The sequence below is a fragment of the Poeciliopsis prolifica genome, unplaced genomic scaffold (assembly GCF_027474105.1).
Source record: "Poeciliopsis prolifica strain line A6 unplaced genomic scaffold, Auburn_PproV2 SCAFFOLD020, whole genome shotgun sequence".
Taxonomy (NCBI): domain Eukaryota; kingdom Metazoa; phylum Chordata; class Actinopteri; order Cyprinodontiformes; family Poeciliidae; genus Poeciliopsis; species Poeciliopsis prolifica.
In genome coordinates this window covers 620,111-679,201 of record NW_026562395.1, presented here as the reverse complement: position 1 = coordinate 679,201, position 59,091 = coordinate 620,111, and the positions used below count along the sequence as shown (strand labels likewise).

The window sequence follows — 59,091 nt, the reverse complement described above, 5'->3', positions numbered from 1 at the left end:
GTCCTCCTCCACCGACAATTTCTAAATGAATATGACTTATACTAGTGCAACCTATATATTATTTTTCTCATCATTTTTGACTGATGCGACTCATAGTCCAGAGTAACTTACTGTCCAGAAAATACGATAAGTGGTGAAAACATTTTCTAAATGTGAGAAAGTGAAAGTTTCTTGAGGAAAACAAACCAAAAAAAAAACAAAAAAACCCACCTAAGTCTTGGCCAAAAAGCCCATCTCCAATTGGAGTACAGTAAAGATCGTCGGACGGTACAACCAGAATAGGCTTATGAACTTTTACCTTTTGGGGTTTTATGCCTTCCCACCAGTCATTTGTAAAATATGTGTTTGTTTAAAGCAGAAGGACTGGAAAATCACAAAGTCTATTGAGAGTATATGATGAGGCCTGAGCAAGAAACATATCTGATCTCGTTGGTGTTCCTGTCCAGATGTGTTTATGCTGAAAATGTATGAAGTTGTAAACATTTACAGCGGATTAATCTCTCCAGGAACTCGGAAGGCTTGATGAGCAATGAATCCATTACGTTTGAAGACCCAGTTTTTCGATTTCAAACGTAAGACCACGAGAGATTTAATCTCAGCGGATATGTGTCATGGAAGGTTAGACAAATTCATGCTTTCACCTACGTCCATCACTTATACGCAGTAATTGATATTGTTGCTTTATACATCATATGTCTAAGATGTCAAAACTCTGACAATGATTTATTTATTCTATTTTAAAACAGAGAGAGGGAGCAAAAATGTATTTTATTTTACAGAAACTGACCAGACAAGCAGATTAAAGCAACAGAGATGACAGCTTTACGCTGATTTCCACAGTATGGATGACAGTTTTTTCTGCCAAATGTTATCAGTCACAGAATAAATATGTCTGGATGATTTTCTTAAATGTTTATTCGTCATGTCAGGCAGCGGTTGTTAGTATAATACTTGATCAAATTTGTCAGAAAAGAAGAAGGGATCACACATGGAGCGTGGCGAAAAACAATACGTCTACCTACTAAAATATCAAACCTCTCCCCTCCAGACTTGGTCTGGAATAATAATTCTACATTTCTTCGCTGTTCCACTGTATTAATTTCCATTTTTTAGAGGAACTTGTAAAGCCAAGCTGATTGATGACAGACATCTCTTGTTAGCTTCAAAAACATAAGTTAAAGTTACTTGTCTTGTCCAATTTATGTCAGGTTTTACAAAAGTTCTACTTAAAGTAACATTGGAGAGCTTTTATTTTTATTTTTTTCTATTCTTTTCTCCCCATATGAAGAGAACAAGGAAAGACGAGCACCAAAACATGATTAATACTGACTTTCTGATCATGTTTGAGGTCTGTTTAGGGAAACTCTTTGTTTTGTCACATTTAGAAGTTTTGCAAACGGAAGGTTTGATGTATTTTAATCAATAAAAATGTCAGATATTAAACTGGGAATATTACCACAAATAATATCCACAGTTTGGCCCTGTGAGTAATGTCCACCCCTATTTTTTATTTTTATTTTTATTATTATTCTTTTGATATTTTTACTCTCTAACACTGGAACTTAGACTGTGAAGCTCACTGTAACTTCACTGGATGCATTTTTATGACATATTGTACACTATGATGTACAGCACACTATGAAATATGTGAAAACATGAGTGGAACACAGGATGTCATATTTATATGCCAGATAGCAAACAATTTGCGTTATGATACCGTACAAAATACTGGGTTTATAGTAGATGTTTATACAATAGATTGTGCTTTCTTCCTCTTTTAGTTTTATTACTTCCCCTTGATATCAAAAGCAAATCTTTTGACATGCAAACCAGAGGGAAAACTTATGTCAGGCATAAGCAGGTGAATCACAGAGAGACCAGGGCAGAATGAGAAAACGAGAGAAAGAGAAAGAGAAAGAGAGAGAGAGAGAGAGACTGTCCTATCTGTCTAACAGAGCTTTGATCTCTTCAATGGGCAGCCGGCCACGTGGGACGTGTCTCTACGGGCAACAGGACAAGAGGAGGCTGATAAGGCCGCCAGTTCAGACAAAACACAATCCACTCTGGCCTCTTTTCTGAACAGTACTTGCTGCACTTAAGGGAAGGAAAAATAAATAAAAAAAGAAAAGAAAAAGGCAAGAAAAGTTTAACTGCACAAGTAAAAAATGATTCCAGGTGGCTTATTTGGCGCCGCTGGATGCAATGTTTTCCAACAACATGCATTATTTGGTAAATGGTTGTGTAACTGACAATAAAATTGCCTTAATGGCTCAAAATGGCTCGGAGTACATTTTTGAGGAGGAAAAAAAAGAAACGACAGACGAGACATCCAAAGAGCATCGAGTAAATCAGTGGTCTCCCCCATGAGGAAGTCACACACTACAAAGGCCTTTTATTCTGTTAATTTTTCACTTGGATTCCCCGCCTGGACCCTCCTTTTCTTTTTCTCCGTCTTTGAACTCTCCGCCTATTTCCTGACCCCTTTGCTGCTATGTGTCATGTGTGTCATGATCAGTCCCTTCATGTCTTGGGCGTCTGGGTTTCCTTTGATATTCTGCAGGATTAGCTCAGAGCTGTCTCTTTGCGCTGTGTCTGTGTGTGTGTCTGATATAATGCCCTTTCCGTTTAATCTAATCACCAGCTATGCCTGAAAACACACATTATGATTAAACAAGCAAAGAGTTGGAGGACTCAGCTTAAATAGTTGGTCAACTCTATTTATTTAATGGTGGGTTTCGAGTTTCAGCCACTGTCTCAAGTAGACCTGGGGAGCTTAAATACAGAGCACTAACATCTAGTTGAGATCCTGATAAACTATTCACTTGGCTGACAGTCAAGTTAGATTTCTAATTTTCTTCCAATGAGCAACAGGTGCTCTATGATTTCTCTGAAAATGGTGTTGACGCATAGTTTTCCGAAGGTCTTACTGTTGCTCTCAAACAGATAAGCAGTATCTGGAAGTAATGGCAATAAAATGAATTGAAGAAAATGAAGGAATGCTTGGTATTTTTTATGAATGTAACTGATAACATGGGAACTAAGTGGAAATGTTTGTTCAGTTTCTGAAATTACAGGTATGAGGCCAGGTTGGTTCATTGGGAAGTTGTAAGTTATGTGTAGACAAAACAACATTAATCAGTTGTGTCTTGGAGGCGTTTTACTGAATTTCACTGAACAAACTACAAATTTTTCTACTTGAAATAATGAGCATTTGGACAGACAATTGTGTGAAATAGCTGTCAGTATTTGTGTATGTTGAATAATGTCTGATGTTTTCAGACTATTCCTGTTAATTCTGATTTTCTGCTCTCATCAAATGAAAATGCAACATTTGAGATCTGCATATTACCTCAGGTCAAGCAAAAGCTTCATATTTAATGCAGAAATGGGAGTTTAAAGGAACGTACACTTAAAACTTTCTTTTCAGTTGTCATTGCATGTTATAATAAGGCATTAATTACTGAAATTGACAATTATCCGAGTCTGTTTTGCGCTCTGTTTTATTGCTCATTCGATAATCTGACGAGACTCCAGCCTGCTCGTCATTACCATGGAGCTGACCGCCGTCCTCCTCGCCAATGCCGTTTGATCCTCGCCAGTTTTTGTGCCTTTGAAATGTTGCTCCGTGCTCTGGAAAATATTATTTTGTTTTCCATAAAAATAAAAAAAAAGTCCCCCCAGAAAAGGGAATAACAGTGTGGGACATTACAAAGAGCGGTTAATGGGCCACATGTTAAAGCTCATGGGAAACATATTGCCAGCGCGACAGGAGGCTTTCCTCACATTGATGGAGAGGGCCACGAGAGGAGGAGGGGTGGAAGGGTAGAGCATGGTTCACTGGTTCCCAAACTCCTGTGGAGCTTCAGTGGCCTTCACTGCCACCCTGAGCCTCTTCTCGCTCCTCCTGTCTTGCCTCTTTCTTCCCCTTCACTGCCCTCCACCGCCACTCTCAAGCTTTTCGCTTCTCTTTTGTCCGCTCTCTTGATAAACCCCCTTACCTACAGGCCTTCAGCACCTCATTCAAGTGTTTGTTTTATTGTCTTCTTCTATCCTCTGTCTTCTTCTTGCATCTTTTCCCATGTAATTAAATAACTGAGTGCAATCTTCCTATATTCCCTCACATGACCCCCATGGTTTTCTGCTTACATCTCTGAATTTTACTGTCCACAGTAAATTACATTAGATCTGAGAGCAAAGACTAAAGGTCAATATTGACTTTGCGCAAGTTTGGAGGCAGAGCCAGAGAGAGGGAGAGTTTGTCAGCGTGCTACCCGAGGCTTTCTGCTTGCTTTTTCGTTTGGGTGCCTTCGCTTTTTTACGTTATTGAGTCTGGCGTGTGCTCAAAGTCAACATGGTTAGAGATTGCCTCCCTTCAGAAGAAGCTTTTAGTTGCAATTTGTACAAAAAAAAAAGGGGGGGGGGAGGGAAGATTAAGGCTCAGGAACCACCAGTGAGTCAGGAGAATATTAAGATGATTAAATGCATGAATCTGCATGAGCATATATAAAAAATTATATCAGTGTTGTTCCATTGTCAAGTTTTTTTTTTTTTTTTTTTACTCTTTCATACTGAAAAACAAGCCAGTGATGAAAGCAGCATAATTTTAATTCCCAGTATGTTCCAGTAAGCTGAAGGAGGAGGTGAGCTACGGCCCCGGAGAGGAAACTAATCAAGAAATTGCTCTCCTGGGGGCCCTTGTGCAAATCCAAATCTCACACAAACACTGGCCGTACAGTCACCATGCCTGTTGTCTCCTGACGTTGCATGCATGTTTTAACATGCAGCCCTCCTCCAGGTGACAAAAAAGGGCAGACTTGTGTGTCAACAACTCTTCCAACCCAACCTGGCCCCAGCAAGCCCACTTTAGAGGTGCAGGCAAGCACAACCGCGCGACCACAGACCCTTTGCAAGACTGTTTTTCTTTAAGTTTTTCTTAATTCTTGTCCTTCCGTGTCTACTTGCACTCATTGTTCTGATGGACAAGTGAAGGATTTAGTTAAGAAAATAGTCATTTAGAAAAGTCTCCAGCATAGCAAATGTGGTTTGTAGAGCACTTTTGATTTATTACTTCACTTTATTTCTTTAGAGATAATTTTTTTTTTTTTTAATTATCGTAAGTCCCCTTTCATAACATTTCAGCTTCTAAACTTGAGAAAACAAAAAGCTAAATACATCAAACTGCCTTTAGGGAATTCCCGTTCCCAAAACTCAATTTAAAGAAAGTCTACCAGTCTGAGAGGCGGCTGGTGGATCACTCTGAGTCCCACGGTGTAGGTCTGATTCTCATGATTCATTTCAAAATAATAAACTTTTTTTTTAGGACATCATGCTTGTCCTAAAAGCGGCCTACGACATTGTGTGTCATGTAATGCAATGCCTTCCCTTCCTGCTGTAGAAGCTTACATGGTTGTCCCACGGGAGGAAACCAAAGTTGCAAGATGCAGCTCATTTATCTCAGTTCACAGAGGATAAACTGGTGAGTACTGGCAATGGGAAAGGATGCAGTCTCTTTGTATCGATGATAAGGACTAGCGCTTGAAAATCTGTTTTTTGTAAAAAAGGTTGCAATAAAGCAGTTTTTTTCTGGTAGTTGCTACAATTTCAAATATTCTTGAAACATCAAATGGAAACTGATCCATGATCGAAGAAGCTTAGATATTGTTAATGTATGACACTAATGTTAAAAAATGCGTTCAGTCAACTTTTAGTGTGTATCTTAATTTATAACGCTCCATCCATCCCTACTTGAATTGTGTGAATTGGCCTTGATTGTGAGTTGACTTACATAATTTCCTCAGCTTAACTGTTATCTTTAAATAGAACAATTTAATATGCATTCATAGATATGTGAAACCCTTCAATATTTCACCACAGCTATGGTAAAAAAAAAAAGCAAAACATTGACACTTAAGTTGAACAAATGTATTCATCTGGAAGGAGATTCATCATTTTTGAGTGTTTTTGTTTCTACAAAATCAGCAAGATTATACTTATTGACGTTCCAACAAAATCGGAGAAAATAAACATAATTGATTTGTTTTTAATCAATATTATTTGGGTATTACCATTCTTAGTTTGGCTAAAGTGTCTGAGAACTTTAAATGAACAATTTATGACTTCATGTTACTTCGGGGCGTTCATCTCATTTACATTAGTCACTCGTCAAAGCGGTAAAGACAAGACATGTGACAGGAGGTAGCATCAGGTGATCATGGATTAACTGGACAGATTGCAAATGGATAAAAAGTAAAAAATCTATCTATCTATCTATCTATCTATCTATCTATCTATCTATCTATCTATCTATCTATCTATCTATCTATCTATCTATCTATCTATCTATCTATCTATCTATCTATCTATCTATCTATCTATCTATCTATCTATCTATCTATCTATCTATCTATCTATCTATCTATCTATCTATCTATCTATTGTCCCTCTGTCTAGTAACTGTGGATATTTTTCTTTCAAATCTTTACTGGGAGTGCCAATAAACGTGGAAAGTACCATACATGGTTAAAAAGTCACCCATCCTGTTTACCTGCCTGCTAACCCAGCTCTGGCTGCAGGGGCATTGAGGCAATCACAGAGGGCAATGGGAAAGAGCCAGCAGGTCACAAGCTGGCAGCTTTGTTCAAGGCCAGTGGAAAGATTCACAACTGTGAATCTGTGTCTATTAAAATTAATATGGCTTAGCTCCCCAAACTTTATCAGTCGTTATACTCAGTGTCCGGTTTCAACATTGTATTGATAGTGTTGATCAGGTTGGGGTTTCCTGTTCCTTTGGTAAAATCAAATTGGATTGTGCTGGTTTACTGACTACGTTAAAGGAAACTGAGGCTTGAAAATGCAGCCTGGCATTTCACACACACTTGTGCGATTACCCTTACAGAGGTCAAGAGGAGAAACTTCTGTTGCCTACCCTTAATGTTTGCCATAGCGGCACAAAACCATGTGTTTTTTCTAAGTGCATGTGTGCAGTAGGCGGTAGAGTTAACATCCTAGTGTGCTAGACTAGCTCAAGAGAGGAAAAAGAGCATCCATCAAGCTGACCAGCCTGCCAGTGGCTTTGGGTTTTTGTGCGAGAACTACCCAAACTGGGATTTGCAGGAATATTTGAGGCCTGTGATCGGTGTTGGTTTTCCTTCCCACCTGCAGTGCTTACTCCAAAAAAAAAAAAAAAAAAACAAAGAAAAGAAAATTTCTAGAACAGGAAGAAATAAAAATATCAGAGCATAAATCACAAAAAGATAAAAAGGAAGACTTTTAACGAGTCATTGATAATATAGACAAAATACCGTTGGAAAGCAATAACATGTTGGTGGTCATTGTCTTCGGTGATCATGTTCACTGAAGAGGACCACTTCCTAGCATCAGTCGAGGTCATCCTCTGGTCACAGTGGTGCAGGGTCAGAAAGTAGTCTTTTCTCCTGCTGTGTCCTCAGCCATGTGTTGAATGTTGTAAAAAGAAGCTGAAGTCTACTCTTCAGTTTGAGGGCTGAGCAACTTAAAAGGGCGAATAAATTCCAACTTCACCAGGAAAGACGAGCTCCTTAATTTTATGGTAGTGAGGGAATAGAGAAACAACCCTGTTTGGGTTATATAACTAAATTAGTATGTTTTGTGTCATCCGTGACACAAATCTATTGTTGATTCTCATTATTTATTGACTGGGACTTTTTCCAAAACACATGATTCACAGATGTGGGCGCTTCATTGCAATGTTTTTGAAATGTATGAATGATCAGGAAAGAAAAAAAAAAAAAGAAGAATTTTATTGGAGAAAGACACATGAGGGCCATGTGTTTCAAAACATTACAGGTGCTTAGTCCCACAACTGTGGACTGGATGTCTTGTCACCTCAACAATGTGCTGCAAATACACATGTTTTGATCTAATACATGCCAAAGGCACATTTGGCAAGGAACCCAGTTAAATCTTGACCCCAAATATGTTGATGCAGGACAGCTATTTGATTGTGTAACAATGCAAATAGTCCACAGAAGAAAGTATTGTGAAACTACCTGATTAAAAAAAAAATAGATAAAAGTGACGCTTCCCGAAAAAAACATACTGACATAATTTTTATCTATTTCAAAAAGGATTTTTTTTTTATTTTATAAAGAAATGTTGGACTTTTAAAAAATTCTCTTACTTCAAAATTTTGTCCCAACTCAATTCCATTTCTTATCAGCAAAAAACAGACTAAGATGATTTTAAGGCATAAATTAAACACTTTGATACATTTTTTTTGTCAATTCTTAATGATCCTAAGACACTGCTTAACATGCAGGCAGACGACAAGCAGCAACAGGATGAAAGAAGAAAACACATACTTAGAAAGAGTGGAAAAAGGGGAGCAGGAATCACACAATAAGAACATGAGAAATCCATCGAATGTGTGATTAGTTACATGGAAGCCAGGTGAGTCTGATCAGAGGAGAGTGCAGAATACAAAAGGGTGAAAAATCTAGCAAAGGCCTTAATGACAATGAGGAAAAACAACAAAACAAGACCTGTTGACACGTCAGACTAAGACGATTTGTTTGTGTTGACTGGAGTTGGTGGACTCCATGAAAAGACTACTGAGTCAGATGACTCAGCTCTTTTACTCACACTGATTGTGTTCCCCATCTGTTACAACATAACCTTCAGTCATATTGTGGCACCCTTCACATGGCTGAAAAACACAAATGATGCTCGTGTTGTTTTCCTTTTTTTCTTCCTACTAGCCAGTCAGACTAGGAGGCAGAAATGACATTGCCATTCCTGACTAAATGAACCCATTGCCATATCGTTGTCCGCTTAAACGTTAGCTTCCCCAGAATACTCAGGATACATGCATACAGGTAAGTGAGTTCATTTACAGCCAGGTGCCCAGAAAGGTTTGCAGAGGACTTGGTGTGTTATTTCACAAGCTTGAGGGGAAGGCAGAGGTTTCAGCTGACAGAACGACATAGGAGGATTGGGCCGAGCAGAGGCTTTGTGACGTTCCAAGGTTAAAGATGAACTGAGACGGTTCAGCAAGAGATTGGATCCAGGGAAGTCACATGAAGGGGAGGGAACACTAACATACGTTGCAGCGACAAGTTCTGGCTCTGGTTCTGGCGCAGCATGACTTTTATTTTTAAACTTTTATTCAGCCAGATGCAAAAACCCATTGAAGTTTGAGGGATAACCTGACCAAGAAAGGCAGCAGCACTTAGTTATAGTGGACAACACAGACAACAAAAATAAACATTAAGACAGTAATGATCTTAAATTTAACAGCAGTGACAATTCAAGATTTGAAAGCTGATGATTTCCACAAGTGTTTTTTTTAAAATTGAGCAGAAAGCATTTAGTGAAATAAGTTCTGAAAGGTTTAGTTAAGATTGCAAGGCATTTCGATCAGAGGAGGCAGAAAAACAATTTGCGGATTCACTTACTTGTGGAAAAATTGTTATAATATATTAGGTAGGCAGTGATGAGCCTTTCGAGAGGAAGTTTCAGGTATTAATAGATTTAACTATTTGCTGTCGAGGCTGCAAACTCTAACCCTCTTAAATACGGAGTGTATAATATCGTTGTTGAAATCTCTTCATGTCTGGAACATGATTTTCCTAGAAATGTCCAGAGTGATTGAAGTCATTGATGTGCAAAGCCTTTACACAAACATTGTCTGATGGATATTTAACCAAAGTATTTGCATTATTTAGACATTATTTCATAGGGTTTCTTAGGATGTCAAGATGTGAACAACTCAATTCAGTCCAGAAAATTGGAAAAACAAGTGGCTCCAAATCAGTAACAACATCAAATTGTATGTGGTGAGCAGGGCAAGAGGGTGGAAGTTGCATTGCAGCAGATGGGAATCATTTCCAATTTTAGTCACATCCTTTCAGTGGCAACAAAATGGCAAAAAGTTTCCTAATTCATTCAGAAGTTGATGTCATTTGTAATAATAAGCTTTTCTAAAACCATAGCTTGAATTTGACATTTCCCACTTCATCAACATGAATCCGTATGAAGCCCCCACATCCCACTCTGCTGCAACCTATTCCTTCCTCAGTAGGAAGTGCTGGGAAAAGGTCTTAATGCCAGTTAATGGACTGAAAAACCACAAAATTCATTTCTCCTTACGCAATATTGGAGTGCGCAACCCTGGCACACAGGCCTGACATACGGGAAATTGCTTTTCCATTGACACAGTTCAGTTACAATTGTAGCATCACTTCACTGATTTTTCTGACTCGCGAGAGCATAAGTCAGTTACCATCGACTCCGGTGCCCAGCAAAAATAATCACAGGTCTCTCTGAGGTTTATTTAGCACAGTATTAAATCTTAAAGTCTGCAGACTGACCCCACAGAGCAGGAAAAGAGTGTCTGTATCCTCGTTAAAACTCTGCCTGCGCAAACCAGAGGCAACCAGTACACATAGCAGATAAGGCGGTTAGTAGCTTGCTGAGATTTATGGCTGCTGCCTCGGGGGGCAAGCTGATGAAGAGTGAGAGGGAACGTGAGTTCATATATCGTTTCATGTCTGGCAGCCAGATGAGACTGAGGATAAATAGTTGTTTTATAGGATATGAGGAGGAAAATGAGGGTTAGATGGGTTGTTTTACTGATAGCAGTGATTCTTTTTTTTTATGTGAGTGAGATTCAAAAGCCAGCTGTGACACAGGCGATGTTAAAGAAGATGTGAGATGAGAATGTAGTTGAAAGAAAATGTGAGAAAGGGGGTTTCAAAATAGAAAAGTCAAATATTAGGGTTCAATCTTGAGTAGCACTTTTTTTGGCAAGCTGGTGCTTTTGTCAATATTATAACTTTTCAAACTAAAAAAGCACAAACATATGTAGACATCCTAGTCTAAACTCTTGCCACTGTACAATTTGGGTTCGCAAATTATCCTTCTAGACATGCACAATGTTCCAAGTTCAACATGAACTTATCCATTTCATCTCAATAAATTTCAGCAGTTTTCCAAGAAAGTATTTGGCCACATAATTTTAAAGGGTTGTTTCAATAGATTTATAAAACCACAGCACTGGGATTCAGTGTTTGTTCACTCAAATTAGTCCATCACCAAGTGAGGAATTTATCAGTTGTGACACATCATGCAAAATGGACAAGAAAGTTCAGTTTTTTACAGTTCAGTACACCACCACAGTCAAATAGTTTGGCCTGAATTATCTAGGAATGGACAATATTGCCAATAGCTGCTGAAAGCTGAAGTTAATGCTGGGCTAGAATACTTTGAATAGGGTGTTGGATGTAATCAATAAAGATCCACTTATGACCAAGTCAAAATGAGGACAATGTCCACAAATTCTGTTCAAACTGGAGATCTTCAGGACTTCGCTTTGGAGACTCTTAGAAAAGCAGAAAGTAAATGTACAGCCAGAAGAACTGCAACTAAATACAAACAAACCCCCAAAACTATAGCATCTTATGAATTTGGAAAACGACTTTTGTTCCTTCTCATGAAGTTCTAACAAAGTCTTTGATCACCCCAAAATTAAAAAAAAAAGGAAAATTGGCTCTTAATTATTGCATGGAGGACTGGAACAAATCATGCACAGTGGCAGATGGAGTCATGATCCACTTAAAAATAAAGAGGTCTGAAGAGTGTGTTATAACTTTTATGGGACTTGTCAACCTTCCTTAGAAAGTTTATGTAAGGGAGTTGGAAAAGAGGTTTCATCCGACGGTTGAAGGAGGAACAATGGATGAGCTCTATAGACCTGTGGCCTCACTGAGAGTCATGAGAGTTTTATTGTCCACGCCACATACGCTTTGGGTCAACGTTCCTTGAGGCATGTGGGGGTTGCTGTTGGCGTGCATGGTGCCAGGTTTGCTTTCATTTGTAATCCGGCCCTAGTACAACCAGAGCAGGAGGAGCGTGTGTGTGGATAGTGTGGTTTCTATTGAAGTTCCCGCTTATCACTTACTCTGTTTATCACATTTGAGGACAGTATGTCGAGGAGTAGATGAGAACAGCAGGATGTCAAGTAGGAGACCCGCATGAATTTTTTTTTCTTTTCTCTTTGACATCTGATGTAATCCTTATGGTATCTTCCAGCCGGGACCTTTAGCACGCACAAGAGCAGTTTACAGCCAGGTGTAAACCAAATGTACAGCTCCTTTAAGTTCCCAGCTCGAGAAAGGTGAACTGCATCTTTTCATCCTTAGCGGTGTTCAAGTATTTTGGTGCTTTGCTCATTAGTGATGGTAAGATAGAGCAGGAGGAACACTCTCTCACAGTGAAGGATGATTTTCTAGTCTATAAATGTGTCAGCCCTGATCTATTATCATAAGATACAGATCATGATCGAAACAACATGATTGTGGTTACAAGAAATGAGACTATCATTCAGGGGAAGCTCAGAGCAGAGCTGCTTCTCCTGAGCACCAAAAGGAGTCAGCTCAGGTCATTTGGGCATCTAAAGCGACGTCTCACTGAAAAGAAGATACTCATCCAACACTTATGTGATGCCATGCCACAGCTTACCATTCAAACCAGAGCCTAACAGGAAAACTGTCATGTTTAATTGACCAATATCATCATCACCATCGAGTGATGTTTAACTACTTCAATAAGATGGAGAAAAGTACACCTCACATGTAGACAACTAATTTATGTTCATCAGAGAGGAATAAGACAGAGATATATATTATGGTAACAGAAACGCAAGGGCTTACATCTAAAACTTGGCTCCAGCTGTGACCCACAACCAGAAGTTGTTCAATATATGACATGACAAAATAAAATCCATCACAAAAGAGCACGGAAAATAGCATTCCCTGTTTCTTTGTCTTACTTTCACAAACATACGGAAACCAATTCAACGAAACCCTACAAAGAAGACAATGTCAAGGCTAGTAAGACACTTTGGACAAGTGAAATACATCTTTGGACTTTAGCTCCTCACAGGAAATGCAAGGTCCAAACATAATGTTTTATTCCTGTTGCAACAATGAAAATGTGGTTTCCACATCAACACTAAGTTCAGCACTTCATCAGCACAGCTCAGAAATTCTCCTGGGAAAACTCAGCACTTTGAAATATATATCTTAGTCATTAGTAAAGTCAAGTTTTAAGGAAAATGTCAAAGTTTCTTGTCAAATCAGCCTCTCATAACCTCAGCCTGATCCCTCACCTTGTTCACATAAATAACTCTCCCCAGTGAACAGAGGTCATCTTGTCTCGTCCACTCCACTCTCCCTCCTCGCCTCTTTCCTCCGCCTTTGATTTACATCCGCTGTATTAAAACCCAGGGCATCCTGCGCTGAGAAAACACAGCGTCTTCATTTCTTTGAGTAAATTTAAGTGCAGCGAGTTCGTCCTGGCGTGTTCAGTGTCAGGTTCTGCAGACTCCCCAGCGTGCCGGCCCACCTAGTGTGACACTGCACCTCGTAAAGAAATCAAGCCGGCGTTTTGGGAAAAGCCTTTTCTCCCCTCCCACCCCCCCGAGCGAGTGTTGGGTTTCACTACCAGTCTGTGGATTCAGTCAGAGTGAAACAAGCCCTCCTAACAAAGCCGGGGCAATTCAGCTTCGCGGAAGAGAATACAAACACACATTCTCACTCTGCGCAAGGTTCTCTGGTCTTGATCACACTCCGTGTGCAAACTGTACACAGTTATTCCCTTTCGCCATTATTTTCTGTGGATTAACATCTGCCACAACTTTGGAAGGGTTTGCCAGTGACAGAGATGAAACAAGATGTGCAGTGAGCCTGTGTCAATGTTAAACATCATTTTGAAGGGTTGCCAGAAAAACAAATCAGGCCTGCTGTTTTGAATATAGTCCCAAAGAGTAGATACTGGTGAAGAAACACAACACAAAATCTTTGAAAATACGACTTCCTTGGAATGTCTTATATGCATTTATGACATTTCTATTGTTTCTGGATACATTTATGAAAGTGTAACACATTTTATTGTGATCCTTTACTTTGTATTGCTTTTTTGCAAAAAAAAAAAAAAAACCTGGAACCTTTTCAGGCTGTATGTTTTCTTCTTCACGTTGGTCCATCCATCCTATACTTTCTTGACATCAGAAGAGGTGAGAGTACTGATCATGTTTCTACACTGAAAAAAATAAGTCATTGGATGAACATAAAAAAATTATGGAAAGGATTTCCACCTGATTACTTTGCTTTATTTCAGCACCATGTACTTGTGTTACTCCTATTTAAAGCAAATGTGTTAGGTCAACCTAATTTATTAAGATTATTCCAATGTAAAGCAAATGTGTTGGCTCAACTTGTCACAATGGTGATTCAATGGGTGATTCTAAATCAAACATGTTGGCTCAACGTATTATATTGTGGTTATTCTTATATAAATTAAATGAGTTGGCAAAACATAATTCATTAAGGTTGTTCTAATTTAAACCAAATATGTTGGCTTAACCAGAATTATGGTAATGCAATGGATGATTGTAAATCAAATGAGTTGGCTCTACTCCATTCATTAAGGTTATTCAAATTCAAATGAAATGTGTTGGCTCAACATATGTTTTAAAGGTTCCTTTAACTCAGTTACTATAGCGTGACCCAGTGTAATGCAATACAGCCAGTCCAACTAATCTGCAATGTTTAGGACCAAATCATTGATGTAACTTCATTAAGATGAATATAAATCTAGTTGAAACCACCTTATTTTACAGTGGTACCTTCACACTACCTGATTCAGTAGGTCCAACTCACTAAAAGTAAGTTAGCTCAACAAATATGCTTCATGCTAAAAGACAGCTAGTTATACGTGTGGAAATCCTTTCCATTATTTCATGACGTTAATTCAAAGACATATTTTCAAGCGTTAATCAAGCATTTTAAGATAGCACTAGGTGAAAGTGTAGGAAGAACACTCAACAATTAGAAAAGGTACAACACAATTGCATTTTCAGAATTGTTATACATCGTTTTTTTACACAGCACAAAACACAGCTGAGTTGGACATTGAAATAAAAAAACAACTACAAAAAGGTTACAGTTTCATTTCCCAGCCAATTCTTTACAACATAAAACATGTCAGTATAGTTGCTCAACTTAGAGAACTGTAACAATATAAATCTTTTCTACTGCAGACTTTAAACACTCATTTTCCATATGAAACTTTACTCAACTGAGCGGCGAGTTTCATATTGAGAACTTGTGCTTTCTTTGATAAGTTCTTTCCATCCAATTTCATTATTATTTTCTGTATTACTTCAAAGGTATGCTTGAGTTACTGAGCAAGTTGAGTGCTGAACGCACTAAACTTGAGGGTAGCTCAAGTTTAGTGCGTAGATTAGTCCCAGCAGCATCACTATTGCAGAAGATACACTGCCCAAGCTGTTCATAACTTCCACCTCCTCCAGGACAATCCCAACATCCAGATGTGCATCGGCAGCCTCTGCACCCTCTGCTCAAATGACGATTCCGAGGACAGTCTCGGCTTTGGCCATTTCATTCATCAACGTCCTAAGGGAGTTAGGGAAGGGTATTGGGGGGAGACAATTCACATGTAATTAAATAAATAAATTAGACTGACATTGATTGAATCACTCATGGACCTTAGTTGGTGAAAGTATTTTAACAACTCTTAGGAGTTCTATTGTCAACACAAAGAGAATTTAACATACCATGTACTCCCTCACCAGCTTCTTTGGATCTTCATTTAGGTACACACAGACCTTTGAGGATGCACTCTCGTCTGACCTCAGCAGTGTCTTCCTAAATATGCAGATCAAAAAACAATGAGAACAATCTCAAAACTCCAGCAGTATAGGTTCACACACTTGAAAACATAGCTACATTCAAAGGAAGTCACAACAAAAGTGATCAGTGGCTTGCAGTCTGTTTGAAAGATATTTAAAATTGTTGGTATCCCTTCATTATGCCATGACTAAAATGGAGTTTAACATTTTATTTAAACATCTAACTGAAGCTGTTAGATGTTTAAATAAAGACATGAATATATTACCAAAGAAATATGTGAAAAGTACAGAATGGTCAACACAGTCTATATCCTTCTACTTAAATGAATATGCAAAGCATTCCATGTCTTACAAGTACATGGACAGTCTATGTGTGGGCATGGATAACGTCGCATATGCCGGTGTTTAAGTGTAAAATGTTTTAACAGGTCATATCTACGAGACAGAGAGAGACTACACTACTTACATTTCCACATCCCCACGCAAATAAAACAGACTGGCCAAATAAATGTTTAGCTGAACTCTAGCTTTATAAGCTCTCTAACACTACATTCAGTCACTTTAGATCTGGCAAAACTTACTATTAGCCACTGAAATCTATAACTTGATAGCCGATGAGCCCCTTGACCAGTACTTAAGCAGGTGGATTACAGACAGGTGATCAGGTGATGTTCTGAAAGAGATCAGATATATTTTCAGCCATTAAAATATGCAATTCATACTGAACTGAGTTGTATCTTTTAGTACAAGTCCCTTGAATGCCTCATGAATAAAACCACAGGACACATGCAAGCACATATGTGCAGAACAATGGTGAATTGAACATGGTAGAAAGCAATAGTAACATAGGTCAAAATGAGCACAAACAATCAACACAAAAAACATCAACATTTCAAAATTAAACCAATGAACTTCAATATTGTTTCTGAGCTACAATTATTTGGGGACAACAAAGAAGAGTCCAAAAAAAACCCAACATCTTTACAGCAGAGGAATATGTATTTTAAAGAAAAAAAATAGAAAGCTCAAGTCTGTAATAATGGATAATCCATTGAGAGTTTTAGCCTGACAAAATATACTAGAAATCCATAACTAACAGGTATTTTAGGAACATTTAACAAAGCTCAGAAAGCAATGCTTTCTGCAGGTTTCACCGACTGAAATGTAGGACTTTTTATTACCATAATTAATTAAGAATCTCGATGATTATAGAAAGGTACCAAAGTGTGTGTATCTACATTTACCTCCATAGTAACATTACTGAAATAGAATTAAAATAGTTAGAAATAGACTGATGTTAGATCCGTGTGTTAAAAATCCACTAAACCTCCAGGGAGCTCAGGAGGAGCAAAACTGTGACATTTCTGGGGTCCATTTGTGTCTCTGGCAGCAGCTTTGTACACTACATATGGCTCTGCAGACTTTTTTCGCACAGAATGTACCTAACATGGTGCGGCGATAAATGTAAACTTACCAATGATATCACATATAGCTATCTGCCTTAACCTAACCGACTTAATCTACAGAACATGAAATAATGTGACACAAGTATGGAACAAGTAGAAAATGGTGCAAATGTAGAGACATTTTAAGTTACATATTTTTATATGGATTTAGATGAAAATAGTTTGACTCTTACCTTCTTCAAATTAAGTGGATGCACGCCAGGAATCTCCCCTCTGCCCTTGAAAAAACCCAATAAGGTGCAAGCCAGTTATCTCGCGTGATTTTCCGTAATCTCTTGATCTGGATCCTCTTCAGCGGGAGATGAGTCTGACACAATAGCGCTTTGGAACTGACGTCACTGTGTTTTTTTATTAGATTAACTTTGACAAATATTGATATTGAATAAAAAAAAACCAAACACACACACACACACATATATATATATATATATATATATATATATATATATATATATATATATATAGCTCCTAGGCCTCTGGTAGAGGACCCGAGCTCAGAGGATAAGAACCACCCGCGGTGGGTATATATATGTTAATTAGATGTTAATTAGATGTATTCAAGTTGAGATAACGTCATTCAATCACGTTAGTCCAGTTGAGAGAAAAAAACCGATTGTCTCGCGTGTTCTCGCGTGATATCCCGTGATCTCACTCGTTGTCGTCAGCACAATATCAGTCTGACTATAATGAATCATGTTAGCTCAACATGATTCAATTTTATAAATGTGAAGTCGTGGAATATCTTGTTTATCCAACATGATTTTATCACGTTTTTGCTTCAAACCCAACATTATTGTGTGAATGGTACATGATATTCTTTTGTTAATGTAATACGCCCCGACGTTCTTTTTTTTGGCGGAAGATCTAGCTGACGTAATTGAATCACGTTATCTCACCTTGAATACATTTTATTCCATTTGCGAGAGAAAACCGATTGTCTCGCGTATTCTCGCGTGATAGCCCGTGATTCCCCGTAATCTTGCGTGAACTTGCGTGATATCCCGTGATCTCACTCGTGGTCTTCAGCATAGGATCGGTCTGACTATAATGAATCATGTTCTCTCAACATGATTCAATTTTATAAACGTTGAAGTTGTGGAATATCTTGTTTATGCAACATGATTGTATCATGTTTTTGGCTCAAACATGCAATTATTTAGTTAACAGTACATGATATTCTTTTGTTAATGTGATAACCCCCGAGGTTCCTTTTTTACAGTGTATAGTTTCCTCTCTCAGCAGATATGCGCTTCATTGAAGTTGTCTCGAGCAACACTGTGCACCCAAAACTACCCCAGGCACTTTCTTTTACATGATCCTCACCTTGTGAAGGTCAGATTATGTTTTTTACTTCGCTTTCATGTAGATCAGCACATGCTTGACAATTCTTTTTTTAATAGAATCGAGCTGGGGCTACATTTTCGGTTCCTTTTGCATGTAAAATGACTAAAAATCCCATAAAAGAAACAAGTTTTTGACCTCAGAAGGCCTATAAGATGTGTGTGCAGTTATCACTGCTATGGATTAGAGATTTCAGTGACAAATGTGCAAAGAAACCATCTAATGGAGATGATCTCAGATTGTTCAAATCTGAGATCGTGAGAGATTACCTTTCCCAATGACTTGTGCAGCACATTGTGAACTAAATGTACAATAACATAAAAACCCAAAGAAAGTCCATAAAAATAGCAAAAAGAAAACAAACAGCACAAGTTTTGTGGTAGTGAGCAATAAATAGTAGCAGGAAGATTGTTCAAATTCAGATCCTTTGAGCCTTTGTGTTATGCCCATGATGGTGTTTTTCCAACAGAAGTGAATTTAATTTATTTTGATACTGCAGCGTACCATCAAAATACCAGAGATAAAGATCAGTCACTCGCAGTTATTTTTAACACTTGCTGAACAAGTTTGATCCGGGAATAGTCGAGCATAGAGCTGAATGAGATAAAAATGTAGCGTTTTTTTATGCACAATCCCAGCGCTAAAGCAAGTGAGTCATTCAATCCACGGGAGTCTGACTGTTGCAGTGCCTCTCACTAAACTGCCCTGCACCATTTTTATCCTCAGCTCAATGAAAATGCATGAATGCAAATGCTACTTTCAGCATGGAAATACAAGACATTAGCAACACTGCACCATTTAACTCTGTGATTTTAAACACGTGCGTTAACAATTGCTCAAAGGTTGTTGTTTCAGCAACGTTTCGCATCATGTTAGAAGATGAGAACATTGTCAAAGCACAACATCAATTGTGCACATTCCTACCTACATAATGGCATGGCAAAAGAAGGGACTCTATCATTTGATCATTGGTTTAGCTGAAAGGTCTGAACTGATAGCTGATATGCAGCAGCCAAGAATTACTGGTCTTCTGTTCCATATTGAGTTCACTCCATTTTGCATGCACCTCCTGTTTACCAGGTTGACAGGACAAACAGCATGGGCTAAACGTTAACACTGGTCTGAAAAAAAAAAAGGTTCCTGGATTCAATGCCGATTATTTCCATATCATCATCTAAAGCCAATCAGACAAAGAGCAAGAGCCACATTTTTTACCAAGTTACTGCAAAGAGCCACATCATATGCATGGGGACACATGAACATCAACTCATCCCTTCCTCATACTCACATACTTTTACTCAGCCAGATTTATTGTAAATTTCACACACTATTTTAACACTACAAAGACCACAGGCCAGACATTTTCAACAATGAACACTGTGCACTTCCTCATGCAAACAAACTCTGTTTAACCAAATAAACAAACAATAATAGAACAATTTACAATATATTTTTGGTTAGGGGTGAGCGGAGGTTTGCATGAGAGCAGATGGCGAACGACTGGAAAGAGTAAGGCTGCAAGAGAAACAAAGACTGTTTTTTGTTTGTGTTGTTTTGGTGTGGTTACGGCCAACAGTAATGGCGTGCTGCTGTTCTCAATAAATGACAGTTCATTTAACTACTTCAGGTCATTATTGCACGTCTGGCAGAATGCGACTATATGAACGTAAGAGCCGCATGGAACCGGTCAAGGAGCCGCATGCGGCTCGCGAGCCGCGGGTTGGCCATCTCTGATCTAAACCTTACCAACACTCACCCCAACTCTTATTAGCCACACCTGAGACAGACAAAACGTGACTTTCCTTCTTCTCAGACCAGAGCACTTTCTTTCACGTGGTGTGTTCCACATGCCTCGTGGCAAACTAAAAATTAATTGTCTCAGGATTTATAGTTCTGCCTTTGCCACTCCCCTGCAAAGGCCAGATTTGGGAAGTTTATTTTCTGTCGGCAGATTTCTGCTCCCTGAACTGTAGATGACTGCACCTCTTCCAGAGTTACCAAGGGCTTCTTCTCTGCTTTGCTGATTAACACGCCTCTTGGTCAGTCTGTCAGATTAGGTGAATATTGTTTTCAACATATTGACCTTTCTGCCATGTTCCTTGGTCTCGACGATTCTTACGTTCCAAAACAAACCTCTTTGCTCAACAAGATGTTGAGTTGGGATTTTTTTTTTCTGCATAAGCATGCACAAAACCTGTGATTTGTTTCATTAGAATTACTTTAATTTTTTTTTTATGTTACTGAGTTTTTGGACACAATTGGAGAACTAAATTATACAGACTTGACAGAGAGTATTTGTCAAGTCTCCTGATGATGCACACCTCTGCTTTCTGTGCTTTCTTGTGGTTTTAGTTTTGGATTTGATCACAAATTCACTTTACACTGACAAGCGTTCTAAACGCATACCTGCAGGGATCCTGCTCTCAGGACAAACATTATGTAGGTAGGAAGGAAGGTATAAGCTGAGTCAAAGCTACACCTGCAGGAAACAAAACAACACCGTGGTCCTGACTGCCCTGTCCAACTTGTGAATTTGTTTACAAATTTCTTTATTCTGTCATATTACAATAAATTATGCACAACAAAGATAATTCTCAGTCCATTCCTGTCAGATGTGCAGTCAGAAGGGAAAGGTGATGTCAACACCACCACTGCGCCTGTTGAATGAGTGCAAAATATCAGTTGAAATAGTAATTAAGACGTTACAGAAAATGCATTTCTCTGCTTGTCACCTGTGAGATGATTATCTTGTCTCCCCTAATTACAAAAGTTACTGCAAGTGACTCAACATACCGACCTGGCTCCACCTGAGCTCAGCTAAATATTTCTGGTTTTGTTGTGGCTTCACCTCTGCAGGCCCTTATGGTTTCAAACGACAACAAAAACATGTTCTTAATCGCTCCAGGTGTGTTTCAAAACAAAATCTTTGCAGTATTCTGGTTCAAGGTATGTGCATTGCTATCCTCTTAGCGAAAAGCGCTATCGTATATGCACAGGCGGGATTTAATTCCTCTTAGTATGCTGCCGCCATTTGTGACCTTCAGTATTTGTTCTGCTACTTTTGTGTCTTTTTGTGTCATATTTTTTTGTTAATTTGTTTCGAAATCCAGCGGACCAAACGTGTATCTAATGTCAAAATCTTATTTTTAGTCAAAAATACATGAACTTTAAAAAAAAAGACGCTTTGTAAGATAAGAAGTTGAAACACAAGATAATGTGTTCACCGGTGTAAACAGATTGTATCAGTGTTCTTCTGACACTATGAAGCAGTTCTATGGTTCTTTGGTCAGAAGAACCATAGAACCACACTGTTCTATGGTATCTTTATAAATTATTAAATTTCTTTAATAATAAATTTGAAGTGAATGTTGGATCTTTCATGATTGCAAACTGCGTCTTTACTCAGGAGCTTCGACATTATCTAAAATAGTTTCCAACTTTAAAATGTGGGGAAAAAAATGATAATAAAAAATCCTGAGCTAACCCCAACCTTTGCTTTTGATATTATCAACTTTCTGTTGCACAACCATAATTAACTCCTGCCCGTTATTAAAGATTAAGTCTGTATGATAAGACTTGTTTTGCTGGAAGGCAAGTTTCTCTTGACACGACTTAAAAGACCGACATGTCCTGTGAAAACATTGTTTATTTTTCACACCTGGGCGTGTTTACAGCTGTAAGTTTGATAAGTGCCTCCCCTTCTGTGACTGGCTGTGGTCCAATGGAAGCAAATGTGAACAAATGATTTTTCTTTGCAACTTTTATGTCTTGTACAATGTTGTGTTTTACGTGGTTTCCATCCGATACTCAACAAATTAACTTTATTAGTTTCCCAGCTCCGGGGAAATTAGGGAGATTTTAGTGAGTGGATTATGTTCTTAATGAAATCACGCAACATTTTATTGCTAACTTGTCTTGCGGGATCTGTCGTTTTGCACAAACGAGATGCATATGAATTGAAAGATGACACTGCACAAACCAAAAGCTTATTTTTGAATTATAAGAGTAAACAAACTTGAACCATCATGTTATTGCTGTAAAGTTATACTGAAGCAGACACATTTCCTGGCGCATGTTTTTCATCTTTTACCCCCGGTGGCTCAGCGTAAGGCCCAGGACTGTAACTTAGACATATCATCCATGTGTGGGTCCAACTTCTTGGGAATACGCATGGGTACTATGATACACTATGATTTAGAGAAAAGATAAATGTACCAATAAAATTATATCTACAACCTCTTAGTGAAGTCACAACTTTTGAACTGAGGTCAAATGCTAAGTGGAGGACAAAGCACATTTCCTGAGTAATCGTTCATTTTCATAATCGTTTTCATGTAATGACTGGACAAAGCATCAGCTGGGAATTATTTGGTAATGTTTTGGCTGTTTTCTGCTGCTCTCCCACTGGTGGATAGCTCAGCAACCGCTGCGTTAACTCCACCTGCCATGGGCGACGTCCTTGCCCCTGAATGAAAAGGGAAAGTAGCGAGGAAAACAGTTCTGAGGATTTAAGAGCGCTGCTCAAAACCTCTCAAAGGCCGCTCAGTGGGGAAGGTGCTCTTTAAAAACAGATTATTTCTTTAGAAAAGCGCGCGTGCTTATTAAAGTTGCGACAGCAGTCAGTAAATGCTTGTACTTTCCCCCGTCAATTACGCTGAATGTAGCGACACAACAACAACAACGAGCTCACGCCAGATGATTCCCAACATGCCACTGAGGAGGGGGGAAATAATTCAGTTATGATGACATGTTCAGTGGTAATTGTATAGTGCTCCCTTCAAACACACGATCTGAACAGCAGGATGTGTTCAAGCTGTGATAATGACTGAGCTCTGGACCTCTCGCTGCGAGGGGAAAGAGGGGAAATGATTGCAGACTAATACACCATAAGGAAAGTGGTGCTCATAAATGTATTATTACAAGTGTTGTTGAGAAGTGATCTTTGCCCTTTAGACCTTTTTGAGCAGCCATTCATTGGTCCACATTCTCATGATTGCATGTGAATATTTGTGTGTGAAGTCTTTGTGTATTTTGAGCTTACTTTTGTGCTCTGGAACGTAGTGGAAAACCTTCCTTGGAGGGAAGGGGGGGGCTGAGTTTTAGACCTGCCTCCAGCTTTCTGCTGGTTAATTTCCACTGGAATTCCACCTAACCTCACCTATTGAATGCAGTGTAAACATGTTTCAGCAACATCCAGAGCCGCAGATTTGTCTCTTCACTGACTCACTGGCGACAAAGCGTTTCGAAGTGCGTTTAGGTGGGGTATCACCACACAACGTGAGGTTTACACAGACACTTTATGAATCAAGAGGCCATGTGATGCAACAATGCAGCATGTTGCGTTTAATATGTACGGGCTCTTTGAAGTTGAATACTTGCAGCGTGAGTTCACTGAGAGCGTGGCTTACAGTGCTCCTCATGTGGTTCGAGCGCCACGTCGATTATGCTTTAAAATTTTTGAGAAAGCAAAGCAAATTGCGAGTGAAATGTCAAAACTGTCTGTAGTTTGCACTAGATGTGGCTTTTTAACCATCTCCAGACTGAAAGATGTTTGATGGCAAGTCGAGTTTGACACTTCTGTTTGAGTTGCACATAATTAACACAATTCATTCACACTTGACGTAAGAATTGTGCCCTGAAGACTTAAACTTGACTCGACTGTATTTTACGTAAGGAAGAATGAAATGAAGCTGGTATGTGAGCTTCAGACTGCAGCTGCTGTGCATGCGTTCCTCTGAAAGGAAGATCTTGATTATTTGCCAGTGATGTTTGGATTAGTTGCTGTTAATGGTTGCTATCAATCTGTTTATGTGAGCGATAGCATCACAATCAAGACCACATGGATGAACTCTTTACAGCATTAAACAACTTTGTTTACGTCTCAGAATAAAATGAACACAACCAAGCGCCAACATTCTGCTAAGCTAGATGTGACATTATGAGGGCACGTTCTATATTAATTGATTCTACAAGTCTTGTACTAATCAAGCCTGGGTATGTTTGTGAAACTGAATCAAAAAAATTTGGTTGAACGCAACTAGTTCACTCTTTATAAGTGGCACAATTTTATTGCTTTATATAATACCAAAAATGTTTGAATAACTTTTTCCCAAAATTAAACCATAATTTAAAAAGTATGTTTACTGCTAATATAAACTGAAGGAAACAGTTTTTTTTTATGTGTAAAAGATCCATCAGATGAAGGCTTCCCTTCCATGAAAGAAAGGTGGTAATGTAAAACTAATAAGCAAAATGCATTCAAAGCAAACTTCTATGACAATTATACAAGCGATTTAATCAAAGTTGAGCTAGTGATGTCAAATTAAAACAGGGTGACAGCTACTTCCATTGTTAAATATGAGCTTTCCAGGTAGTGCGAACTGAAGTCTAGTGCCAGATACAATGTCGAATGGGCTCTTGCATAAGCTCATTTATTACAGGTAAACTTTGGGTGTGAAATCAATTTGCATTTATCTCACCTGCACAGGACACTAATTAACCCAAGGTCAGAACCTGAGGTCACAGGTCAGCATTCATGCGGACACTGCGCACTGTGATAAGTGCTCGGGTCTGTGTTTGTGTTTGTGCTTACCAGAACGCTTGTGTGGCCATCAGCCGGGTGGACGGGATAGTTTTGACAGGCCCACAATGAAAGGTACACACAGATTAGGCCGTGTGTGTGTGCAAGGAGAGCGTCTTTAGCCAAGAGTTTTCAAACACACCTGGAAGATGGTCCTGCAAGAGATAAAAGCTCTAAAAACTTCTGCAGTTAATACCATTAGTCAAAGGCGTGACATTTGGGACTGAACAGCCTTTCAACTTATATTCTCAGTCCTTTGGCAGAGTGGAAAGAAGTCATGAAAGCAGTTCTAGATGTACTGTAGTTATCTCTCTCTTTGTAGACTTCCTAATGTTACAGTGCATCTGAGTTGCACTTTGATTTATTAATGTCTACCATTTAAATATAAATCCTGGTGTCCTGTTGATTCCAGCATTTGGATAATCTTACTGTCCAGTCACTAAAACCTGTAAGAGCGTCATCATGAGGCATTTACCTAATTTCTGTTTCAACAGAGACACATCTTTGAGGCTATGTCCTCCAAGTCTGCAATTACCTTCCTGCAATTGAATGTTAACTTAAATCTAAAAGAACTTGGATCAAATGTCCATAGAAAGTAATTAGTCATTTTCTGCACCATAGAGTACTCGATAGTCCAGCACGCAGCTGTAGGAAACACCTGTCTTTCATACATGATTATGAATGAGTCATTATCTCTAGAAATATCAGGTTTATTTTATTATTAACAATCGCTTTTACATTATTGCAATAGCCTACAGGCCCAGATGTGCAGAAATCATGGAAGAACCCAAAATCTTATTGCATTTTTCCTAAGTAATTTGGTCAAAAGGTACATCAGTGGATTAAAGGATAATTTGATCCAATAAACAGAATCAACTGCATCCTTGCCGCAGCATACATGCACCAAGTTCCTACACATAATGTATGTTTCAAATTTTCTCATGTAAAACTGGAAGACTCAGAGAGAGAACAGGGGATGTCGCATGATTCGTTCACTCAAAGCAGAATGGATTTCTTTTTCGGTCTCCTGGTAAACTGAACTTCAGTTTAATTACTCTGATTCGTTCTGTGTGACTTGCTCACACAGCATTTAATGTTATTCCTTTGGAGCCGGTTTTAGCAATTCTGAATATGATCAATGCTGACAAGACTAGCCTTTGGTCAGGTTAAAAGGACACAAGAGTTCCCTCTCTCTCACTCCTTCTCTGAATTTGTCTCCTTTCCTGACCACATGGGCTTGTGAACTCTTTGAACTGCAGAGTACACAACAAGAAGAAGAAAAAAAGAAAACGCTCTTACTGGAAAAGACCAACACGGATAAAGTGAAGAGTGAAAGAAAAAGTGAATATGTGCAGCAAATGAAAAGGGAAAGTTGTTTTCCTTCTTGCTAAAGCCACTTGAACTTTAGCTCCTTCTCTGTCGAAAACTTTCTGTTTATGTCCGCAGAATAACGAGAGGGAAGAACTGAGGAGGAGTGCGGCGGAGCGATGAAGGGCCGGCGGACGCGCGCGGCCTCTGAGCGGCACGCTCCACACAGCTGGCCAGGGTTAACAGCTGTGACACTGATTGGCTTATGATTTATACAGTCACTATTAGGGGTGACTGAATGCATCTGTGCTCTATAAAGTCCAAGAGGCTGTCAGATGTCTTCACTGTAGGCCGCTTATCAGGCTTGAACTACAAATCGTTTAAAAATGCTACGGAACGACGTTTGTAAGCTTCCACTCCAGATATTTGGGAGAAGGAGCGGGAGGAGAAGGTGTCTGGTCAGACAGATGTCCCCAGATGTTCTGCATGCACACAAAGAAGGCTTTGTGCACAGTAAGACTGTGCTTTCACTCTGAAGGGAGGCTGTCTTTCTATACATAGATAATTTATTGTCCATGTGCACTGAATGAAACAGGGGAAAGTTGTGTCCCAAGACGTGAATCAAATTTTGCGACAGATTCGTGAACTACTCGGAGGTTGTTCTTAATTCAGTGATAAGCGAGTACTTGAGAGCAGTAAAAGTTCCTTCTGACCCCCTCAATATTAGAAACCCAGCAAAAGTCATGTTAAAAACAATGTAAACACGCGCTTAAATGCATTTTCTTAGAATTTGGCACTACTTAAGGATACATAAAGAAATTTTCCAAATCAGATTTATTTCCTAAGGTGTAGTTCTAGGACAAAATAATCAACCAAGCACAAATTTTCATGCTTTTTGTCAATGCATTTACTGGCTCAGATATCTAGGTGTTGTCCAGTTTCTCTAAGATTTACTCAGCCTGACCCAGACCTCTCGTTGAACCTACTGGGATGTCCAATCTCCTCGGAAAATATCATAAATGTTTTATATTTGTAAATAATCTCCACTGCAAACCTGAGGAACTCTAGATTGTTTCCAAATAGCTTCGCAATCTTTCTCAGACTAATGGGCGACACCAATAATTTCCCTAAAATGACATTGGAAAGTTTTTTTGATTTAACACTCACTTCAATCATCCAGTATAAAGCTAGAATCAGTATTTTTTTTATCAAGGACCTCACTGCAAACAGTCTGAAAGCAGACAGCTCAACTAATCAACAGCATTTGAGACTCTACAAAATGTACAGAATACCAATAAACACAAGGAGACGTGTTTATTTACTTACTTTCAACAAAGATTTGACTAAAAATGACAACAAATAAACCTCATAAATATTATTATGATCCTAATATTAATTATGACATATTATTAATTTCCCCTTCTGTTTTAAGTAAAAGCAGTTGGCCCACAGATGACATTCACATTTAAATACTTTGAGATGGAGGATTTTAATTTTTTTTAAATCAGAAATTTCTTACGTTCCAAAATCCACTCAACGCATGTGACATCGCCTGTATCAGGGCGAGTCACCCTGGGAAGGAATTACTCATGTCTGACTCATTTTGTCTAGACTCGCATCATATAATGATGATGATTGATTTTGCTGCGGAAAATTTTGACCACAACTTTTAATTATATCACCGGTTGTCTTAAAAAAATAAAAAATAAAAAACCCCGGCAAAATTAAAGAAGTCCGGTTGAGCATACATTGAGATGAAGAGGTGATAACTCTTAAAATCCATTTGTTCACCGGGTTCTCAGGTTCAAAACATACTAGACTCGGTGGTGTCTCACATCTTCATCATACTCAACTTATCCAATATAGGATTGCAGAAGTATTGCAGACGTCCCTATTTCCAGTAACACTCCTAAACTCCAAACGGGACATGTCAAGATAGTCCCCAACTACTTAGACTACTTAGTACTACTAACAGGTTGAGGTTCTGTCCCAAAAGGAAATGTCCAAGATGTGTCTAAATCAGCTGCCCAGTCAACATTACTTGACCCCTTTGACACAGAGCAGCAGTGGCTCTTCATCAGGCTCGTGGAATAAATTTAGTGTATTACATGATATTACGCTATGCTTGACTTCTACTGCTTTAGCTATGACTAGTTATACAAAAGCATATTCATCAAAAGCATAATCACACTGCCAAGCTTACCGGGAATTAAAAAGAGTGTTTAAAAAGCATTTATGCATTTTAAACACATTTATTTATAACCATGGTCTTTGCACAGTTTAAGCAGTGAATATAATAAGTATGCACCGTTATTTATCCTTGCTAAGCAGTACCTCAATTTAATCATGGCAGAAATGTGCTGAAGTGTTCAACCATCAAAGTGTTACTGATAAAAGCATACTTCCACTGATCTTTTCTGAGTAATTTACTTTACAGTAAATAAGAGAACTTAAGATGTTAACCTACATAGAAGTACCCTGCAGAGCTAATCACTCCCGTCCTAATACTTACAGGCAGCTTTAGCTCTCTTGGACGTTAAAGGAAAAGAGTGTATTCTGGCAGAAGGGAGTGTGAGAGGCGGAAAGGAGGAGAGGGAACACAGGAAAAGAATGTGCTTATTTGCACCAGGTGATAAAAGACAGCGCCAGTCAGCCATTAGGCTTCTGGTAACAGAATGTTTCTGGAAAATTATACATAGTTAAAGCAATGTGATATTCAGTCACTGTCAATCATTGACACACGTAGGAAAGCATATACTAATGGTTTAAAGGCAACTTAAAATGTAAAAAAAAACAAAAAAAACACCATTTATTGAAAAACATCCGTTGTCTTGGTCTAAGATGGAAAAGAAGTGAATAACTCTGAAGTAAAAAGGAAAATGGTAAGTTGGTCTTCGATATTTTTATAAATACAAATCTGAGAAATGTGGTGTTCTTGTATATCCATCCTTCTTAGAACTAGCTGTTGTTGCAAATCTAGAGACCGGCATTGCTGCCCATTCTTTGCAGCTTGTAGAGATTGAATGGAAAGCATCAGTGAACATCAGTTTTAAAGCTCTGCCACGAATTTTGTCTTTTATTTAGGTCAAGTCTTTGTCTGGATCATTCTAGCAATATGCTTTGAGCTAAACCATTCCATCCTAGGACTGACAATATATTCATGCATGAAAGTGAACCTCCACACCAGTCTTTTTAAACCTATGACTGATTTTCTACTGGGATTATTTACTATTTAGCCAACATCTGTGTAGCTTTCTTGTCCTTGCAGAAGAAAAGCTTTCCCACAGCATAACATTCACTATGTTTTACAATTGGGCTGTGAGTCTCAGGGGATATGTGGTGTTTGTTTTTAACCGCATTGCATGAGGCCCAAAAAAATCAGTTTTAGTCTCATTTGACCAAAGCACTTTATAGGTTCACACAAAAGTGGATCCTATAAACTAGCTGGGTGATTTCTGGGTAAATTAGTTTTTGGAGGGGTGGAGCAGAGAACCTGCTGCTCTTAAAACCTGAGAAACCCATACATATGTTTCCTTTCACTTTATTTTTATTTTATTGCTATAAGCGCGTGAACAAAGTTTGAAGTTGTAACAAAATGTGAAATGGGGTGTGAATACTTTTGCGATGCCCTGCACCTCGTCCATTATGCAAAGAGCCGCAGGAAGTAAGCCGCACACCTCCAACCTTCTTAGCAATGTCACCAAGCTCTGTGACCACATCCTGCCGTTTGTGTGGAAAACTACTCGTGGAGTCGCATGAAATCAGAGCGCGGGCACTCGTAGCACGATTGCCCATGACGGAAAAAAGGCCAAACATTGACTAAACTAAACACTAAGGCTACACTGTAAACAGCTGCAGTGACTACTCCCCATGTCTTCTTCTTGACAAAGTGGTTGCTCGGGGGAGTGTTTGCTGGAGGATTAGAGCGCGCTTGCCGTCACCCCACCACCTCACTACATATCGGAATCACCCTGGTTTCCTGTGGACATAATGGTGTTTACAAAGCTGTGTCAATGCGCAGATTGTTGCAGGGGAGGCTGCTTATTGTACGCTCAGTAGAGAGGCTTCATTAAAGTGCATGTGTTTAGATACCAGCGAGTATGGAGTCAGCACAAACTGGGATGTGTTCACATGTGCTGCATCCTCTTTAACCTTGCCCACTTGAGCACACTTTGGCCAATGCATACACTCTGAGTCAGCAGAAACAGAAGCTTGGTGACACTGCTAATGAACCCAAGTGTTATTTTTCAATTTACCCCTTGCCAGGCAGAGGAACTCCTCTCAGCCACCGATTCAGTTACATGAAACCTTTTCCTCCTTTAAAAGCCGCCATTCTTATTATCAATCACTCACTCTGTATGTCTGCTTTCCTGCTTGGTCATGCCTCAGTTCTCAGTTTGCCCACTTCCCCTAAGCCCCCACCTTCACCTCTGAATGCACGATAAGGTATGACCGACAGCAGTCCAGCCCTATATTAACAGATGCATAGCTGTAAAACTAATGTCAGTACTTATCAGCTCTTCTACGCTTCCGTAGTGTCGATCAATCTGTCAGCATTCAGGAGGCAGATAAAACGCTGCTACTCCTGCAGCAGACTGTCCAGAAGAGGGCATCATTTCTGTATGAAGATAATGTCACGTTAGATGGTGCAACTAGGCAATTGGATGTTTTTTTGTTTTGTTTTGTTTTTTTTGTTTTTTTTGGGGGGGTGGGGGGGGTAATTTTTGTTATCAACATAGTTGTTGTAATAGATAACGTCATAAAATTTAAACAAAATTAATAAAAGGCATAAACTTTGCTTATTTTAAAGTAAATAATTTAGACAAAGAGAGGAACATTATAATATAGTGCAACTAATGAAAGTATGCACTTTGATATGATGAAATACCTCTTTTTTGAACGCAACAGCAGTTTGGACATTTATATGGAAAGTGTGCACATCATCATCACCTCTCAAGAGAGTCGTACGTCCTCTCTCTAGACAGACCGACAGACAGGAGTACTGATGCCAAAAAATACATTAGGATGTTCTTTGATTTAAAAACGGAATGTTTTTTTCAGAATCTCTTTAGTGTATAAAAAAATATAATTGTTTCCCAAATTCCACATTACAGATTGTAAAATAAATTTCATATTCCTCAGAAAACTGCAATGAGCTCTCATATTTAGCAATGAATAGAGAAGAACAATCAAATAGAAAATCCTTTATTTGCAACCCAATGACAATTTTCAGTATATTAGCAGCAAATAGGAATCTAAATCTATATACACCACATACATCATCCGTTGATGATATGTTTTGTATGTTTCCCTATTCTCACTTCGAGTGCATCACAGTTTTTTTTTTTTTTTTTTTTAAAGAAACGTGCACTGGGCTATTTAAAAGAAAAACACCACCGGCTGCAAAATCCAAGTTGCCTAAATAATTATTTAATGAAGATCTCACTTGACTCTCAGTAGCCTTACAACTTTTCAACAGAACAATTATAAAACTAGTCTTCCAGGATGTAAGGGTTATGTCGCAATCCGTTATTGTCTGTCACCCATTTCACTTTTTTTTTCTTTTTTTTTTTTCTCATTCTCAGGTAATAATTTTAATGAAAGTGCGTTTCCGGGCTGTCTGATACAGCGCATCCCCACTCGCGTCCTCACTCCTTCTGTGTACTCTCCGGGATGTCTCAGTTCTTCCCTCTGCAGAACAAAGAGGATGCGGTCAGCTCGGCCGTCACACTCGCCAGGTGGCTCGTCTCTCTCCCGTCCGCGAACACCGGATGACACAGAAAATCCATTCGACTCACAGGAAGTCACGACGCGCTTCCCGACCGCCGCGTGCGCCAATGAGGTACTAAAAAAACAAATAAAAAAAAAACTCCGGACTTGCGTCGCGCGGCGGCGGTTTTAGGTAACGTTTTGCGGCGCACGCAGCTTCCTCGTAGCCAATTAAGCTACGTGTTTGGCGGCCACACTCTCTTCCCCTGCCACTGCCAGCTCGGTCTCCCGCTTCCATGGAAAGAAGGTGAGGCTACTGGAGGCGCGCAACGAGGGGTAAAACCACAAGGCTGGAAAATATCCCCCCGCCCTGTCATCAGCTGGAATGCGACCTGAGAGCCTGAGCTCCCCTAAAATTAAACTTCACACAAATAAAGGGCTAAATAAAACCATTAAAAAAATCTATGTCGTTTGTTTCCAAAATAATAAATAATTACGTCTTTGTCAAATTCAAACAAGGGACAGTTGAGAATTTCTGAGGAACTTCCGGTGATAAGCTACGAACAGGTAACTTCCTACCATTTTTTTTACACTATTCGTGGCCACGTGACGTCAGGGCGTCACCCCTCCTCACCCCAAATTGTCCCGTTTCTCCCAGTTCCCGGCTGGAGGGCATAAAGACGACAAGTACCACTGCTTTAAAGGTGACCCACGTGATGACGCGCTAACTCTTAATTGCACGCATGATATAGCTATTAAATAAAAAAGAGGCAGGGCTTTGTTGGTGATTGTCAACACTAGGACAACTAGATAACAAGTTCAGGAAAAAGTTGTGAAAAATAATATTAATTTAAAAAAAAAATGGCGGCCCACAAACCAACTGACTGGTCATCCGGTTTCATTTTAACCCAGTTATTAAAAAGAATAGCCTTTTTGCCCTCTCCACTTTGTTTCCCTTATAAGCTTTATCTTTCTGTGTAAGTAATAGTTCAATAGAGACATTGAATAGTTTACATATTGTATTGACGTAAATGACATTGGTATTTTTGTTTTTGGAGCTGCTTATAGATGCCAGAAGTCTACTTTGATCTTGGGTTTGATTTGGATGAGCCACTAGCTGCCAATTGGGTTCTTACTTCAACCTGTCAGATGTCCATGAGTTGGTCCAAGACCTTAAAGGAGCACCTCAGACAGAGGTCAACACCAAAGCTTAACTTTTTTTTTTTTTTTTTTTTTTTTTTTGCTAATGACAATGATTGACAGGTGTGTAAAACAGTGTTTGCCTAAAGCACTGAACCATTGGGGAACATTTGGAGATGTCCATGTCCTGGCCCCTTTTGGACCAACAGTTAGCTTTTACTTTTGTGACCAAGCAGTCTAGATAAGAGACGTCATCTGGATGTTTTCAAAAGTCTAATTTTCATACTAGATCTTTATTAATTCACTACTTCTCATGTACTGTGAGGTGAAATGCCTTCAGGCATTCAGTTTTCCATATTTGTTTCATGATCACAGCTTGTGGTCTCTTTAATTATACATGAAATTTAAAATTGAAGCTCTAAGCTAAGCAATCATAAACCCGATCAAAATATCTGCATTCAGATTGATCAAGGGATCGGTGGTATTGAAATATATCGACAACAATAAAAAAAAAATAAAAATCAAGGTGCTGATTTTATGACCACGAGGCTTTATCTGCCTTTTGTCACGTACAGAAAATGTGTAAAGGGAGAGAGAGAAAAATGGAGCCACACACCTGAACACACCATAGTTTTTAAATAGCTTTTTGCTTGTGATGCTATCACGCGTCCAAAACCTTCAACCAAGACTCAGGAGCCCAATCGCGCTGTGTCAACACAATAAAACACAAGACGCCACCCACTCTGGAGCCTCCTCTAATCACCCGGATGCCCACATGCGCAGGCACCGCTCAGCCACAGAATGGTGAAATCCAGAGAGGGGAGAACACGCTCAGTTCCCCTGCTGACCCGCTTTAACGCGTAAATGACACAGGGATAAAACACCCGAAGCAATTAGACTTAACTTTTGTTTTTTTCTTTTCCGGGACGATATACAGTCAACGATCTATTCCTTTTTTCTCTTTTTTTTCCCCCCTTCATTTTATTTTGTCTATCTGCCTTTACCGGGTCTCTCTGTGAACGTCAAGCGGCTCCACGGCTTCAAGTTACACATATAGGAGCAAGCTGCAAGTTTCTGATGGGCAGACCTTTGGAGGCGGCTGGCCCACAAGCATGGGATTATTCGTCAAATGTGGCGAGAAAATAAGGATCTGCTGCGGAACGATGTGAAACGTTGCGCGTCTTGGATTCTCGCATTTCTGGATATCTTGAAAATCGTTGGCAACAGTTGAGAAGAGAGGGGATTTTTTTTATTATTATTTATTTTTTATTTTATTTTTTTTTAAAACGATTGTGTGTACGTTCATATTGCTCCAACCTTGGGACCAGCAATGGATTTACACCTTCCGGCCCCTGTTTTCTGATATTATTATTATTATTTCCCGAAAGAAAGTTTTTTTTTTTTTTTTTTTTGCTTGATAACAAACAGCCGCATCGGCTGCTTGAAAGTTTTGGAAACCGTCGCTCAGCCCTTGCTTTATTTTGGACTGGATTTCCAACACCATGAACTTTATTGACAGTTTGACACTATTATTTTTGACGCTGTCAGCTGTCAAGGTGAGTGTGTGCTTTTCCTAATGGAAGGAGTGGAAAATAACGTGCACTAGTCACTTGGTCATTAATGCGTGGCTTTGCCCTTGTCTTCCGTCTGTCTAGGTCATCGTTCATGTTTAAACAAGCCGAAATGTTTTGTGGGAGCTTTAAAGAGTCATTACAGAGCTGACACTGTGTAGACCAATCCCGATTACTCTGTGTGTGGCTCGGATCACTCTTTTCTTGATTCCACTACAAATGCTGCCTAGGCGAATTTTTCATTTTATTTTATTTATTTATTCATTCATTTGTCTTTGAAGGTTATGTTGTGAAGTTTTGACGCGGGGGTAATAGTGTAGGCCGGCTCCAAAACCACCTTGGAAGACATTATTACGCGTTAAAGGCGCAGTGGCTCCATTCTGAATCAGGAGCAGGTTCACTCCCGGTGGCGGTGGAGACCAAGTCCGGCTTCCAGAGCGAGGCGGTACCCGGAGGGAAGCTTTCTATATAATCATTAAGCAAGTGAGCAAAGGTTTCAAGGTGAAAAGGAAAACTGGACAGGTGGTGGGGGGGCGTTTTCTCCGCTCTTTGATCAGGCTTTAAAAGATCATTTGCGGTTGCTTCCTCTGATTTCCTCTCTCTGAATCTTCCTGATTTCGCTCCAGAATCTTGGAAAGACTCCGATTAATATCTTCCGGCCGAACTGCTCATTTATCAACCGGCATATCGTCACTCAGTTAAAGGGTCTGTGTTCGCAGCTTGACACCCTAATACAGTAAATGTGGGTGTTTAAAGGGGAAGGTTGGGGGGTGACGATGTTGGAATTGGGGGGGAGAGAAGAGGGGGAGGGGGTGACTCTCTCTTTCTCTCTCAGCCCACAAGGTTGGACCCTCTCACGCCACCAGAAAGGGGGCGGAGCCTGCATGCGCACAAACCGCTTCTCTCTCTCTTTTTTTCCCCTACACTTTTCATTAATGAATCGAATCTCATTGAGCGCAGGCCGGTTGAACAGGAGCAGCTTCTCGTGCAATTCTGGGGAGGTATTGCGCGAGATGAGCGGGCGTTTTCTATGTGATCGAGGGGGAGGGGATAAAAGAGAGAGTGTGTGTGTGTGTGTGTGGGGGGGGGGGGGGGGTATGCCTATATAGGAGGTAACAAGACCTTGCGCGTAACGAACAAATGGAAAGTTGCCAGAAAAAATAAATTTAAAAAAATCGCTTTGCCCCTCTGGTGTGGTGACAGCTGCACCCACAGAGGAGCTCTCCAATGGCTTTTAATGGCAGCGGTTGTTACAACGTGGTTCGCTGCGGAGCGACACATTAAAAAGGTTTGAAAGCTGAAACCAAACCATCAGCGGTTCCGAAGTTTATAACGTTTTGCCACACAGTTGATGAGGCAGAACCTGCAGTCGGCTCTTTGTATCTTGTGCTTAGAGCCCACTTAGAAAACCCTGCTGCAATATAACAGCTTTGTTTTGTTTAAACAATGTGAAAATGCGTTTGGACTAGGGCTGGACATAGATTACTTGGGGCCTTGGGCAGCATTTTGACTCCCCGCCCCCTTGATTTTATTCATGTCATGCATTAACACGCTTAGTTTCATGGTTTACTGGTAGTTAATTCAACTGAACCAACTGTAAATTCATGGCTTCAAAACAATGGAGGAGACAAAAGTCTTTCTGGTCTACTCATTTTGCCCTGCAAAGTGCAGCGTTTCTGTGAAATCTATTTATGTTTTACTCAGTAGCAGTAACTATTGTGCAAAAATTACAAATTTTGTAATCATTTTAAATACTTCTAAATTTGTCACATAGGAACCATTAGAGAAAATTCAACAGAAAATCACAATTTTTGAAGATGTAAGGAAGTTATGGGCTCTAAGCAGCAGCATAGTTTGCTTATGGTTAGGTCTCGCTCTTTTGAAGACTTAATTGGGGTGTTTTTCAACAAAATTTTTACAACTGAATTTTAGTGTTAACTAAAAATATCAAATTTTAGAGGTGCTTTTATAGACTAGAAAAACACAAGGACTGACCAACCTTAAAACAAAAACAAAAAAGGTGTGTGCTGATGTCCATGTAATTCTTGACTGAATTTAATTTTCTATTCAAAACAATGATGACAAGTCCTTGTCCCCAGAACTGTATTCAGTCCAGAACTGTGTCCAGTGTTGCTTTTCTATTTCAGCAACGTTCCACAGAAATGTCAAAATGCAAACATGCTCTTTCTCAGAATTGGATAAGCAAAGGGCAATAGCAGAGACCTTTTCTTTTGGAGTTCTTTCACAATATACTGTAACTAACTGCAATCTCTTTTTTTTTTTTGTTCTCTTTTTTCCTCCTTGCAGAGTGCCCACATACCGGAGAAAACAGAGAGAGGTCCACATGACGGTAGGTGTCCCACAGGGCACCGTGGGAATACAGTGTGTGCTGGGCTCGCAGCCAATCACAGAGGGCTGGTTTGAATTTCACCTTGACATTAAAAAGGAAATTATCGCCCCCTACTGGAATCCCATGTAGCCTGACCCTTGACGTCCCTGAGATGTGTGTCTTCAGATTTAGCTCTCCCTTTCCTCGGTAAACCAGAACAGTTTCCCTCCTTAAATGCATTTTGTGGCGTCCAGTCCCATTTGAGGTTAACCTGGGGAAGTGTTATGGTCACCAATCTCTTTTATAGAAAGGAATGTCACCCTCTTGGCTCCAAAAATTTTATTTTGCACAATCTCAGCATTGCCCAATCTAATTTGAACAATCATAAGCCAGGCTTCATGATACTGCTCAGACACAGCATGGTTGGTTTAGTTTCCCAGAGGGCCCACGGTCTCTGGGTTGCTTCAGCCTCAGTTATCGCCTCCGCAATGTTTCAGAGGTGTTGTCAGTCCGTTTGCTAATATCTTTCACAAGATCAGGACTCCTGCAAAGACAAAGGGAGGAGGGGAGTAGTTTGAAGGTGAAAAAGTTGTTATTGTAGCTCTGCAGCATGTAAATGATCAAGGAGAGCAGTGGAAAGAGGTGATGTTTAAGTCTAAATTGTAGCTGTATAGGTAAAAAAATAACTTGCTAATGTTCATGATAAATTATATATGTGCTTATAAAGTGGGGCAGTTAGTTTTTTTTTTTTTTGCCTTACATAAACTATGTACTTTTGAAAGCTAGGAATTAAAGCCTGTCCATTGCACAACATGTCTGCATTTCATTCAAATTCCCAATCCGATGCGTGTCCATGTTTATAACTCCTATTCCGTTACCTGTGTCTCCCCAGTGATCCCCTTAATGGAGGTGTACAACAAGAGTTTGTGTCAGCCCCGAGAGGTGCTGGTGGATATCCTGCAGGAGTATCCAGAGGAGGTGGAGCACATCTTCATCCCGTCTTGCGTGGTGCTGAAGCGCTGCGCCGGCTGCTGCAGCGACGAGATGCTACAATGCACCCCGACAGCCACGTATAACGTCACAATGGAGGTCAGCATTCGTATGCGCAACGCTAACACATTGAAGTTTTAATTCACAAGCAATTTGTCTTTCTTTTCACACTAGAGACTCTGAACAGAAAGACCCAACAGAGCTTGGCATTTAGAAATCCCCTTTGATGCATCCAAGTGCATAAAGCTCAAAGAGCTTTTCAAAATGACACGCTTACATAATCTGAATTAGCCAGAATTCGTTTCAGTCACTGAAAAAAATTTCATTAATGTGAACAGTTTCAGTGTACATCAGAAATAAAGAAAATGTGTCAATAAATCTTCAGAAGAACGTTTGCTTTTCTCCCGTCAAGACTTTGCACCTCCCAGCTCCTGATCTACCTGTTGCCAGTTAACAGACTTTTGGTAATTTGATTAGTAACTGTACCGTTATCGATTATAGACAGATTCCATTTTGCTTTAAGTTTGTAGAAACATTGTCAGGCTAGCATCATGTCAGAAAGGTTCCTTGAGGTTATCAAATCAAAACAACGCAAACAGTTAAAGTTTGCGCGAATACAGGGTGTGGGCCTGTACTTTCAGATGACACTTAAGACTTAATTTGCCTTTGTGTTCAGTTTTAGAGTTTCTGTGCGAAGGTTGCGTCGACCGAAGCCGGTTGAGCCTAATCAGCTGATTGTGAGTCCACAGGGCTAATTTTCAAACAACTCCTGAACCGGGAAATCACCACCTTAGATTATATTGCACAATTGATATTGCGTCGCAATATCCAAAAGTTCATTCCACTCTGGCGGACTTGGAGTGGACTGAAGTGGGGCAATTGATAAGGCGGATTTATAAAGTACACAGCAACTTAAGTGTAGTAACTCAGATTTGGCGAAGAAAACGCAACAGTTGGCATCAGCTAAAACACTGAGGACCTCTGAGTAGCTTTAAACCTCATTCTGCTCGGATTTATTTGCTTAAATGACATCACTCTACTACAGATTAGAAAACTATTACTGATAAGAACATCACATAAAACAATCCAATGTGTTCTCTTAATCAACGCTCATGAAATCTGAAGTTAAAATGACTAAAACTTTATGATTTACACTTAAAGTTATTTAAAATTAGTGATCAAGTTACAAGAAGTATTCGGGCCTCTTGGACTGTCTCCCCGGGTCAATGCGTTCAACAGTCGGCTTCCCTGTCCATGCCGCAGAAAAACACCCCCACATCATGATGCTGCCACTTCCTCCACAGAACAGCAGTGTTTATACTACAGGTTGCACGCAGATCCACTCTGTTCACCGGTTAAATTTTTATCTAGGAGTCCGAGAATTTATTCTGGAGTGTCAGTAAAATGAGCTGAACACGGATGCAAACTACTCCATTCTGGTTTGTCTCTGAAGAAAATGCTTGTTTTAACATTCTACGTTTATTGTTGCAACATATTAAAATGTAAAAAGAAAAAAGAAGTTCAAGAAATATGAAGTACAGAATGTAATTCTAATTAAAATCTCTCTCCTCTTTTACAGATTAAAAGAATAAAACTCCAAAGGCAACAAAATGACATTTTCATGAGTTTTACAGAACACAGCGCATGTGAGTGTAGGTAAGAAACCTCGAATTCACACACACACACACACGCACACACACACGCACGCACGCACGCACGCACGCACGCACACACACACACACACACAGCATCTCTAAAAAGCAAATTACTGCACCATTGTTCAGCAGGGTCAAGGTCAGCCAAACACATCATGTTAAGTCATAGTTTGCAGGTTGCCCCTGACACATTCAATGTATGCAAATCATCCAGATTGGTATCTTATCTTGCCTTCTTCCACTTGGCTGGGCCTTTTTAAAGGAAAGTCCTGAACAGGTTACAACATATCACAGCCGACGTCTGCCGAGTTTTGAATTTATCATCTTTCCAGAGCATAGCTGCGGTTCTGTGGCATGAAACAGGTCCTGCCTGGAACCACATGCCATGGCTCGGTCCACTGTGGTTATGTATCAGTCTTGTTCTTGGTCACTCCTGAGCCATAATGCGAATTTCACAGATGTCATTTCTTTTGCAACCAACAAATGGTAACAGTTAGAGATGGCGTAGTGTATCAGGAGTTTTGTTTTTTCTTCTTTCCTTTATTTAACCAGCTAAACCCCCACTGAGATCTAGATCTTATTTTCAAGAGGGACCTGGGCAAAAGTCTGCAATACACAGCAACCTGGTTACAAAATAAAACTAATTAATACATATGCACAAGTGTAAAACAATAGAAAACAATCTAAAAGCAGTGACACTGTTTAATAGAATCTCGTTGCATGTTTTTAGGAACCGCTTGAAATACAGCTAATGAAATCAATTCTGAAATCTTGAGTTCAGACTGGAGCTGATTTCAGGATGTAGAGCCATCACACTGAATGCTTTCTTCCGCTTTGAACTGAAAAGCTTCCGAAAAACTGCAAAAGAAAAATGAAAAGCTTTCTTTTGCATGTGGAACATTCAAAAGAAAAATGTTACTAGAGCGTAAAGAATGGGAAATAACAGATCTATGTAGGAGAGAGTTGAAGTTTGCTGGAGCCAAGTCAAGTGGAGATTTATAAATCAGGATCATCAGGTGATTGTTTCTCCGTGCGCTTAAAGGAGGCCATTCAGCTTTCGCATACAACTCACGGAGATGTGTAAGATATCTCCTACAGGTTACAAATCTTAAAGCACAACGATACACAGTATTCAATGATTGAAGGCATTTGTTCAAAGCATTCATACATAAAACATCTCCATAATCCAGGAGTGACAGGAATGTTGCCGCCACTCCTTTGGTCAATGGCTATTGGCTAGTGCAGTTAGACACAAAGGTTGTGAAGGACCTTTGAGGAGTATTAAATAACATAAGCATCTTATCTTAATGTAATCATTAATTTGAGAAGCTTAGCAAATTACCCTCTTAAATTGAGGTCAGTAAACTCAAACATACCTTCCTGCTTCTTTCATTTGCCTATTTTTTGTTTCATTTCATTTGCTGTTTTCCATAGGAAGGACTGTGCTAATGTTGCAAACAGAACAAAAGTGTCAAAACTGGAATAATTAAACTTAAATGTGACAAAAACTGGAACAAACATCATCATCTTCAACTAATGAACAGCTGTGTCCCAGCTAATCATTGACAATCTTTTCTGTCCTTGAGTTTCTGTTTACTACTGAAGACTTTTTTTGTCCGATTATGATGGAAGTCGGGGTTTGAGTAATGACGCAGCCGCTCCGAGGGGACATGCCTCGTCCTCCCATGTTACAGAAAAATCTGAAAAGAAAACAACACAGGGACACTACTGACCAAGGCCCAAAACGTTACACAACTGCTGCTTTACGCCCCATGTTTGCGCAGTTAGTTCAAACTGGAGTTTGACGTTGCCCTATGTGTTTGTCAGAAATCTGAGTGACCTTGAATGGTAAGCATCGCCATTTAGATTTATGTTACAGTCCACCTGCAGAAGACCTGGATTTGGACAATTCTTTGGACAAAATGCCATGGATAATTTTTTAGGAACATAATTTAAGGAGAGGAGGAGATACATTTTGAACTCCAGACCCATAAATAAATCAGCTCTTTCCTATTACAGTGCTTTTATTACTTAATTAAGTGAATCAAAAATAAGAACTCCCACCATTTTTGGTGTGCAGAACAACAAACCTACGTCATATAATTGGATGCATGTTTTTGAGTTTTGATAATAAATCAGAAAAGTCAGGTCATGTTCTCGGTTAGATTCAAAAGGACTACTGCTACGGTTTTTGTCTCTTTTATTTCTTAAAATCCAAAGAAAAAACACCTATTGGGTTCAAGAAGTCAGATTTCAAAGAAAAACAAAAATTTATATCAGCCACAAAAGTTGGTGGCTAATATTTTAGTTCTTCTGATTTTTGTTCCTGCTGCTGTCCCTAAAAGAAGACAGCATCATTTTTGATTTTCATTCCTCCTCTGTCCTCCCAGCCCTTTAGATATAAATCCATGAGCTCATTGTACAATCTTCTAAAACCTCCAACAAAATCATAAAGTAAGACAGTAAGACATAGATGTATTTCAATGTCAATTTCAAAAGATTTATTTTAACTACAACCATTTTTCTAAAGACATAAGACCTAAAAACAGGAGCAACAGACAAAATAATGAACCTTTCGTTTGGATTCATAATACAACAAAGACTTTAAAAGCCTTTAAAGAAAATGTACCTTATTTCATAAATACAAGAATGCCTCAAATTAAAAGCATTTTACAGCTTTCTTAAGTGTGTCACCAAAAATGCAGTGTCACAGAAGACTTTTGTCACTTCTTGAAAACATTTTGCAGATAACTACAAAATATTAAAGTCCAAATTTTATTCAAGCATTTCACATCTTATCAACATTATAACTCTTCTGTTCGAATTAGTTTCTTAAAACATGGTGCAGAATTGAACCAAGGCCAGAAAAAGAATCTGATAAATTTCAGTGCAAGTACATTTCAGTGTGTTCCTGCAAAATGTAACATTGGCCTTGCTGAAGCTTCCAGACACAATAACCAGATAGTCTCTGTCTTAGGCAGGAGGCGTCACTCTCTAAATAATGCATGTTTACATTACTTATTCTTAATTTATTCATCGAATATATTTGAAATGTGGGGATTTTGCAACAGTTTGTCAAACCAAACATTGGCTATGAGTCTGAGACCTTCATAGGGGAAACACTGTTTCCTAACTTTATTGGCAGACGGCTGCCTGGGGAGGTTGCCAGCAGAGTTATTGCTCCACACTCTCTTATTGGAAGGACCTGTCACAAAAAGTGAAACAAACCTCTTAGTTCTCAATTGTGGACGTGTTTGGAGGTATGTATCAGCCGACGAACACCACACCGCCTCACACCCCTCCAATCCCCGAGCCGAGTCCACTGTGATCTGCTTTATTTCCCAACCACTTTGTTTCATTGACCAAGAGCAAGGCATTTGAAAGTGGAAGCTAGTTTTAGCACCGTTTCTTGTAAATGTCATGGCAGTGATGTAACATGATTTGAGAAGATTAATGTGTGTCAACCCGTGCTGAAGTATAACCTCGATGGTTTCAATATGCATCTGTTTACCAGCTGTACAGGCAGCTCATTGTGTCCTAATGTTGTATTTCTGTCGCTCTCTTTCAGGTTAAAGACAGACGTCCGAGAAAAGAAAGAAAAGTGAGTACCGCAGCTCTCTCTGCATGGAGATTGGGATATTGCGGGATGGGGAAATTTAGGTTTCATGTTGCTTTGCAAATGATCTCTCTCTTAATCTGTGTAACTACACTCTGCACTCTCAAATGATGTACCAGTTGATGTTTTCTTTCTTTTGTGTGCGTATTGCAATGCTTTGTTGAATCCAACACAAAACACTCCATAGCAATAATTTACACTCGGTGGATACGACACATAGGATCATCAGGGCTTAGCATGCTGTGTTCAGTTGATAAATGCTGAGAATGCTGACTAAATCAACAGGGGAATGACTGACTTAATGAGGCCATTGCCCCACCAACACCTTTTCCTGACAATCTATCGCATTTTTTATAATCCTTCTCTCTAGCCTCAACCTGTTTACATCCCACTTACCTGCTGTTACTCCCGCTTCTAATTGCTCTGATATAGATAAGAGTTTTTTGAAGTGCTGTTAAGCTGTTTGGTTCATGGTCCGCCTTTAGTTATACTGCCTATCCCAGGCCACACGAGTCACTGCTCTAACGGTCATTAAAGCTCTTTAATCTCCCTCTGTGGGTACTTGTTAATATTTTTCCATTGCACGGCTGTTGTTGTCAGCCATATTTTGGTTTTTATGTCAGGCAGTCTATCATATAGATAAGGCTCAGATTTAAGACCTTTTCTTTGACCTTGTCTCAACTGTTTACAAGTCTGCCATTGGTGGTGTGCTCCGACAGAGGGATGATCCTCCGGGTCATTCAACTTCTGCTTCTGACGCTTTCAGATGTTCTGTCTAGTTTTATCAATGCCTGCTCGCCTCTCCTGAGGTCTCAGAGTTTGTCAGGGTGAGTCATCCTGCTGAGGTTGTGAAACGAGTTAACTGTCAGCGTCCAACTAGGAAATCAGGCTTGATTTCTGACATTTAAGAGGAAGCGTTTGCATGTGCACACATCCTGTTTTGTGGATCGGTTAGTGACATATTTACCATCCTGTTCCGCATCTGGTCCAACTGGAGGCTTCCGGACTGTTAACGTTGTCTTCCGACGAGAATACAAAGTGTTTCCTTGAAAAGTTCAAATGAAATTTGTGGTTTTGCTAGCAGAAGTGCTTGTGGAATGTCGATACTAGCCTTGCTTTGTTTTGCCAGTCGGCACTCTACTTTGTTCCAGAAGAAAGTTCACCACAGTCTTTGGATGTGATTACATTAGACATCCACAGCCCTCAGAGGAATATCCCTGGCTTTTCTAAACTTTTACTTTTCCTCTAATGTCTCAGTGAGTTTAATGGTCGCCGTTCATTGTGAAATATTTGATGAAAGAGATGAAATCTGGGACACATAAGCATGAGCTGCAGAAGATAAGTTGTAATGAATCAATTCTGCGACCTCTTATGAAAGGTCCTCCTGAACAAAAATTGCTTTGATTGATGATCAACCAACATTCCAGCGAGGCCTACGTAACACCAATTACCAACTGTTTGAATGCTAACTACTAGGCTAAACTTGTTGAAGAGAAGACTGCCAAACATTACCATGCTGATACTGTCACGTAGCAAATTCTCACTGTGCTGTAAGCATGGCTTCACGTCTTTGTGGCTGGTGTTAAGTTTCCCTTTGAATAAGGCCTACATTGCCAATCTGTTTGGGGTTAATCAGCAGAATCAGAGATTAAAAAAATACAGAAATTAAAAAAGAAAAATTCTTTTTGAATGAAGTAATACGATGGCAGATGTCCAAGGATAACAATAATCATCTTCCGCCTGTGCATCAAACATTTTGCAGAATTGCAATTCATTCTCCTCATAAAAACACACACTACTGAGAACAAAGATGTTTGTATTCTTGTTTCAATGCATTAAGATGTAAAACTATGGAGCTTGATTTGACTTTTTTCCAAGTTCCAAATTTGGATAAGTATAACAAAGTTAAGATGACATATGGACAAAAGTATGAGTTTCCTGATTTGTTTTAGATGAATAATCTGAATTTGAGGAAAGTAGAGACGTCTTGGACGGGTTTTTATTTATACGATAACATTTACTTTTGACAAAACCAAATGTCAGAAACTGATCTTAAAATCCACAACACAATTTTGGAATAGAACATCTGTGGGAATCCTTCAAGAGAAATCATCTCTAAGCAGTCCTTCATAAATCACAAATTTTAGCTAGCGCTGTGTAAAGAAAGAACTTGTAATTCAGAGGGGCAACAAGCAAAAAAAAAAAAGTGTTGTACACCTCCCTTTCTAACGGGAGGTGTACATCTTAGTTTTGTTCTACTTTCCATCATAACCGCCTCTGAAGAAACTCCCATTGGCTGAAGTTCAATGATCTCTGTCTCGATTCAATTTAAGTCTGGTGTGTGTTAATAGTAATATGTGATAATATATGAGGTGCATGATGCATCTCTCTGCTTCAGTCCTGGTGGATTTTTGCAAGAACAAAGTTTTTATTTTACCTGTGGCACAAACAAGAACAAAGTTCTTTCTGGCCAGGACATTTCATACTTCACAATCACTCAAGTTCACATCACCTGCAAAAGACCTTATGGTTTCACTTGGAAATTATAACCATGCCCACTTCAGATTTCTAATAAATTGTAAGTGATCGGACACAAGAAAAAAATGTCTCTGCCCAAACCACAGTTGCATTCACGTATTTGCTTTTTTTTTGTAGTCTCTCTGACACGGTAACAAATTTCTCATCTTTTGCCCAGCAGCATAGGCCTTAAATCACCCAGCTATCTGGCTGCTATCTGGCTGCTATCTGGCTGCTATCTGACTGTAATCGGTGCATCACTCTTTCAAAATGCAAAATTGACTTGTTTCAACGAAAATCAGACGAAACAGAACTTTGAATGTTTCTGTTTGGCTGGATTCATATGGAACATACGTGTAAATACTATCAACAAACAAAACATTTTTTGGGCAAAACAAAGACAAGAAATATAAACTAAACAACTACACAAAAAACATCCATGGATTCCCAATATTTGAAGGGTTGTGGTTCATATCTTGATGTGGAAACTTGGTGGCAAAATCTCCCTTGCTAGAGTTAATGTTTTCCTTTTGCACTTTATAACTATAAAGTCTTAAACGTGTCTGCCGTGATTTACAATAACACGAAAACATAAGTTTTGTCTAACTCCAGCCTGCACTTGTGAAACACAAGGGGCCAAGTGTGTAAAACTGTGTGTAGATACTCAACAAAATCCTTTTATGAACATATTTGTAATATCTGCCTTGCATTCCCATCTTGATCCATGAGTGAATACATGTACATATAATATTGTGAGTCATTTGCATATAAAAAGCTCTGTTAGCATCACAACCTTAAATATATCAATGAACACAACTGCAAAAAAAAACACAAAGCTGGTGAATGTGAAGCTCAGACACCAAGAGGAAAGAGAAACACTTCTTTTCACTTTGTCAAATTTAAAAACACATGGTGTAATCGATATGTTGGGAAGATTTCACCTCCACAATCTTCCTTTACAAGTTTTAGTATGTTGGGAAGAAAAGCGTACTTATGATTGTTGTGCCCACACATCGTTTATGCATCTAGCCCCTTGTGTACGCTTGATAAGCACACTTCTGTTTGTTCTCATTGTGCTCCATTCTGAAACAAGTTGAATCGGCCCTAAAGAGTTGACCCAGATATGTTGAAAGATGCCGTTTTGGTGAAGTCCAAGCCTTTTGTCCTCGATTCATCCAGTAAATTTCCGCCCACGGCAAAGCCTCACAACCGTTAATTGGTTTCACTCTCTCCAGAGTCATTGTAACATTTTATAAGACCGATCATCCTGGGAAAAGAAAGGCCTTTGAAGCCAAGCTGGACAATGAAATGATTTTTTCACAGGTAGTACATTATATTTAAAAACAGCGGGATGTGGCTGGATCTGGGTGTGTTACTTGTTTTACCAATTTTAAGGAAAGCATGTTATCCACACTGGAATATGCGTTTCCTCTTATTGATACAAGCAGGAATTTCTCATTCACATGGAATCATTTTACCATCATACAAAAAAAAAAAAACATCATTGTTGGCTATAGTTATCATCATTTTAAGATGTAAGAGTACCAGTTCATCTTTATCGGCAGTCTCTCAGGCAATTCTTTGGGTTGTTGTCCTTTTTCTCTTGCAGAAAACCCCGGACAGGCAAAGGCCTAAAGAGAAAGCGAAAGAAAAACCGTGACAAAACAATTCACGATGCGTATGTCAGCTCCGCCTTCTCCACCTACCTGCACCTGAGTGTTGCGCTTCTCATAATTAAACTAATTTGGGAGGAGCTCTTTTGCCCTTTTTAATTTTGTGCCATTTGATTTATCAGTCAGCCATATCAGTTAGCATGTCACTTCCGTGTACTGTCCTAACTTTGTCTCGTCAGTCATGCTTTTCATAATTCTGAGAGCACACATGTCTGAGCTGGCCTGTTTGCGGCGTATTGCTGCTAATGTGTTCCTGCAAAAACTCACACATAATACACACATGGAAGAGTTTGCCATATCCAATCTTGTAAAAATAAGCCACGCAACCCATTTCACCATCTCCAAAAACACCAACTAATTTGTGCCGAAATATTTGCAAGTATGTCCCCACTTTATGACAAAGACTGGACCAATGATTGGGATCAGATTCAGCAGCAGAAACCGGAGGATCAAACACCTTGTCCGATAGTTGGCTTAAAAGATGGATAGGGAAGCTTCAGGAATCTGTAATGAGCTGATTTGAAAAGAGCTGCTAGCTGTAGCACAAACCTTTTCCTACAACAGATCACAGATCCACCAGCATGGCTTTAGACTGCCTCATACTATTCTGTTATCTGTGCTGGGATCAGCGAGATTGTAATCATGGTCCTGTCTTCAGTGTTGAGTCTGTGTCGCTTTGCTGTGTCTCTTTGCCTCTCTCTGTTCTTTTCATCTTAAAAAACACTTTTTGTTGTCCTGAGCTTAATGCTGGTACAGTTTATGTAATGTGAAGATATGAATGATTGCTATCTATTGTCTTTATTTCCTTTCAGTTTTTTTCCCCCTTTGGTTTGTTTGATAAGTACAGTTTTTTTGTTTCCTTGTTGCCTACTTTTGTGTCTGAGACCGATCAAGTAATTCAATTTTTTTTTCAAAAACTAACATAAAGATGACCTCTTGTTTCTCCAGTGGAGATATTGTGAACCTATTCTGTCTGTATGTCCGGTTGTTATTTGTATATTGATGTCAGTGGAATTTCTGAGCCTTATTCCGAAATGTAATTTAAACCTTTTTCCATCTCTGTTTTGAATCTCATGTCTATCTGTGAGAATCGCAGTTTTCAGTTTTACTCAATAAAATTGAAACGCTCTTAATGGTACACAAAACAGACCCTTGAGTATTCTTTATCAGAAGAGCAAGAGCAAGAAGTGTGCTGTCATTTACCTGCAGCTCAGTGCTGTTATGTGTCCTCCTGTGCATGAAGTGGTCTAGAGCTTCGCTCACTGCATGTCTAACCCAACTTTTTTGTTAGTGGTTCGATCAATGTGGAAGGGATGGGAGATCAGGTTTCATTATTAAAGCTTGATTCTTCTTTTTTTTTCCTTTTGCTTGCTCTGTGGGAACCTGTGTGCAATACTACCAAAGTGTCACATGCAGGGATTCCTGGCAGTGGCTTGGAGGAGCAACTGGGGCATAAAAAAAAAAAAAAGATTGACCTTAGGGCGACCTGTCACAGGTGGTAATAGTATCCTGTTATAATCTGCCTCTCCCTCTTCCTCCCCATCTCTGTCTTTGTCTCTGTCTGTCCAGTGTCTGTGAGCCATGTTGTGATAACTGCACAGAGAGGAGAAAGCGTTTGTTTGTGCAGGACCCTTCAACCTGCCGGTGCTCCTGCAAACACACAGTTGAATACTGTAAAGAACGCCAGCTAGAGCTCAACGAGAAGACCTGCAAGTAAGCGCTGCTGCTTTAGCTGAAGATAACTTTTGCAGATTGTCTTTAAATGGAACTAGAAGACATAGATGGCTTTTAAAAAAATAAAATAACACAACTAACTAAACATTCAGCTGTGAAACTTGTAGCAGCTACTGTGGTTGGCTTGTTACCCCTTGTTTCCATTGGACGCAGTTGCATTGGATTCTGGGTACTTTGTGCAGTTTATCTTGCGGTTTAATATGACGGCCAGTATTCACCTCAGACAGAGAGCTTAGCAGCTGTCAGACTGTGCACGTTGAATGAATTCCAGCTAAATATTACGTTTCTGTGAAGTGCGTCTATCTGGAAGTCATGAAATAACTTTGCTTTCTACTTCTGAAATTCCTGCAGGGAATTTTAACAACCCATAATCGATGGCATTGTCAGTGCTGTCATGTAATGTCAAAATTCACAGCTAAGGCAAACATGAGAGGGAAACAGATGGGATTGTCCACATGTTGCATAATGAACCTGTTGATGGATTGTGTAGGTTTTTTTTTTTTTTTTTTTTTTTTAATGGCAACTCTTCTTTAAAAGGGAGAACCAATATGGACGTGTTGCACAATTTAAACTGAGATCCGGCTAAGACCCACGTACGATTCGCAAATGGTTTTGCAGATACGTTTGCATTTAGTAGAGCCAAGAGGGTCTCATACAAGAAGCTCATTGTTTGTCCGGCCCCACTTCGTTCCAGCCTGAGCAAAATACATTATGGGGCCCACATTCACATGTTGGCAGAGGGAGGTGCCCCCCAACTGCTTAATCTCTCTTCATCCATGAAAGAAATTCTCAGCTGATTCCACCAATGTCGTGATGGTCCAGTATGGAAGAAAAGTTTATTTTAATGGAAACGGCGTTTCCAAGTCCGACTTCTTGTTCAAGGCATTCGGCACACAGCAGCCTCCAAAGACTCGCCAACCACACGGAAAGTTCTGGTCAAAACAGAGACCTAGACCAGAGTGGATGCAAACCGACACAGGCATCAGAAATTCGTTGCAACTGCGCCTGGTGTTAACAATGGGTTAGACTTAACAAAGCAGTGGAGCATTGTACCTGTGTTGCATGTCATTTCCTTTTCTACATCAACACATTTCTTGTATCATCTTTATAAGGTTTCTGTCTTCAAGAGAGTAACATTTTTGACTCGTGTAGCTACAACCTTAAATCATATTACTGGGTCGTGGCAAATTCTGCCACTGTGGTCCAAATTTGGGACGGAGTGCTAGAAATATTGACAAAGTTTAAAAAACCAAATTTTTAATTTATAACAGGCACTAAAGGAAACAGCACTTTTCTTTAGTGCCTGTTCCATTTCTGGAGAGAATGATGTTGTAATCACTGTTTTCTTGTGTCAAATAATGTGTTTGCAAAAAGCGCTCAAGAAATTAGATCTCCTCATGGTATATTCAACTTGTTTACAATAGATTGAATTTGGTACTAAAGTTATTGAAAATGATTTATCTGCCAAAGCGTCATCCTGGAAACTCGAGAGATCTAGTTGAAATTAAATCTCTCTTCGCCAGCTTGCATGGTAAACAAATTCCTTGTGCCTTAGGGGATTAGTTCATTTGACATTGTTGGTATGGTATTATATTCAGTTGGTAAATTATGGTTTTAGATTTATATTGACAAGGAGCTTATTTGTGATCGACAAGTTACTGAACTGTTAGTGTGTTAATTTTCTGGTAAGATTCTTTCTTGACTTATCTCCGGTGGTAAAATATATTTTTTCTTATTAGCCATTTTGTCACCACGAAAATTAATATCACCTTGTTGGTGATATTATGGTAAAAGAAGGACACTAATTATCTTTTTTTTTTCTTTTGAAGACAACGACCACATGCAAAATGCTAAACCACTGCTTAAAACCAAGCAATAGCTGTTCCAAGTGGCCAAATAAGTTGTCACGGCTCTGAGACATTTAATAGCGCCACGTGATGCAAGCTTGAGGCATCACTAACTTTTCACTTTCTCATTTTCTCTTCCTGAATTCCATTTTTGTGCACAAGTGAGACACTGTCGTAAATGCACTTGTCTTCTTGTTGTTATTCTGCAGCTATCTTCCCGTTTCTCTCAACTGCTTAACTGATGTTCTTTTTTATCTTTTGTTGTCTCTTCCTGTTTAGATGTGACAAGCCGAGAAGATGAGAGAGGTGCCAGCACCAGATGTACAAGATGAAGGAACATTTTAAAGATATTTCACAGCACAGCACTTTGACCTTTATACCCTAAGCTCTTTACTGTGGATAGCATTCCCCCTGGATTGACAGAACAAAGAGAAAGACGGAAGTTTCCTCCCTCTGTGTATATAGATCATATTAAAAGACAAAAAAAAAAGTACAGATTTGTTATGCTGCTACAGAAACAAATAACTAAACCCATCATTTGACTAAAAGCGGAGTAGCCGTCATATGGTTTTGCATTTCTAACAGGCTTTCGATGCAGATGTGGTCTTATTGTCAATTCATTGTGCGAGATTACTTCACTGGATATGAGTCTACTGTGGTTGTACATCAGTCATAACAAGCAAAACCTCTAGAAATATTTATCTTCTAAAACAGCGGGTGAGACTGAAAAAGACCTGGGTGTGCTTTGCTTTCTGAGATGATGGTTGGACTTTCGTTGGCTGACACGTTTGGCGAAAACGGACACGACAAATGAGACAGCGGACGGAAAACTGTCTCTGCTAAAGAATGCTTCACTCTGAGGACATTGCAGGACTCCTGTGGACTGTCACATTGACAATGTTGCGCTCGGACGGGACTCTGGAATGATGGTGCCATATACTTTCAAAGGGATACTGGTCGTTGATATAGCATTTAATGTTTTGCAATGAGCTACAAGAAAACCACTGAAACTATCCTATATACTGTAGTTTGATTCCATTTGAAAACTGTGCCTGACAAAATGTACTGAGAAATCCTTTGAGTGCTTTTTAAATTATTTTTTGTTTCCTTTTCAAAGAGATTGTCAAAATTGTTTTCTTTATCAAACACTACAAATTCATTGATTATACATCATCTCTGTACTTGTACATAGTCAATATCCCTTTATGCCATCATCCATTCTAGATAATTTATGATGTTATAGAGTATTTTTCAGTATTCAGTTATGTACACATATTTAATTCGGTCTATTTATGTATGCTGTGTTATGTACTTGTAGCTGTCTTTTTTTTCCAACGTGTAAGGTCACTGATGGCTATGCTCAACATGGAGGCTCTCTGTGCTTTTCTAGAAAACCAGTTTTAAAAACAAAAAAATCAAAAATGATATGTTAACATTCCCTAAATTGATTATTTGTACTGCCTTACCAATGACATCTCTGTTTCAACCCCTTGTCATCTAAGGGGGCAGGTGCCATGTAGAGTTTTAATTTTTCTGAGTGTGTCTGGTATGAATGTGTGGTCGAATGAAAGTGTTCACCTGCCGTAGGAGTTACTAAATTCTATTTAAGAAAGTAGCAAGTTTGTGTTTTGTTCATTGTGCAAAATGGAATTACTCGACTACAATAAACTACTGCTAGCAGCTAAGTATACACTACCATAGCACAACCACAAATTTAAAATTGGATCTCCATTCTGACTGCCATCAGTCTTAGAGCCTCTATTATAAGATATTTTTGTGTCTTCTTCACTTTTAACATGTTTTTTTTTTTGTGTCTATGTAAAACAGTAAAGCATATTTATTTTCAAATCATATTGTTTTTATATAAAATAAGGAAAAGGTTGCAGTGTTGTGAATGCTGTGTTTTCATGACAGTTAATCAGACAACAGTTTGAGGATTTTATTTTCATAAAGTGCTACTTACGCAAATACTTGGATTCTCTGTTGCAAATGTAATGTGGAAGAAGACGAACTAGCGAAAATAGATTCCTTCACCCTTTTAATGACCGGCAGGCATTCAGCCCTATGAATAAACACGCACTTTGACAAAGTGTTCAGTAATTCAATCGGTTAAAGCAGACATAAAATATCATGTAGTTCAATTGAGAGAAAAAACACAGTTTTTAGATCATTTTACACCACTTTGTTGGTTGGTTTGGTTGCATTTTAACTCAAATAGCAACTGGAAGAGCAAATCCATGCATGTAGGCAGCCAGACATGCTGAAGACGACTCAAGCCAAGCATCAGAATGGAGAAGAAAGGGTATTTAGGCAACTCTGACTGCGGCATTGTTGTTGGTGCCAGAAAGGCTGGTCTGAGTATTTCAAAAAAACCACTGGTCTCCTTGAATTTTCACATTCAGTCTCCCTTCAACCTTACAGAGAATGCTTTGAAAAAGTGAAAACACCCAGTGAGCGACACGTATGTGGAAGGACAGGCCTCGTTTTGTCACATCTGCAAAGAAAATTTGCAGGAGAGTTCAAAACACTGGCAGTAGCTCAGAAAACCAACCAGTACAACTCTCCTCCCCACAACGCTTCGAACCATCAAGCATTTGTGATACAGCAGCAAAAGACCACAATGGATTGTCACCGCTGGTCGCGAAGAAGAGGAAACTGACGTCCTGACTCACTGCTGGCTCAGCGAAATTGGATAGTAACAGATTTTCAAGGCAACAATTGGGAAAACATCATCTCAGCATGTTGATTTAACCTCCAACAAATACATGGAGGAATCAATCATGAAAGAATCGATTCATTCAGCCTTGCACCAATGCTTGAGAGTGTTGGTGGTGCAACGGTGTGGATTATATATTCTAGGCTCCTTTTGGGGCCATAAGTACCAACTGTGTCAAAATTGGTACTGAAACTGTATTTCTATTAACTGTCTGCCATCACTTTATGACCACATTGGATCTATTATCCAGTGACTACTTTCAGAATGCAGAATAATGCATCATGTTACAAAGCTGAAATAATCCTAAGCAGAATTCTCAAACATGACGATGATTTCAATGCACTCCAACAACTTCCATAAACAGCAGCTCACAGCCTGACTGGGGGTTGTGGTGCCATGCAGTGTGGTGGTGAAGATGCTGAGATACAGTGAAGGAGAATCAATTTTATGAAAAATGATAAAACAAGAACTTGGAGGATAGGTGGTTAAAAACTGGGTCTGCAGCTGTGAGGGGAGAGCAGAAGGCAGGCTGAGGGAGTGAAAAAGGGGGAGAATAGGGAACTGGTAAGTAAATCTAATCATTGCTAAAATAACTTGAGCACAAGAAAGGAATGATAAAAAAAGTTCTAAATAAACTAAGAATGAACTAAAGTAAAACAAGAAACAAGATTGATGCAATCAAAATAAAGGATAACTAAAGCAAAACACAGATAACAAATGAACAAAACTATATGCCTAAAAAAACAACAACACCCAAGATCCTGACATGTAGGGGATAAGAAAACAGCCTCATGGATGTGCAGATGAAAATTTTGCAATAACTACTTGATGCAGTTCTGTCAACATGGACCAAAATATCTTGATGAATTTATACCATAAAGATTCAAAGCAGTTCTGAAGGTTGGAGATTCAACCCAGTACTAGTAAGGTGTGCCTAAAAATGTCCTGTAAGTCTAGAAAACTGTGACTCATTAAAAGCTGAAAAAAACAGAGCTCTCTGTCTTTTAGGGAAATTCCACCCTGCATCTCCAGAACCAGAACCAAACCACTTTTTGATTTATGGTGAAAATCAGCCTTAATCTGGAACAAACTTCTAGAAATCTGCAAAACAGCAGAAACACCAAGTTCCTTCAAATCAAGGCTTAAAACTCACCTGTTTAAAGTTGTTTGTCTAATAAGTGGATCAATGGTCAAAATATATGATGTATATTTGCTTGATGACTTTGATGATGGGTTGGCACAAAATCTAATGTCTGTTTCACAATTGGCTGCTGTATTATGTTTTTATGGTGTAAAGCACTTTGATTCCCTTGTTGCTGCAATTTGCTGTAAATAAACTTTACTCAATTGGCTTAAGTTTTAATATTCTGCTTCTAGATACATACTATCTTTGAGACAAAGAAGATTAGCATTTAACTTAAGCCTAACCTTTGTCGCTGCAGGTAAGACAGAAATGTTTGGTAAATCAACCATGTTGCTGCCGTTGCAGAACTGATGTAACAGGTTGTGGTTGTTGGATAATGACTATTTCCAGGAGGATTAACTCTGACAAAGTAAAATATTTCCCTGTTCTGTTCTGTAATGCTTTATATTGCTCTAAGCCTTACTTCTCACTAAGCAATGACGTAAACTGGCTAACAAGATTCCATTTCCTTCTCTTCATGCTGCCTGACGCAACATCACATCTCATTTGCAACACTCACTGAAGTTATTCAACATCAAACAGAGATTGAATGACAACTGTGAAATATTCAAAAATGTGCGGTTGATCATCTGCCAGAGTTTCTCACAACTACCCGATTAGTGCGGGTGAATCGTCCCCCTTCGGACATGTTCATATCTACCCATTCAAGTGTGTCAAACCAAATGATACTCCTGGTTTGCATTGCCAGAGATTTTCCAGGAAGATCTTTTTTCAAGAATTCAAACCTATTGCATGGAAATGAGATACTGGGAATTTCTAAAATAGATTTTTTAAAAATTCTGTCTTATTAAATATGGAACTTCTTTCTCGCTTTCTGTTTTATCTGCCACATATTTAACCGAAGCCTTTTATTAAAAACAAAAGAGCACGAGCAAACTTGTCTGCTTCGAATGAAACATCGACATGTCTCCTGACTCCACTTAATCCGGCGATTGTTAGACAAAGAGCAGTTATAGCAAACCACTTGTGAATTAGCACTTGAGCAGTTGCTGATCTTTAGGCGCCTGCACCAAATCTGACCCCTGTGACCGTAGATTAGGTGAAGGTTTTGGAATCTTTGGCAGCATTTTCTCCCCCTCTTACACACGTTCGTTGCCATTTTCTGCTGGATTAGTTTCTGCTTCAAGCTAATGCTCCCGATGCAAAATCTCCTCTCTCTCTCTTTCTCATGCTCTTTATGTGCATACCTTAATATAAAGAACACCTTGTGATCCTTGAATGTAATTGAGGGGCTCAGCTCCCCTGGGGAAAACACCTCAAAGAATGTCATAAACCATGTAATCAGTGATTTACCAAGAAACTAGAATGTAGCATGACCTGTCTTGTTTGATTGATGAACTATATGAATTGTACCACACCTCTTGTCCGATGACCGCTGGAGGTAGAAAATTATTTTGTCTTTTAACTAATTTAAAATGCTTTCTTGGCAAATGTTTAGTCCTATAGAGAGAGAGAGAGAGAGAGAGAGAGAGCCCTCTGATTGGCAAGGGTGCATTAGGAACGGCTGAAAGAGGACCCAGAGTGGAAGAGCTTCAACTGTCTCCTCAGAAGGAGTTTCTCATCTTCCAAGGTGTGTTGGGGAAATCCAACCTGAACATCCTTCATTAGCTGTAGCTCAGAGTAGCTGCAGCCTGAGGACAAATCATAAGAAAAGCTAGATACACCTGTTAGTGGACGTAGTTGTCATTGAAACTGGGTTAGAGAAGGGACAGCAGAACTAGACTGAGGATGTTGTCAGGTGGTAGAAAAGAATAGAATAGAATAGAATAGACTAGAATAGAATAGACTTTATTGATCCTCAAGGGAAACATGCCTATTAGTTGACAAGCTAATCCATTCAAGTTGCTAAATATTAATGATGCAAATACAACACTAAATAACACTAAGAGATTTTTATAAGGTCCTCATTACCTAAGAGTGATGTAAGTGATTAAATATGACTGAATATCAATAAATATATAAATAAATAAGAAAGAGCAAACGTACTTTCTTTTGGGAATCGAGTCTTCAGGTCCACTGCACAGGAAGCATGTGACATCTGTCTGATTAACCAGTCTTATAAGAAAATGATCGGACCTGTGGTTGATACAATAACATCCAGAGTAGATAATTCAAACCCCATAAAGTACAGGATGTCATTTAAGACTTTGATTATACGTACAAGGCTTTAAAATTGTTAGCTGTTTATGTTAGCTCCCATTGTTTGTGTTATTTTGATTAGGTCTCTTTTCACTATTTTTGTTAATTCTCTTGACCTTGCCCGTGTTATGTCTGCATGCTAACTCAAGTGATTATGTGACAAAGTCACAATGTCCAATTCAAGGGTACTATTTCTTGCGCAACGGCCAGACAAATCCAGACACATGCTGAAAGTGTTGCTCTTTCTGTGTCTTACAGAGACATAGCATAAAAAAAAAGAAAAAAGATGGTGTTCAAAATTGACCCTGGAGGGAATCAGGTGTGACTGTGAGAAACAAAAGAGACAAGAAGTAGGATAATAGAGACAGGTGGGACTGAAGCCCTGCCAGCAAAGGCGACGTGCTTAAAAGCAGGTAAATCACTGCCTGCCGCAGCGCTAAAGTGAGAGAAATCACAAGTCTGCAAAAAAAAAAAAAAACCCTCCCGAGGTGTGTCGTCGGGTCAGAATGTGCACACTCACACGTACTACATATTTAAGGCCTCCAATCTATATTTGCCCACGTTTTATGACTGATTGTGACGCTGGAAAGATATTGTACTGAAGTCATGTGGTGAGCAACAGGAGAGCGGAAGAGAGAGAGAGCGAGAGAGAGACAGAGAGAGAGAGACAGGGAGGGAAAGGGAATAAGACTAAGATCAGTTTAAAGAGGGATCACTGGAACAGAGTGCAGAAGAGACTAATTGAGGTGAAGGGGGAGCAGAAAAGAGGATATATGTGGTGCAGAGGGGATCATGACTAAGAGAGGAATGAGACAACTGGCCAAGAGAAAGAAGGATTTTACTGATGTTGTTCATTTGCATTTGTGTTTGCATGCTAAAAATGGAAACCGATACGAACATGTGACATTTTTTTTCCATCAAAATGTCCTCATAAAAATCTTATTCCCCTGTTTTCTTTCATCTCATTTACAGGACCTTGGAAGTGTTTCGTATTTTATCACTTTACAACTACAGAATTCAACGCATTTTGCTGAGCTTTTATGAGATGCCAACGTAAGGTGGCACATGATTCTGAAGTGAAAGAAAAAGCTTAAGTCGTTTTCAATTTTGTTTACAAATTAAAATCTGCAAAGTATGGTGCTTGTTGACCACCTGGAAAATGTGTAACGTAATGTCATTGGCAGGAAAAATGTGTATTTTTTAAATAAAAAAATAGTAATAGGAAGTCCTATGTGTTTTTATACAAAACATGTAGAGGACACAAGAAATATGATTTAATCTAGTCAGATGAGAAAGCATAATACTAAATTGTATGGAGAAAACTAACATTGTAAATCAATCAGAACACCACAGTAAAGCACGGTGTTAGCAGCATCATGCTGTGGGGAAGCTTTTCTTCAGCAGTCAGAGCGAAGACGAATGGAGCGAATTCATATTAATGAATCTCTGCTTGGACATTGGCATTTGATCTTACATTTTGCATAAAAGTATGATCATAAAAGTTCATTTTCAGGTGCTCAACATTGGTGGAGACTCCAAAAGGCTTGTAGCTGTAACTACAAAGAAAGTGTCGACTCGGGGGGGCTGAATAAAACCGCAAGTCTGACTTTGCAGATTTCACTTTCATAGTTTCATAGTACTTTATGTTTGTCTGTCACATACACTTCTGATACATTTTATGAAGTTTGTGCTTTTAAGTGACAAAATGCAAAAGCCCTGAGGAAGAAGGAACATGTTTTCAAGACACTGCTCTGCTGCAAGGGGTCACACTGGCCAGTTGTAGTTTGTTTGCCTTGCTCCGCTGCACCCACTCAACCCTCACATGGGTGTAGTCCAGATTACCCTCATTACTGCAGCATTACCACTCA

At 39.2% G+C, this 59,091-nt stretch overlaps 1 protein-coding gene and 1 long non-coding RNA gene across 7 annotated transcripts; one reads left to right on the top strand and one right to left on the bottom strand.

Moving 5' to 3' along the window:
• Positions 1–14,896: 14,896 nt before the first annotated feature.
• On the bottom strand, positions 14,897–17,482 carry LOC129369116 (uncharacterized). Of its 2 annotated transcripts, XR_008606922.1 has the most exons (4): positions 17,328–17,482; positions 16,270–16,361; positions 15,614–15,704; positions 14,897–15,452 (listed from the first exon to the last, which is right to left on the bottom strand). It is a non-coding gene; the product is annotated as an uncharacterized LOC129369116 (long non-coding RNA). The 2 variants fall into 2 exon arrangements; XR_008606921.1 differs by having other exon boundaries at positions 16,270–17,482.
• A 14,506-nt stretch (positions 17,483–31,988) lies between these two features.
• Positions 31,989–53,254, top strand: vegfab (vascular endothelial growth factor Ab). Of its 5 annotated transcripts, XM_055044318.1 has the most exons (9): positions 31,989–32,225; positions 33,151–33,288; positions 37,111–37,153; positions 38,025–38,221; positions 39,702–39,778; positions 43,346–43,378; positions 47,520–47,588; positions 49,153–49,296; positions 51,444–53,254. In XM_055044318.1, the coding sequence occupies exons 4-9, from the start codon at positions 38,036–38,038 to the stop codon at positions 51,463–51,465; spliced, it is 531 nt and encodes a 176-aa protein (XP_054900293.1). In that variant the 5' UTR covers positions 31,989–32,225; positions 33,151–33,288; positions 37,111–37,153; positions 38,025–38,035; the 3' UTR covers positions 51,466–53,254. The 5 variants fall into 5 exon arrangements, with proteins under 5 accessions (XP_054900293.1, XP_054900290.1, XP_054900291.1 ...); XM_055044315.1 differs by lacking the exons at positions 31,989–32,225; positions 33,151–33,288 and adding an exon at positions 34,020–34,788; XM_055044313.1 differs by lacking the exons at positions 31,989–32,225; positions 33,151–33,288 and adding an exon at positions 35,615–35,804.
• The last annotated feature ends 5,837 nt before the right edge of the window (positions 53,255–59,091 follow it).

What these genes read in the sequence shown, in the direction of transcription:
- vegfab (XM_055044313.1), top strand. Translation starts at nt 35,688, where the DNA reads ATGCGCACAAACCGCTTCTCTCTCTCTTTTTTTCCCCTACACTTTTCA. An exon ending in GACAAAACAATTCACGATGC is followed by an intron (nt 47,589 to 49,152) that starts GTATGTCAGCTC and finishes CTGTCTGTCCAG; the next exon opens with TGTCTGTGAGCCATGTTGTG. An exon ending in CTCAACGAGAAGACCTGCAA is followed by an intron (nt 49,297 to 51,443) that starts GTAAGCGCTGCT and finishes CTTCCTGTTTAG; the next exon opens with ATGTGACAAGCCGAGAAGAT.